This window comes from Choloepus didactylus, chromosome 10 (genome assembly GCF_015220235.1).
Source record: "Choloepus didactylus isolate mChoDid1 chromosome 10, mChoDid1.pri, whole genome shotgun sequence".
Taxonomy (NCBI): Eukaryota; Metazoa; Chordata; class Mammalia; order Pilosa; family Megalonychidae; genus Choloepus; species Choloepus didactylus.
Window position 1 is genome coordinate 129,078,088 of NC_051316.1, and position 69,858 is coordinate 129,147,945.

The following is a 69,858-nucleotide window of genomic DNA, read 5'->3' on the forward strand; positions in this document are numbered from 1 at the left end:
CCATGATCTGGGAGCTCCTGGCACTGCCTCTCCGCCTGGCTGTCCAGACACCATCTCATTCATCCCCCAGGCACCCTGTGATATGGGTGATATTATTATCTCCACACCTGAGGAAACTGAGGCTCAGCAAGGTCAAGTAACTCTCTGAAGGTCACACGACAAAGGGACAGAGTTAGGACTCTCACCCAGATCCATCTGGCAGCAAAACTCACACCTTTAACGGTTGCAGGGGCTGCTTCTCAGCAGCCAGTGTCCGGCGACACTGGTCCAGTTCCTCGCTGACCTCCTCCACGAGGAATCTGACGTATGAGCGTGTGTGCAACAAAGAATGACTTGTTTTCTTTTGTCCTTTTCATGGCTTGGAAGGTAACCATTCTGTTATCCATTATTTCAGTGTTTACCCTTAAATTTTAACAGCCATATGTCCTTGAAGATGGACGTTCCTCAACCTCCCTTCCTCCCGAGTGCATAGAGACTTAGAATGCTCACCTCTCCTTTCCGCCTTCCGTCTTCCTAGGGGTTAACATCAGCTTTGAGAGCTGGGAGCAAAGTCCAGTGGGCAGTAGCCGGTGCTGGCTCGGTGGGCATCATCCTCTTGGAGAGAGCGGAGCAGCAGCAACACGTGGCTCCCACCGCCTGGTCCAAGATGGCAGAGCTTTTGGCCCCATTCCAGCTGCACTAGGACAGGAGAGAGAAGGATCCTTCCCAGGATGTGCGTTCAAGAGCAGTAGTTTCACCGTTTAGAGGGAAATTCTTGGCTGACAGTTATTTTTCTCTCGGCACTCCATCGTCCTGCCCGTGAGAGCCCTGCACTCTTCTCTTGCCGTTCCTTTGTAGGTGATGCGTTCTTTCCCATGGGTTGCTCTCCTGCTCTCTCTTTTTGTCACCGTCTCCTCCTCCTCACCCAAAGTCGCCTCCTCCAGGGCCCCTGCTGCTCCTGAGGAGGCAAATCGAGAGGGTGGGCCATTGTCTTCCTTCCCACATGCTCCCTGCCAACCAGCCATCAGAACGTGGCTTAGCCAGGGGATTTTGAGACCTCTTTGTCTTTGGCATTTTCAATTTCTCTATATGTGTAGGTGTGGATTTACTTTTGCTTATCCTAATTGGGCCTTTTGCTTGCTGGATCTCAAGATTCATCTCTCTCAGCCAATTTGCTAAAATTTCACTCATCGTCTGTTCAAGCATTTGCTCTCATGTTTTCTCTTCATCCTCTCAGTCCGGAATTCCTGTCTTGTACCTGAGTTTTCCATTTTCATATCTCTGACTCTTTATTTCTCTAAACTTCATTTGGGGTATGTACTCAGATCTTTCAGGGAACTAATTCTCTCTTCAGCTATGTCTAGGTTGCTAATTAACCCAACTGTTGAGTTTAAAATTTCCAAGTGGCCTATATATATATTTTTTATTTCTAGAAATTACAGGGTTGTTGTTTGTTCCCCAAAAAATTTCCAAATTTTTTTCTTGTTCTCTTTTTCTGTTTGTTTTGTTTTCAAGCTACTTTTGTTATTGTGGTAAAATACACATAACATAAAATTTACCATTTTAACCATTTTAAATTATTCATTTCAGTAATATTTACTACATGTACTATGTTGTGCAACATCTTCATTATCAAGTTCCAGAACGTTTTCCTGACCCCAAAAGGAGACCCCGTACCCATTACACAGACACTCTCATTCCCCCGCCCCCCAGCCCCTGGCAACCACTAATCTACTCTCTGTCTCTATGAATTTGCCTCCTTTAGATGCTTCATATAAATGGAATCAGACAATCTATGGTTTTCGTGTTGGCTTCTTTCACTCAGCATAATGTTTTGATTAGAGCGTCATTCTTTTTATGGCTGAACAGTATTCCAGTGAATGGATATATCACGTTTCGTTTATCAGTTGATCTCTGATGGACATTTAGGTTGTTTCCGTGTTTTGGCTATTATGAGCAAGACTGCTGTGAACATTGGTGTACAAGTACTGTTCCAGTTGCCTAAAGGCGCTGAAGCAAAATACCAGAAATGGATCGACTTTTATAAAGGGACTTATTAGGTTAAAGCTTAAGACCATAAAAGTGTCCAAACTAAGTTCTAAGACCATAAAAGTGTCCAAACTAAGGCATCAACAAGAGGACACCTTCACTGAAGAAAGGCTGATGGCGTCCGGAATATCTCTGTCATCTGGGAAGGCACCTGTCTGCTATCTGCTTGTCCTTTGCTCCTGGGTTCTGGTTTCAAAAGCTTCTCCAAAATGTATCTGGGCTCTGTCTCTCTTAGCTTCTCTCTTTCAGCCTCCATGCATCCTTGCTTGTTCTCCCAGGGTATTTCTCTCTAAGTGTCTCAGAGTCTTCTACAGGGCACACTCTGGGCTTCATCTCTTAGCTTAGCATCTCCAAATGTCTTTCTGTCTGCATCTCCAAGCATCTGGGTCTGTGGTTGTCCCTGAGCTCTTTTAAGGACTACAGTCAACTAATCAAAACCACCTTGAATGGGCAAGATCACACCTCATGGAAAAAATCTAATCAAAAGGTCTCACCCACAGTTGGGTGGATCACATCTCCATGGAAACAATTAATCAAAAGATCCTACCCATAATAAGTCTGCACCCACAAGGTTGGATTAAAAGAACGTGGCTTCTGTGGGGGACATAATAGATTCAAACCAGCACAAGTATCTATTTGAGGCCATGTCTTCAGTTCTTTGGGGCATAAGCCTAGGAGTGGAATTGCTGGATCATAAGGTAATTCTATGTTTAACTCACGGAGCAACTGTCAAACTGTTCTCCACGGTAGCTATACCATTTACATCTAGTAGTGTATATGAGGGCTCCAATTTCTCCACATCCTAGTGGTGTGAAGTGATATCTCATTGTGGTTTTCATTCTCATTTCCTTAATGACTAATGACTTGAACCTCTTTTCATATGCTTGTTGGACTTTGTATATGTCTGTTTCTAGAAATGATTATTCAAGTCCTTTTTAATCATATTTTTATTGTAGAGTATTACATATATACATAAAAGTGATAGATTTCTAAGTGCAATTTAACAAATAGCAAATTTCAGAGACTATTAGAGGTTACAATTCCACAGCTTCAGTTATTTCCTTATTATGAAATATATATACAAAAAGGTAATATCTTTCAAAGTATGATTTAACAAGTAGATATGTAGGAAATTCCCAAAGTTATTATGAGTTATAGTACCATAGTTTCAGTTATTTCCTTATTGTGAAATATATATACAAAAAGGTACAGCTTTCAAATTACAATTTAACAAGTAGCTATAGAACAAATTTCAAAGGATGCTGTGGGTTCCAGTTACACCATTTCAGTTCTTTCCTTCTAGCTATTCTAATACCCTAGCAACTAAGAAAAAGAAAATTATATAAAGATCCAGTATTTATAATCGTTTGTTAAATTCCTCTTGTCTGTTGCTTACCCTTCCTCTAGTTTAATCACTTTCCCAATCTTCAGGGATGTCTAGGCAGTGACCACCCTAACCTGTTCATGTTGAAAAGGGGTGTCAGCTTTATGAGTAAAGGGGACACATCTAGTCGATTGTCTTGAAGAGGCTATTGCCTCTGGGTTTGGGGACTTAGCTGGCATAGGAGCTCTCTGAAGGATTTAAGTTTCTGGTGAATAAACTTAGTGTGTGAAATTTTGCAGAGTCTCAGATAGGGATCCAGGTATTTTTTAAGGTTTGGGGGACTACTGTTGACTTGGGCTTATCATATTGTGGTCATGTGGCATATCTAGGTGAAGATTGCATAGGAGTAACTTCCAGGACAACCTCCTGACTCTATTTGAATTCTCTTAGCCACTGAAACCTTATTTTGTTGCCTTTCTTTCCCCCCTTTTGGTCAAAAGACATTCTCAAACCTTTGATGCCAGGTCAGACTCGTTCCTGGAATCCATGTCCCATGTGGCCAGGAAGGCTCATCTTGGGAGTTCTGTCCCACATCGGGGGGAAGGTGATGAATTTATTTGCAGAGTTAAGCTTAGAGAGAGAAAGTCCACATTTGAGCAACAAAAGAGGTTCTCTGGAGTGCCTCCTATGCATGATTACAGGTGAGCTCAGCCTCCTCTTTATAGCCATAAGTTTCACCCAAGCAAGCCTCAATATCAAGGGCTTGACTTATAAAATAGGGGATTCCTATGTTCACATAGCATATGTTATATTCATGACAAGCCATCCATATCTCACATTGTCATCTCTTAGTTGTACAATCCTCACCACTCTCCATTTTAAACAATTCTCATGACCCAAAACATCTCATAGTTCTTGTCAGCCCTTAATTATTTGTCCCTAGTATTTGTATATTACTACTACAGTATTCCTATTAATTATATCCCTAGTATGCAATGTGTAGATTTTTCCCATGCACCCTTCTGCTGTCAGCTCTCTGTGCTAGTGTCATACCTTCAAACTATATCATGCAAGCACCTATCTATATTTGTGGTGCTGATCTGTGGGAAACATGCCTTTAAACAACCCCTTTCACTCCTGTTCACCCTCAATACAGCTCTGATACTTACAATCCCATTAACAAACAATCATCACCCCTATCCATTGCCATACTTTTGAATTCACCATCATTAACATATCTGAACATATTAGATTATCATTCACCCTCACTAGCTACTGTCTATCACTAGGTCCTGAACTTTCTTACATTATAAGACATTGATTTTACATTGTTCGGAGAGTTCGTAGACGTGGTAACATAGAATGTCTCTCCTTTTGTGTCTGACTGTTTCACTCAGAATTATATCTTCAGGGTTCATCCATGTTGCCATATGTTTCAGGACCTTGTTTCTTCTTACTGCTGCATAGTATTCCATCGTATGTATGTGTCACATTTCGTTTATCCACTTGTCTGTTGAAGGATACTTGGGTTGTTTCCATCTCTTGGCAATTGTGAACAATGCTGCTATGAACATCAGTGTACAGATGTCCGTTCATGTCATTGCTTTCAAATCTTCTGGGTGTATACTGAGAAGTGGAATTGCCAGATCATAGAGTAATTCAATATCTAGTTTTCTGAGTAACCGCTAAACTGTCTTCCAGAGCAGCTGCACCATTATACAGTCCCAATAGCAATGGATAGGAGTTCCAATTTCTCCACATCCTCTCCAGTATTTGTAGTTTCCTGTTTGTTTAATGGCAGCCATTCTTATGGGTGTGAGATGATATCTCATGTGGTCTTGATTTGTATCTCCCTCATAGCTAGTGAAGATGAACATTTTTTCATGTGTTTTTTAGCCATTTGTATTTCCTCTTCGGAGATGCATCTTTTCATACCTTTTGCCCATTTTATAATTGGGCTGTTTGTACTATTGTCGTTGAGTTGTAGGATTTCTTTATATATGCAAGATATCAGTCTCTTATCAGATACATGATGTTCTAGTTTGCTAATGCTGCCATTTTGCAAAACACCAGAAACGGATTGGCTTTTATAAAGGAGGTTTATTTGGTTACAAAGTTACAGTCTTAAGGCCATTAAGTGTCCAAGGTAAGGCATCAGCAATAGGGTACCTTCACTGGAGGATGGCCATGGGCATCTGGAAAACCTCTGTTAGCTCAGAAAGCACATGGTTGGCATTCTCTTGCTCCCACGTTGCATTTCAAATTGGTGTTCTTCAAAATGGTGTTCTCCAAAATGTTGCTCTTGGGGTGTTTTGTCCTCTCTTAGTTGCAGCTCCTCTTCAAAATGTCACTCGCAGTTGCTCTGAGGTCCCCTTGTTTGTGAGCTCTTTTATATGACTCCAGTGATCCAATTAAATGACTCCAGTGATCCAATTAGTATATAAGCGACCTCCTATACTAAGTATTGAAGATGTTTCCCTACATTACCTTCTAAGAGTTTTATGATACTGTGTCTTATATTGAGGTCTTTGATCCACCATGAAAATTACCCAATCAAATGTTTCACTCACAGTTGATTGAGTCACATCTCCATGGAAACACTCAATCAAAGGATTCCAATATAATCAACACTAATACATCTGCTACCACAAGAGTGCATCAAAGAACATGGCGTTTTGGGGGATATAATACATCCAAACCAGTGCACATGGTTTCCAAATATTTTCTACCATTGAGTTGACTGCCTCTTCAGCTTTTTGACAAATTCCTTTGAGGTACAGAAGCTCTTGATTTTGAGGGGTTCCCATTTATCTATTTTTAATTCCATTGCTTGTGCTTTGGGTATAACATCTAAGAAGCGACCTCCTATACTAAGTCTTGAAGATGTTTCCCTACATTATCTTCTAAGAGTTTTATGATACTGTCTCTTATATTGAGGTGTTTGATCCACTCTGAGGTAATTTTTATATAGGGTGTGAGGTTGGGGTCCTCTTTCATTCTGTTTGTAATGGCTATTCAGGTTTTCCAGTCCTATTTGTTGAAGAGACTGTTCTGTCCCAGTTCAGTGGATTTGGGGGCCTTATCAAAAATCAGTCAACTGTATATCTGGGGGTCTGTTTCAAAACTCTCAGTTTGATTCCATTGATCAATATGTCTATTGTTATGCCAATACCATGCTGTTTTTACCACGCAGTTTTATAGTAGGTTTCAAAGTCTGAAAATGTAAGCCCTCACACTTTGTTCTTCTTTTTTAGTCAAGTCCTTTGTTTTTGAATTGAGTTGTTTGTCTTTTTGTTGTTGAGTTGTAAGAGTACTTTATATAGCTTGGATACTAGGCCCTTATCAGATATATGATTTGTAAAATTTTTTCCCATTGTGTGTGTTATCCTTTCACTTTCCTTATAGCGTCATTCAATGCAAAAAAATTTAATTTTGATGAAGTCTAAATTATCTTTTTCTTTTGCTGCTTGTACTTTTGGTATATCTAAGAAACCATGGCCAAATCCAAGGTTCTGAAGATTTACTGCTCGGTATTCGTCTATGAGTTTAAGGTTTTAGCTCTTACATTTAGATATGTGAACCATTTTGTGTTAATTTTGATACATGGCCTGAGGTAAGGGTCAAAAATCATTCTTTTGCATATGGATAACCAGGAGTCCCAGCACCTTTTGTTAAAGAGACTCTTCTTTTCCCCTTGAAGGGTTTTGACATCCTTGTCAAAAATCAATTGGTCATAGATGTATGGGTTTACTTCTGAACTTTCAATGCTATTACATTGGTCTATAGGTAAATCTTTATGCCAGGACCACACTGTCGTTTTTTTTCCAATATATATTTTTTAAATTAGAGAAATGGTAGGTTTACAGAAAAATCATGCAGACAATACAGAGCACCCATATACCCCATGTGATGGTTAGGCTCATGTGTCAACTTGCCCAGGTGATGATGCCCAGTTGTCTGATCAAGCAAGCACTGGCCTAACCATTACTGCATGGACATTTCATGGCTGGTTAATAAACCAGAAGTTTGGCTTATTAAATCATCAGTCAATTGACTTCATCTGTGGCTGCTTACAACCATGATCAACAAATGAGTTCTTCCACAATGAGAGAATCAAATCAGCTGGATTTAATCCCATCAGTTGAAGACTTTTAAGGGAGAAGAGAGAACTTTCATTTCTTCTTCAATCAGCCAGCCTCTCCTGGGGAGTTCATCGAGAGCTTCGTGGAGATGCCAGCTCACAGCCTGCTCTATGCAATTTGGACTCATGCATCCCCACAGTTGCGTGAGACACTTTTATAAAATCTCATATTTGCAGATATTTTCCATTGGTTCTGTTTCCCTAGAGAACCCTAAATAAGACACTCCTCCCCATTATTGACACTCTGCATTAGTGTGGTACCTTTGTTACAATTGATGAAAGAATATTGTAATTGTAATAAACTTTACTCCATGGGTTACATTAGAGTTCACCATTTTTATTGTACAGTTATTTGTTTTTATTCTAAGAGCATATATACAATATAGAAAATTCTCCTTTTAACCGCATTCAATGGTGTCAATCAATCACATTCACAATGTTGTGCTACCATTCATTACCTTCATCCATCACCAAAACCTTCCCGTTGCCCAAACACAAATTTGGTACCAATTAAGCATTAACTCCTTGTTTTCTACCTCCAGTCCATCCCCCTGGTAGCCTGTATTCTAGTTTCTGCCTCTATGAATTTGCTTGTTCTAATTATTTCGTATCAGTGAGATCATACAATATTTGTCCTTTTGTGTCTGGCTTAGTTCACTCAACATGATGTCTTCAAGGTTCATCCATGTTGTTGCATGTATCAGAGCTCATTTCTTCTTACAGCTGAGTAATATCCCTTTTGTATGTATAGAGCACATTTTGTATATTCATTCATCTGTTGATGGGCACTTGGGTTGCTTCCATCTTTTGGCGATTGTGAATAATTTTGCTGGGAATATCAGTGTACAACTATCTGTTCAAGTCCCTGCTTTCATTTCTGTTGAGTTTATACCAAGAAGAAGGATTGACAGGTGATATGGTAATTCTTTACTTAACTTTCTGAGGACTGCCAAACTGTTTTCCACAGTAGCTGTGCTTTTTTACATTCCCACCAAAAATGAAAGAGTGCTCCTATTTCTCCAACACTTCTTATTTTCCATTTTTTTTAAATAGTAGCCATTCTAGTGGGTGTGAAATAGTAGCTCATTATGGTCATGATTTGCATTTCCCTAATGGCTAATGATGTTGAGCATCTTTTCATGTGTTTTTGGCCATTTGTATATCTTCTATGGAGAAACACTTGTTCAAGTCTTTTGCCCATTTTTAATCAGGTTGTTTGTCTTTTTGTTGTTGAGTTTTGGGTTTTTAAATGTATGTGTATATATATATGGATATTAAATGCTTATCAGATATGTGGTTTTCAAATATTTTCTTCCATTTGTAGATTATCTTTTTACTTTCATGATGAAGTCCTTTGCTGCACAAACATTTTTAATTTTGATGAGGTCCCATTTATCTATTTTTTCTTTTCTTGCATGTGCTTTGGGTGAAAAGTCTAAGGAATCATTGCCTAATACAAGGTTCTGAAGATGCTTCCCTATGTTTCCTTCCAAGAGTTTTATAATATGATTCTTGTATTTAGGTCTTTGATTCACTCTGAGTTAATTTCTCATATGGTATGAAATAGGGGTCCACCTTCATTCTGTTGCCTATGGACATCCAATTTTCCCAGCACTATTTTTGAAAAGAATATTCTTTCCCCCATTGAGTGGATTTGGAAAACTGTCAAAAATAAATTGGCCAGGGAGTGACATCATCAACATGGCAACATAAACAGCTACTGAAAACTCCTCTCCAGAAATTCAACATAAAAGGACAATTCTGAATTGTTTGAAACTCTGGAAGAGGATATAGACTGGAGAAGGACCCTGCAGATGCTTAACTGAAGAAAGAGGAGAGATATCAGGTAGGAATCTTCCGTCCCAGACCAGCCAGTCATCTCCCCTCCCCTACACTGGGTCTCAATGTGGGAAAGGCACAGAATCAACAGGTGGGACCCCTCCCACAAGGGACACAGACTACAAAATATCTCACAGCAGTGAGACATACCTCCACTGTTTGAAGACCTGGGGGACAGGGAGGACATTTCAAGTCCCAGAGCCACGAGGGACAAAGAGACTGAGAAAATGTGGACAGAGATGCGTTTCCAGCCCTGGGTCTGAAAGCCCTTCCCCCACCCTTGAGGGAAGCAGCAGCTGGCAGCCGTTTCCTTGCCTTGGGGATGGCTGGAGTACTGGGCCAGCTGAGGGAGTACTTTGCTACATGGAGCCAAATTTTGGACAGCAAAATGAGGGAATAGGAATCTCACAGTTTCAGCTCACCTGTGTAGACGCAGCCTGTGCCTGGAGGCAAAGCTGCCTCTGAAGATGAGTAAGTTACCAAATAATGCCATGTACTGGACAGTCCAGAATGCATAAGGGAACCCAGACCCATTTTTAGGATGACAGGAGCTGATCTACATGCCCTGCACAAGAAACCCAACTGTTAAAGCAGGGTCCTAAAACAAACCAGGTCTTGCTGGCTGGTGGAAAGCAGAGCAGCACTGGAAGCCAGCAGATTTGTGTTACCACACACAGTGAACTTGCTGGGGTGCTCAGTGCCTGCCTCCCTTACCTGTGGCAGGCCACAACAGGCACCTGATTTGGGGGTGAAGACTGGGGGCACAGAGCCAATCTGAAAATTGGCCAGGGAGAAAAAAAAGAAAAGAAAGAGATCAAAGTCAACCAACAAGAAAAGAGAGAAAACAACCTCCAGAATAAACTAATCAAGAAAATCAGATGCTAGACAGCAAAAAATCATGAACCACACCAGAAAACACTAAGATATGGCCCAAAGGAACAACCTAACACCTCAACTGAGAGTCAGGAGTTGAAACAACTAATTAAAGATGTTCAAAAAAATCTTCTAAATCAAATCAATGAGTTGAAAGAAAAAGTGACAAAAGAGATGAAAGATATAAAGAAGACACGGGGTGACCATAAGGAAAAATTCATAAACTTGAAAAAACAAATGGTAGAGCTTATGGGAATGAAAGACACAATAGAAGAGATGAAAAATACAATGGAGACATAACACAGCAGATTTGGAGAGGGAGAAGAAAGGATCAGTGAACTAGACGACAGGACATCTGGAATCCTACACACAAAAGAACGGATAGGGAAAAAAATGGAAAAATATGAGCAGAGTCTCAGGGAACTGAATGACAACATGGAGCATATGAATATACATGTTATAGGTGACCCAGAAGTAGAAAAGGGAAAAGGGGCAGAAAGAATAATAGAGGAATAGTCAATGAAAATATCCTCTTATGAAAGACATAAAATTACAAGTCCAAGAAGCACAGTGTAGCCCAAACAGAATTGATACAAATAGACCAACTCCAAGACACTTACTAATCAGACTTTCAAATATCAAAGACAAAGAGAGAATTCTGAAAGCAGCAAGAGAAATGCAATCCATCACATACAAGGGAAGCTCAATAAGACTAAGCATGGATTTCTGTAAAAACCATGGAGGTGAGAAGGCAGTGGTATGATATATTCAAGATATTGCAAGAGAAAAACTGCCAACCAAGAATCCCATATCCAGCAAAACTGTCCTTCAAAAATGAGGGAGAGTTTAAAATATTTACAGATAAACAGACACTGAGAGAGTTTGTGAACAGGAGACCTCCTCTACAAGAAATGCTAAAGGGAGTGCTACAGACAGATAGGAAAAGACAGGAGAGAGTTGTTTGGAGAAGAGTGTAGAAATGAAGATATCAGGAGATAGAAAGAGGGTAGAGCTTGGGCATTTAATGCAGAAGGAGTATAGAATGTTCAAGAGGACTGATTGTATAGATCCAGAAATGGATAGCACTATACTGTGTGATGGTAGCACACTATTGTAAATACACTGAACAAAGATGACTGTGAGTATGGTTGAAAGAGGAAGGTTAGGGGTAGGTATGACTCCAGATGGAAAGATAGAAGATAAAGACTGGAACTGTGTAACTTAGTGAGACCTATAGTGGTCAATGATTGTGGTTAAGTGCACAAATATAAGTATGCTTTTACATGAGAAAGAACAAATGAATGTCAATTTTGCAAGGTGTTGAAAATGGGATGGTATTGGGGGAAAAATATAATCAATGCAAATCAGAGCCTATAGTTAACAGGAACATTGTAATATGCTTCCATTAACTGTAACAAAGGCAATATACCAAAGCTAAATGTCTATAATTGGAGAGAGTTATGGGACTCTTGGCATGGTGTTGTCTGAACTTTTTTATTGTATTTCTTTTTATTTTATTTTTTTAGTCATTTTTTTTTCTTTTTTCTCCTCTTCTTCTTTCTTTATGGAAGAAATGGAAATGCCCTCATATAGATTATGGTGGTGAATGCATAACTATGTGATTATACCAGGAATGGTGTTTGAACACTTCAATTTCTGTGTGAGACCAAAGGAAGAGATGTTTATTTAGTGCAAAATCTCTATTTTCTGTAGCACACTATAGAACTAAATTTGTGTGGTCAGTTTATTTGAACAACTTAATTACATGGAATGTTAAATAGGGAGTGAAATCTGGTTGGTTGGTACAGGTTAGTGTGAAGCCCTGTGCCGGTCTGGATGTACTATGTCCCCCAAATTGCCATGTTCTTTGACACAATCTAGTGAGGGCAGAGCTATTAGTGTTGATTAAGTCAGAATCTTTGGATTAAGTTGTTTCCAGGAAATGTGACCCATCCAGCTGTAGGTGATAACTCTGATTGGATACTTTCCATGGAGGCATGGCCCTGCCCATTCAGAGTGGGTCTGAATTAAATCACTGGAGCCATAGAGAAGAGCTGACAAACAGAAGGAACTCAGAGCAACTGAGAGTGACATTTTGGAGGGAGCTTCAGCTGAGACAGACATTTTGAGGACGGCCATTAAAAGCTGACACTGACATTTTGGAGAGCACCATTTTGAAACGCAACCTGGGAGCAAGCAGACGCCAGCCATGTGCCTTTCCAGCTAACAGAGATTTTCCAGATGCCAATGGCCTTTCTCCAGTGAAGGTATCCTATTGTTGATGCCTTACCTTGGACCCTTTATGACCATAAGACTGTAACTTTGTAACCAGATAAACCCCCTTTATAAAAGCTAATCTGTTTCTTGTGTTTTGCAAAATAGCACCATTAGCAAACTGGAACAAGCCCCAATATATCCCAGAGTAATTTGGGCAGAGAATTAAAATGTATTTGCAAAGCCCCCTTGAGGGACTGGGGAAAATGTAGAAATATTAAACTTCCCCACCTGGGGAATTACTGATATTCTCACAAGCATTGGGGGTTACCAATTTAGAGGGCTGAGCCCTTGATCTTGGGGCTTGCCCTTTTGAAGCTTGTTACTGCAAACAAGAAGCTAAGCCTATTTGTTCTTGTGCCTAAGAGTTACCCCCAAAGAACCTCCTTTGTTGCTCAGATGTGGCCTTTCTCTCTAAGCCAACTCTGCAGGTAAGCCCATTGCCCTCCCCTCTATGTGCGACATGACTCCTAGGGCTGTAAATCTCCCTGGCAACATGGTGCATGACTCCTGAGGCTGAGCCTGGACCCAGCATTGTGGGATTGAGAAAGTCTTCTTGACCAAAAAGGGGAAGAGAAATGAAACAAAATAAAGTTTCAGTGGCTGAGAGATTTCAAATGGAGTTGAGAGGTCATTCTGGAGGTTATTCTTATGTATTATATAGATATCTCTTTTTAGTTTTTAGAGTATTGGAATAACTAGAAGGAAATACCTGAAACTTTTGAACTGAAACCCAGTAGCCTTGATTCTTGAAGATGATCGTATAACCATAGAGCTTACACTGTGTGACCATGTGATTGTGTAAACCTTGTGGCTCACACTCCCTTTGTCCAGTGTATGGACAGATGAGAAGAAAAATAAGGACAAAAAGTAAATGAATAATAGGGAGGGATGTGGGCATTGGAATATTTTGGATCTTCTTTTTTACTTTAATTTTTATTCTCATTCTTTTTTTGCGGTAAGGAAACTTCAAAAGTTAATTGTGGTGATGAATGCACAACTATATAATTCTACTGTGAACAACTGATTGTACACTTTAGATGATTATATGGCATGTGAATATATCTCAATAAAATTGAATTTAAAAAACCCTGATGCTCAGAGATGCTAAGAAACTTGCCAAAGTTCATTTAGTGGTGGAGAGCCAGGATTTAAACTTGGGTCTATAATCGTGACTGCTCAGTGCATTACTTGTTTTGTTATTTACATCAGAAACTAGCATTTAATAAAAATAAAAATAGCAAAACAAAAATGAACTATGAAGCCAGGTATATTTTCTGCTTATGATGTTATGATCTTATGTTTCATGTAATATTCTCTATAATTATAATCATATATAAATTATATATGCTTGTAGATAAGGACTAGAACAGGAAATGAGTGGAAATGGTTAGATTTTGGGGGTGGAGGAGTGGACACATCTGCTTGTTTATCCAACTTCCTTCCTTTGGGAAACTGGTCCCAATGTGGGCATGTGACCCAGGCTGGCCAATCAGAGAATCCTAATTTCTTGGATGGTGATTGGCTCAGGTACAAGCATGTGATCTGAATCAAGCCAAATAGTCTTTTCTGTGGCTTTCTTACCAGCAAAGAAGACTGCAACTTTTGACTGGATGTTGCTGGTCATCTTAAGCTCAGGACAGAGCCATCATCAGAATGAAATAGCCTTAAAGAGGAGCAAGGCTAATATATGGAGAAGGAATCTGAGCCTTACAACCTTGTTTGAATTCCTAGACCCTGAAACTCTATCTACTCCTGATTACCTGATGATATAAACCAATAAATATTCTTTGTGGCTTATTACAAAAATTGGCCATAGATATAAGGGTTTAATTCTCAACTCTCACTTTGATTCCAATGGTCTATATGTCTGTCCTGTGCCAGTACCATGCCATTTTGATTACAGTAGCTTTGTAATAAGTTTTAAAATCAGGAAGTGTGAGTACTCCTACTTTGTTCTTCTTTTTCAAGATGTTTTTGGCTATTCGGGGCCCCTTTCCCTTCCAGAAAAATTTGATGATTGGCTTTCCCACATCTGTGAAGAATGCTGTTTGAATTTTGATTGGGATTGCACTTTATCTGTAAATCACTTTGGATGGAATTGACACCTTAGCAATATTTAGTCTGCTAATCCACCACTTAGAATCTTAGAAGAAATCAGGTTTTCTCTGATTTCTTGTAGCAATTTTTTGTAGTTTTCCATGTATATGTCCCTAACATCCTTGGTTAAATTTATTTTTAGGTACTTGATTCTTTTAGTTGCTAATGTAAACGGAATTTTTTTCTTTATTTATTTTCTTGTTATTCATTAACTGGTACATAGAAACACTATTGATTTTTTAATCTTGTACCCTGCCACTTTGCTGAATTTGTTTCTTAGCTCAACTAGCTTTGTTGTGGATTTTTCAGGATTTTCTATGTATAGGATCATGTCAGTTGCAACTAGGGAAAATTTTCCTACTTCTTTTCCAATTTGGATACATTTTATTTCTTTTTCTTGCCTAATTGCTCTGGCTAGAGCTTCCAGCACAATGTTGAATAAGTGGACAGAGAGCATCCTTGTCTTGTTCCTGATCTTGGAGGGGAAGCTTTCAGTCCTTAACAACTGAGTACTATGTTAGCAGTGGTTTTTTCATATATGCCCTTTATCATGTGGAGGAAGTTGCTTCTATTCCTAGTTTTTAACGTGTTTTATCAAGATGTGTTGTTTGTTTTTGTCAAGTGCCTTTTCTGCATCAATTGAGAAGATCATGTGTTTTCTTTTTCCTTCAGTCTATTAATGCAGTGTATTACATTAATTGATTTTCTTATGTTGAACCACCCTTGCATTACTGGGATAAATCCCACTTGATCATGGTGTACAATTCTTTAATATACCACTGGACTCGGTTTGCTGGTATTTTGTTGAGGACTTTTCATCTCTATTCATAAGGGATATTGGTCTGTAATTTTCTTTTCTTGTGGTGTCTTCATCTGGCTTTGGCATCAGGGTGATGTTGGTCTCATGGGGTGAATTATCAAGTTTCCTCTTCAATTTTTTGGAGGCATTTGAGCAGGATTGCAGTTAATTATTCTTGGAATGTTTGGCAAATTTCACCATGAAGCCATCTGATCCTGGGCTCTTCCTTTTGGAGGTTTTGATGACTGATTCAATCTATTGTTTTTGTTTCTCCTTTTCATTAATCTTCACTCTAATCTTTACTCTTTCCTCCCTTTTGCTAGATTTTCATTAATTTGCTCTTCTTTATCTCATGTCTTAAGGTGTAAAGTTAGGGTATTGATTTCAGAGCTGTCTTCTCTTTTTAACATCAGCAATTACGGCTATAAATTTCATACAGAACACTTCTTTCATTTTATCCCATTAATTTTGGTGTGTTGTGTTTTTATTTTCATTCATCTCAAAGTATTTCTAATTTCCCTGTGACTTTTTCTTTGACTCATTGTTTGCTTAAGGATCTGTTGTTTAATTGCCACACATTTGTGAATGTCCCAATTTACTGTCTGTGATTGACTTCTAGTTTAATTCCAGTATGATCAGAGAACATTCTTTATTAGGATTTTGATTTTTCCCCCTTTATTGGAGAAGTGTGGGTTTACAGAATAATCATGCATAAAATACAGGATTCCCAAAAAACACCACCTGTATTAGTTAGGGTTCTCTAGCACAACAGAATCAACAAGAGATATCTATAAATATAAGATTTATGAAAGTGTCTCACACAACTGTGGGGATGCACAAGTCCAAATTCCACAAGGCAGGCAGCAAACTGGCAACTCCAATGAAGATGTTTGATGAACTCCTCAGGAAATGAACTGGCAACTTTCATGAACTCCTCAGGAAAAGCTTTGCTGGTCAGCGGAAGAGGAAGTGAAGGTCCTCTATCTGTCTCGCTAAAAAGTCTTCAACTGATTGGATTAAATCCAGCCAACTGCATTCTCTCATTGCGGAAGACACGCCCTTTGTTGACATCATCAGTCACAGCTGCAGCCAACTGACTGATGATTTAATAAACCAGCCTGTTGGTTTATTAACCAGCCACAAACATCCCCACAGCAATGGTTAGGCCAGTGCTTGCTTGACCAGACAGCTGGGTACCACCACCTGGCCAAGTTGACACATGAACCTAACCATCACACCACCCTATTATTAACACCTTGCATTGGTGTGGAACATTGGTTACAACTGATAAAAGCACATTTTTATAATTCTATTAACTATAGTCCATGGTTTAATTTAGGGTTCAGTGCTTGTGTAGTGAAGTACCAGGATTTAAAAAAATTTTTGTTACTATATATACAACCTAACATTTACCTTTTAACTTCAGATATATATTTCAATGCTGTTAATTTTGCTCACAATGTTGTGCCACCATCACCATCCTCCACTACCAAATCATTTCCATCATTTCATATTGGAACCCTGTACATTTTAAGCTTTAACTTCCCATTCCCTATCCTCATCCTGTTCCTTGGTAACTTATATTATAGTTTCTGACTCTGTGAATTTGCTTATTCTGATTATATCACATCAGTGAGATCATACAATATTTGTCCTTTTGTGTCTGGCTTGTTTCACTCAACATGGTGTCTTCAGGGTTCATCCATGTTGTCACATGTATCAGGACTTCATTCCTTTTTATGGCTCAATAATATTCCATTGTATGTATATGCCACATTTTGTTTATCCATTCATTGGTTGATGGACCCTTGGGTTATTTCCCTCTTTTGGCAATTGTGAATAATGCTGCTATGAACATCAGTATGAAAATATCTGTTTGAGTGCCTGCTTTCGATTCTTTTGGGTACATACCTAAAAGTGTGATTGCTGGGTCATTTGGTGATTCTATACTTAGCTTTCTGAGGAACCACCAAACTCTCTTCCGCAGTGGCTGCACCATTTTACAGTCCCACCAGCAATGAATGAGTGTTTCTATTTCTCCACACCCTCTCCAACACTTGTAATTTTACATTTTTTAAATAGCAGCCATTCTAATGGATGTGGCATGGTATTGCAGTTTTGTTTTGCATTTCCTTTATAGCTAGTGATGTTGAGCATCGTTTCGTGTGCTTTCTGACCATTTGTATTTCTTCTTTGGAGAGATGTCTATTCAAGTCTTCTCCCCATTTGAAATTGGATTGTTTGTCTTTCTGTTGCTAACTTGAAGAATTTCTTTATATATTCTGGATCTTAAACCTTTATCAGATATGGATATGATCTTTTAAAATTTATTGTTGCTTGTTTTGTGGCCTTGTATATAGTCTATCCTGGAGAATGATCCATGTGCATTTGAGAAGTATGTATAGTGTGTTGTTGTTGGGTGGAGTGTTTTGTATAAGTCTGTTATATCTGGTTGGCTTAGAGTATTGTTGAAGTCTTATCTTTCCTTATTGATCTTCAGCCTAGTATTTCTACCCATTATTGAAAGTGGGGTGGTGAAGTCCACAACTCTTACTATGGAACTGTTTATTTCTCCCTCCAATTCTGTGCATATTTGTTTCATATACTTTGGGGCTTTGTTGTTAGGTTCATATATGTTTTAATTGCTATATCTTTTTGTAGATCGACCCTTTAATCAATATATAATGTCCTTGTTTATCTCTTGTAACAATTTTGACTTAAAGTCTATTATGTCTGATATTTGCATAGTCACCTAACCTCTCTTTTGATTATCATTTCCATGTAATATCTTGTTCTATCCTTTCACTTTCAACCTATTTCCATCTTTGGGTGTAAAATGAGTCCACATAGTTGGATCATTTTTAAAAATCAATTCTACCAATCTCTGCCTTTTGGTTGGAGAGTGTTTGTAAGGGCTGCTGTAACAAAACCACAGTGTGGTTCGATTAAATAGAAGGAATTTATTGTCTTGCAGTTTGGGAGGCTAGAAGTCCACAATGAAGTTGTTGGCAGGACCATGCTCTCCCTGATGTCTGTAGCATTCTGGCTTTGGCTTGCTGGCATATCTAAATCTCTCCCTCTTCCACATGGCCATCTGTCTCCTCTTCCCTGCCACAGTGTCCAAACATCTTCTGCTTATAAGGACTCCAGTTGTAACGTATTAAGTCCCACCCAGATTCAGCTTGGCCTCAGTTTAACTAAGAACATCTTCAAACATCCCAACTAGAAATAGGCTCACATCCAGAGGGCCGGGTGCTGGGAGCTGAACGTGTCTTTGTGGGGGCAGGATTCCAGCCATAACAGAGAGTTTACACTTAAAGCAATTAATGATAAGGAAGAACATACTTCTGCCATTTTGCTACTTGTTTTTCAATTATATCTTACACATTGTTTGCTCCCTGATTCCTCTAACACTGCCTTCTTTTGTGTTTTATTTTTTGTACTGTACTTTTTGGATTCCTTCTCATTTCCTTTTCTCTCCATTTTTCAATATTTTCTTAGCAATTACTCTGGGAATTACAGTTGACATCTTAAGTTTACTACAAACTAGTTTGAATTAATATCAACTTAGCTTCAACAGTATACCAAAATTCTGCTCCTATACAGCTCCTTTATGTTGTCATTGTCACGTATTATATCTTTATGCATTGTGTGCCTGTTAACATAGACTGATAATTATTGTTTTATGTGTTTGTCTTTAAAATCATATAGAGAAAAGGAGTCACCAGAAAATACATTTTTACTGTTTTTTACATTTATCTATGTAGTTACCATTGTCCATGTTCCTCATTTCTTCTTATGACTTCAAGTTACTGTTCATGTCCTTTTACTTCAACCTGAAGGACTACATTTAGCATTGTTTGGTAGGGCAGTTCTACTAGCAATGAAATCCACCAGTTCATGTTTATCTTATTGTGCCAGTTTGTATATATTATGTCCCCCAAAACACCATTATCTTTGATGCAATTTTGTGGGGCAAATGTATTAGTGTTTATTAGTTTGGAATCTTTGGATTGGGTTGTTTCCATAGAGATGTGACTAGTGACACCTTTGATTAGGGTGTGACCTGTTGGGATTGTTTCCATGGAGGTGTGGCCCCACCCATTCAGCTTGGGTCTTGATTTAATTACTGGAGCACTATAAAATCTCAGAAATAGAAGGACATCAGAGAAGCTGCAGCTGAGACATTTTGGAGACGGCCCTTGAAAGCAGACTTTTTTTTTTTTATTAAATTCAGTTTTATTGAAATACATTCACACTCACCATACAATCATCCATGGTATACAATCCACTGTCCACAGTATGATAACATAGTTATCATAGTTATGCCTTCATCACCACAATCTATCTCTGAACATTTTCCTTACATCAGAAAGAACCAGAACAAGAATAAAAAATAAAAGTGAAAAAAGAACACCCAAATCATCCCCCCATCCCACCCCATCTGTCCTTTAGTTTTTATCCCCATTTTTCTACTCATCCATGCATTAGATAAAGGGGGTGTGATCCACAAGGTCTTCACAATCACACTGTCACCCCTTGTAATCTACATTATTATATAATTGTCTTCAGGAGTCCAGACTGCTGGGTTGGAGTTTGGTAGTTTCAGGTATTTACTTCTAGCTATTCCAATACATTAAAGCCTAAGAGGTGTTATCTATATAGTGCATAAGAATGTCCACCAGAGTGACCTCTCGACTCCATTTGAAATCTCTCAGCCACTGAAACTATTTCGACTCATTTTGCATCCCCCTTTGGTCAAGAAGATACTCTCAGTCCCACGATGCCGGGTACACATTCATCCCCGGGAGTCATATTCTGCATTGCCAGGGAGATTTACACCCCTGGGAGTCGGGTCCCATGTAGGGGGGAGGGCAGCGAGTTCACCTGTCGAGATGGCTCAGTTAGAGAGAGAGAGGGCCACATCTGAGCAACAAAGAGGCACTCAGGGGGAGACTCTTAGGCACAATTATATGCAAGTTTAGCCTCTCCTTTGCAGTAACGAGCTTCATAAGGGCAAGTCCCATGATCGAGGGCTCAGCACATCAAACCACCAGTCCCAATGTTTGTGACAACATCAACACCAGTCCAGGTGAGGATGTCCAACACTTCCGCACCTTCCCCCAGATCCTCGGGGCTGGGGAGAGGGAGGCTGTAAATATATTTTTTATTATCTGCCCAAATTACTCTGGGAGAAGCTAAGAGAGCACAAATGCCCCAAGAGCAACGGAGAATGATATTTTTGAGGAACTGCAGCCTAGAGAGGAACGTCCTGGGAGAAAGCCATTTTGAACCCAGAACTTTGGAGTAGATGCCAGCCACATGCCCTCCCAGCTAACAGGTTTTCTGGACACCATTGGCCATCCTCCAGTGAAGGTAGTCTATTGTTGATGCCTTACCTTGGACACTTTATGGCCTTAAGACTGTAATTTTATAACCAAATAACCCCCCTTTATAAAAGTCAATCCATTTCTGGTATTTTGCATAACGGTAGCATTAGCACACCGGAAAATGTGTCTGTGTGGTTTCGAGCCCCACTCCTGGTACCAAGCTATATTAGTTAGGATTCTCTAGGCAAACAGAATTAAGAAGAGATATCTGTAAATATAAGATTTTATAAAAGTGTCTCACACAACAATGGGGATGCACAAGTCCAAATTCCGTAGGGCAGGCAGTGACCTGGCATCTCCAATGAAGGTCTTCGTTGAACTCCTCAGGCAGCAAACTGACAACTGCAATGAAGGTGTTCGATGAACTCCTCAGGAAATGCTTTTCTGGCTAACCAAGGAAGAAGTGAAGTTCCTCTCTCTCTCTTCCTTAAAAGTCTTCAACTGATTGGATTAAATCCAATTGATTAATTCTCTCATTGCAGAAGACATGCCCTTTGTTGATGTAATCAGTCACAGCTGCAGTCAATTGACTGATGATTTAATAAACCAGCCTTCTGGTTTATTAACCAGCCACAAATGTCCCTGCAGTAATGGTTAGGACAGTGATTGCTTGACCAGATACCGTAAACTTAACCATCACACTTAGTGACTTATTTTGTCCTTCATTTTTGAAGGATATGTCTGGATACAGAACTCGTGTTTAACAGGTTTTTATTTTTCATCTCCTTAGTATGTCATCCCACTGCCTCTTCTCCCCCATAGTTTCTGATGAGAAACCTGTTGTTAATCTTATTGATGATTCTTTGCATGTGATGGGTCCTTCTCTGTTGCTGCTTTCAAGATTCTCTCTTTGTCTTTAGCTTTTGACAAAGCTAAACAATCCTCCCCTGGTTGTTCTAAGTTTTTGTTTTGTTTTGTTTTAAACCACATTCTAGAGTTCCAAAGAAAAGTTGATTGTGATGTTTATTGTCAGCTTAATCATTGATTTAGTGGAGGGATAGATTTTTAGAGTTCCCTACCCTTCCAGTTTGCTGAAGCTGCTGTTATGCAAAATACCAGAATTGCACTGGCTTTTATAACAGGATTTATTAGGTTACAAATTAACAGTTCTAAGGCCATAAAAGTGTCCAAACCAAGGCATCAACAAAAGGATACCTTCACTAAAGAAAGGCCGAAGGCATCTAGGGGTCCTTTGTCATGTGGGAAGGCACATGGCAATGTCTGCTTGTCCTTCTCTCCTGGGCTCCATTTTCAAAATGGCTTTTTCCAAAATGTCTCTGGGCTTCAGTCTTAGCTCCTCTCTCTCAGCTCCTGTGCATCTTTGCTTCCTTCTCCCAGGACATTTCTCTCTAAGCATCCTGGAGTCCTCTCTTAGCTTCTTTGGGGAAAACTCTGGGCTTTATCTCTTAGCCTAACATCTACGAACTTCCTTCTGTCTGCAGCTCCAAGTGTCTCCAAGCATCTGGATGTGGATCAGCTCCTGAGCTCTCTTTAGTGCTCCAGTGAACCAATCAAGACCCACCCTGAATGGGTGGGGTCCACATCTCCATGGAAACAACTCAATCAAAATGTTCCACCCAACAGGACTGTGGCTTTTCTGGGGTCCATAATAGTTTCAAAGTGGAACACCTACTCTGACCTTTTTGGTAGAGTCACCCCTCAAGTTTGTTAGTCTTTTAAAATTTTCTTGCATGTCTTCAATCATTTATAGACTTGGGATTCCCTCTCAGAGGTGGCAGAGATGGGAAGGGGATGAACCGGAGCCATGGTGTCGCAAGGACATCAAAGACAAAAGCTTCTCCGTGGATGGCAAAGCCAGGAGGGCCTGGTGCCATTTTCTCATAAACTTTTTGAGACCTGGAGTGCCAAGGGCACCTAAAATTTGAGCTCCAGACTCAGAGTATTGGAGCACTCATAGGCTAGCCCTTTTGCACTATATCACAGTGATTGCTTCTTAAAATAAAACCTAATTTTTATTTCATAAGTAATACCTTTTTGCCTCGGAGAAATAGAAAATACCAATGATCAAAAAGAGAAAGAAATTACAATTACCCACAATATGGTTGGTCACCCCTAGCCACCAACACAATGCCAGCCTGGCCCCTCAGTCCCTTCCCTGCTTGATTTTTCTCCTTGGCACTGAGTACCTTTGGGCAGACCATATATTTTATTCATGATCGTCTGTCCCTAGAAGCAGGCTGGCCCCATAATGGCTGGGGCTTGGTTTGGTGCCATTGTGTTCTCAGCGCCAGGAAGTGGGTGTATCTGGCTCCATACACAACTGGAATGAATAAATGAACGAACGTGCTATCTTGTGAGTACTCCTGCCTCATGTATCCTCAAAGCAATCCTGTGAGGTAGATGTTTATTATCTCCATTTTACATACAAAGAAATTGCAACCAATATGGATGGGCAGGGGGTCAGGGGCCCCACTTAGGCCTTTCCATTCTGCTGATAGGACGTTGTTAGCACTTTTGTGCAAATGCTCTTCTGTTTTGGGGGGCAGGAAAAGCAGGAAAGCGAGAAGCTCACCTCCATGTTCCATCCCCTCAGTGGGGCTCCCCACGCTTTCCCAAGAGAACCAACTAATGAAGCTTAGATTTAGGCAACTGTGGACACACCTCATCTCCCCTCCCTACCAACATGCAGGCCTGATGTTTTGCAGATGAATTGTGAATCTGTGCCTAGGTTCCAACTATGGCTCAGGCTAGTAATTTAACCTCACAGTGCCTCCATTTACATCTGTAAAATAAGCATAACACTTCCTACCTCATAGAACTGTTTCTGGGATTCTGTGAAATTGTGTGTATGCAAAACGCTCCACACAGGGCCTTGCTCATGGTGAGTGCTTGGTAAATGATTGTCAGTTAGACACCTCTGTTCTCCAACCCTCCAGAGCCCTCTGTAGCCCATACTTTGCTTGGTGAAGACAGAAACACCATCTTTTTTTTTTTTTTAAGTTGTACCAACACCTGAACAGTTTTCTGGAGGACTCACAATAACTAAACTTCCAAGAGACTGATGTATAAACTATAATCTGATAATGTAACTGCTCTGTGTCTCAAGGCACACAGGGTGGGTGAAGGTATCAGAAGGGAGGAGGGGGCAGTTGAGGCCCTGGGCCCTGGCTCAGCTGGAGTGTGGCTCCAAGGCCAAGCACACAAAGGTCATACAGCTGGGGGTGACCAGGGAAGCTGTCTTAGCTGATGGTGCCCTGGCTACCCAGAGGTTTGCAGATAGGGGCTGGAGCAGGGCCAGAGTTGTGGAAGAGAACTTGTCTTCATTCCAGATCTATTTATTGAGCACCCTCTAGGTGCAAGACATTGTTTTAGACCCTGGGGATCCAGCAGTGGACAGAGTCCTGCTGTCTTAGAGCAGTAACGCCGGAGGGGAGACCTTCAACAAACAGACCACGTAAGTAGAACGTAAAGGCAGGGAGGCGAGCACTCTGGAGGAGGGAGGGCAGGGCAGGGCCTTGATCCCGAGCACAGCCCGGCCTTTTGCACACGCTCCCTTTCCCTCCCACAGCCCAGGAGCGGGTCCCATTTTATCCTCCTGTGACAGATGAGGGATCCAAGGTCGGGAGACTACGTGGCTTCACTCAGTCACTCGGCATTCCCTGGGGGCCCAACGGCAGCCAGAACTTGCAGCCTGGGGAAGGGCAAGGATGGTGGGGGTAAGGGGGGGGGGGGCGGGCTGGGTGGCCCTGAGTCCTTCGCAGGCCGTGCTGCAGGCCCCCACCTGCATGCCACCCTGGCCCCAGGGAAGGGTCACTGCACTTGGCTCTGGGGGGCAGTGCAGGGGTCGGGATGCTCACACGTGGGTCTTTGTTGAGTTCCAGCTGCAGGGAATTTGGCCCCTGGGATCCCTGCTCCACCCAGGCACCTGGGTCACGTGTGGGTGGGCAAGCAGGCCGGCAGGCACCCAGAGAAAGGAGAGTTGGGGAACTGGCTCCTTCCTTCACAGCCAGGGGCCGGGGATGGGGCAGTGCCCGGATTGTTACCACACTCCCAGGGATCTTCTCGGCCAGGTGGAGGCCCAAGGATGGACATCAGCACCCTGGGCCCTTGGCCAGCAGCCTCAGATGGCGTCACTGGTCAGGGGCAGCCTGCCGTGCCCACTCCATCCAAGCCCTGCGAGATCAAGACCAAGTAGAGAGGCCTTTTGTTTTGCCTCGGGGTGAATGCGGTGGGGTCTTTTTAGTGGTAAGGGTCCTATACTGGCAGCCAGTGCATGCAGGAAGCCTCCTGACCATGGGATTGGGATGCAACATCGGTGGCGGCTAAGGCAGATCTGTAACCTGGGGCACCCGCCAGAGGCACAGTCGGGAGGGTCAGCGGACCCCGGCCGTACACACTTCTCTTCCTGGGTGTGCTTGTGCCGGAGCACTGCCTCGCTCCCATTTAGCGAACCAGAGGCCAAGGTCTTTCCCAGCTGTAACCTTGCTCCCGTGGGGGTAGGAAGCCCCAGGGAGCCCAGCAAAAGGACCACCAGGGAGTGGTTTGGGAAACCCTCTGGCCTCTCCTGCAAACTGTGTTTCCAGGCCTGCCGAGTGCCAGCTCGCCCGCATCTCAGCTCTGTGACCTACAACAACATGTCACCTTGCCTGCCAGAGCCTGGGTTTCCTCACCTGTAAGCCGAGGACAGAACACCTGCTCCCAGGTGGGTGTGCGAATGAATGGGCTCACACTTGGCTAATGGTATAAAGACGCGTGCATTTCACCCAGCGGAGCGCCTGCTGAACCTGAGCTAGGCCGAGGGCCGCCAGGGCGGTGGGATGGGTTCAGCCCAGGCAATGAAACTCAGCCTGGCAATTGGCTCATGCAGCCGCAAAAACGGGAAATACTTTGGTTTCTGACATTTTTATTGGGGTCTACCATTCATAATGTGCACTCCCTTCAAGTTACAGCTCAGTAAATTTTGCCTTTGCACACAACCGAGTAACGGCCACCCCAAACGAGATCCGAAACCTGCCCAGGACCCGGGGCTTGGAGAAGAGAGACAGGCCCAGGGGTCCTTCGTTTTAACTTCTGCGGCCATGACGTGGAAACTCAGGCTGGGGCCCTCTCGTCGCCTTGCTGCCCCTCACCGTGCAGCCGGGGACCTGAGGCTCGGGACCACGAAGGTGACAGCCAGGGCCGGGCCCCGCCCGGCTCCCGGGACTCGCGCCCTCTCCAGGAGCAGGGACCTCGGGCGTCCCGGCCCCGGCGGGGAGGTGGGCAGGGGGCGTGGCCGAGCGCGGCTCCTCCCAAGGCGGGGCCGGTCCCCTGCGCGCGCGCCGACGTCCTGCCCCCGCCCCCCCCGCGCGCGCCCCCGTCAGCTAATTAGCCGCGCGGTTTGTTTACAAACACGGGGCCCGGCAGGTGCTGCGCCGCCCGAGGCTGCGTGGCGGGACATCGGGGGCGGCCCGAGGGCTCCGGGGCGGAAATGGGGGGAGGGGAGGGCTCGCGCGGGCCGCCCTGGGCGCCGCGCGGCGCTCCCGCCTCCCCAGGGCCCCGCCAGCGCGCTCGCACGGCGGGCAGGGCGGTGTGAGGCGGCCTGAGGGCCACCGCTCGGCGGCCGGGTCGTGCGGCGGGGCGGGCGGGGGCGCGCGGCTGGGGGCGGGGCTTGGCGCGCGGGCGGGGCCGGGACGTGTAGTCCGCGCGCGGCGGCCCTCCCCTGGGCGGCCCCGGCGCGTAGCTGGCCCGGACTACGACTCCCGCCAGGCGCCGCGCGCAGCGCATGAGCCCTGCTCGGCTCGGCGCGTCTATTATGCTGCCGGGGCCGGCGAGCCAAAGAGGAGCCGGCCGCGCGGGCCCGGGAGGGGACGGCGCCGCAGCCGCCGAGGCCAAGTACGCCTTTCTCTTGCTTGCTTGCGCGCGCGGGGCGGGGGCGGCGCGGGGCGGAGGGCGGGCGGCGGGCGCGCGGCCCGGGCGCCCGAGCCAGGCCGCTGGCGCGTCCGGGGAGCCGGCGCCCGGGGCCGCCGCCGCCGCCTTTGTGCGCGGCCACGAGTGTAACAAAGCGCGGCGGCCGCCCGGGATCGCGGCGGCGGCGGGCTGCGCTCCACCTCAGCCCCCCGCCCCCCGCCCGCTCCGCCCGGCAGCCTCAGTCCCGGGCTCGGGGGCGTCGCCGGCGGGCCGGGGCCGCAGCCCGGAGTTGGCACGGCCCCGCGCGACCCGCGCCAGCCCGGCCTCCCGCGCGCCCTCCCTCCGGAAGGATTTTTTTTCTCCTTTCCTCTGCCCGCCATCTTTTGAAGGGGGGAAATAAGGGAGGCCGAGGAGGGAGAAGGTGCGCGGCGACGTCTCTGGGCCCCGCTGCCGTGCGCTCCGGCGCCACTTTGCCCGCGCCCCGCGGCGCCCCGCCCGGCCCCCTTCTCTCCCTCCCTGCCGCCTGCCCCCTTTCCCTTCACTCCTCCATCTCTCCTCTCGCCGGGGGACCATCGCCGCCCACTGCAGCCGGGCCCTGCTCTGCACGGCCTCTCCGAGGAGCTGGCGGCGTCGGCTTGGGGGGCTGAGGGGGGCGGCTTCCACCCGGAGTTAAGGGCCGACGGCTGACTCCGAGCCCCTCCGAGTTGTTGGACTAGTGCAGTTCCCGTTTTGAAATCAGCTTTTTTTCCCGGGCGAGGTCGAGAGAGGAATGCGCTCCCCCTCTTTCCCACTTGGGGTTGGCACCTGGCTGACAACGTGGGAGAAAGGCGCACCCCAGACCTTCTTTTCCGTCCACCCGGCCCTCACGGGCCCGACCGTGAATAAAGCTGGGGGCTTGGGGGGAAGGTCCTCTCTCTTTCCTCGGGTTGCGCCTTCGGGGGGGTAGGGTGGGAGTGGAGGTGGTGGCTGCCTGCCGAGCCCTGGTCTCGGAGGGGCTGGGGTCCTTCCTGTCGGCCTGGTCCGCGATTGCTGTGCACCCCTCACTTTTGGCTGAAAGCTTTCTGCCAAGCGCTTAACCGGCGTCTTGGCCGTTACCTTGAACTTGGCTGGAGGCTGCAGCGCGTTGGCCGAGCCCTGGGAGCGCTGGGCGAACAGGCGGGAACCCGGGGTGGGAGGGGCTGCTCCAGGGAGAGTTTTCTGTTTCGTGGGTTTTGTTCCTCACACTTTCTTTTAGAATACGGATTCTTTTCCCGGGTTCATACAGTGGCCTTAGGGAGTCCCAAAACCTATACAAAGTTGCGTGACATTGTTCTGGGGAGCAAGTCAGTGGTCAGTAGTTTTTATTGGCTTTCAAAGGGGTCTAGAGGGTCCAGAACCTCGGCAAGGATCTGGGGCCTCGGGTTAGGGACCCCTTTCCGTTGGGACCCTGACCCTGCAGCTCTGAAGGCGCCTTCTTGTTGTCCGCTGTTTCCCGTCCCAGACCTTGGCGGGTGCTCTTGGTTACGGTGAGAGAGGACACGCGAGGCACTTCCCTGGCCCTGTGCTCCCCGCCAAGCCGCCCCTGGCTGTGGGTCTTGCCCGAGCAGGGCAGACGTCCCTGAGGAGGGTTTTCAACACGCTTTCTCAGCGTGGACAGTCAGCGCCGTCTTCGGTTTTGTTTTGTTTTGCAAGTGAGTTCCAGATGAAGGCTGGGATTTGTAAAGGCTCGGGTCCTGCCCTCAAAAGCGATGGCCAGAAAGGGAAAGCTGGGGGAGGGGTGGAAGGACCATGGGCCGCCCCACTGCCCTCTGCGGCAGCCGCGGCTTCCTGCGCCCTTTGGCTCCAGGTTGACGCTTTGCCAGCCGTCCACTTCCTGGTTCACGGGCAGCGCAGACCCAAGGCCTCCTTGGCAGAGCATTTGGTGCCAGACTCCAGGGGGCCACTCACTCAGCACCCGGGCCTCTGCCCGACTGCGGGGGCCCAGTTGTCACTGGGAAGGGCGGCATCCTGCCCGTGAATCCATGGAGAGCTGGGCCATGTCGCGAGCGAGGGGCCCCCAGCCTCCAGACTGCTCTAGGGGTCTCTGTAGAACTGGAGGGCCAGTAGTCCTCCTCCTCCTCCTGTCCCCCTGCCCCAGACCCCATTGCCTCATGGAAATAGTTCCTCGTGTCCAGACCGGTCTTTGGGATGGCGCAGGCCTCCCATGCTCACAGCAGACACGAGTTCTGGAGCTTGGGGGTCTCCCTGGGAGGCTCCACCACCCGATTTCCCGGGGTGGGGTTTTGCCCCCTCTTCTGTGCTGCCGGGTGCTCAGTGCCTGGCCTGCATGTCCAGCACTCAGCGTCCCTCCTTGCGCGGATGCAGTCCTGGGCTCCCCACCACCGCAGGGGCTGCAGGGCGTCTTAAAGGGAAACTGACCCATTTCAGGACATTCCGCACATGCGAGTTTAAATTTTAAGCCTTCTGGGATTCTCCAGATCCATGTGAGAACCTCCGTGCGTGGCCGGAAGCTTTTGCTCGGTTGCTCCAGTGTTACCGGCTGAGTGTTTATTTCCTGTACTGGCTTCTAATTTTTCCAGGAGAATCCGCTCTCAGCCTACCTCGTTTTTAGGACCTTGACAGTCTGGGACTAGACCCAGCAGAAGGGTACATTTTGAAGAAAGCCCCGCATCCTCACCAGAGGCCCCTGAAATACCACACAGTCCACCAGAAGTCAGTGGGGCGTTCGGGAAAGTACTTTTCCAGCTCCTCAGATAACGGTGCACAGGGTGTGGCCGTGTTTCTCTGCAAGCGATCGGAAGTTGTGTGGTGTTGGCAGGTGATGCTTCCACGTTTCCGGAAGCAGTGGGCAGAAGTGTGATCTGCAGAGGAAGATGCTGGTGCGGTCAGGACAGGGGAGGCGGGCACCATGCAGGGATTAAACCCTCGTAGGGAGCTGGGGCTTGGGGACCCAGGATGGGGTCCAGTGCAGACCTTCCCAGACACGGGAGCCATGGGACTTGGGGACAGAAGCGTCCTCACGTCCAGATGAGTAACTGAGGTTGGAATGTGCGTTTCTGAACACAGTGCCTGGCCCAGGACAGGGCCTCCCTGCATGACAGCTGCTGTCATCGTGGGGTCACGGCCACATTTAGGCACACACAGAGTGTCACAGCCAGGAGCTCACAGCACGATATCGGAAGGAAGGGCAGGTGATCCTTGAGTGTCGCCTGAAAGTGGGTGAGGGGTCGCCCCCTCTAGGATGCAGCGTTGGGGGTGGAGGGTCCTGGCCTGTCTGGTTGAGGGTGACCTGGGGTCAAAGTTCAAGGGTGGCATGAGTGTCCAGATCAGGGGTGCTGATCGCCATCTGCTCACCCCGATCCAGCAGGGCATGGATGCATCCTCCAAGCAGAGCCCTGGTCTCACCTTGGGAGCAGAAATCCCATCACCCACAGCCCTGAGAACGTTTTCCAGGGCTTTGCTGGTGCCCGTCCAGGGCCAGGGGCCGGGGAACGAAGCCAAGCGATAGGAGCGTTGGTTCTGCTTGCTGTGGGTTCACAGGCGCTCCCATACCCCCGAGCCTCGGTTTTCCCAGCGTTGCGGTGAAGGTTGCCTTGGGAGCCTCCAGTCCGTCCTGGCAGGGCCTGGGGGTCCTGCAGTCCTGGAGCATTTGTGGACCAGGGATGGGGAGGCCAGATATAACTGTAACCTCTTGTCCAATGCCATACTGTCCCCGTGATGACAGAAGCCCCCTGCGGGCAGGATGGTGGGAGGAGGGCTGCAGCAACAGCCTGTCCGGTCACTGGGGCCTGTGAGTGGGCACTGGCAGCCCCGAGGGGCCTAAGCCTGCTGGTGGGCAGCCGGGCAGGGCCCAGGGTCTGCAACCACCCCCTCTTCAGGAGTCTAGGCTTCTCCAGAGGAGGGGAAGAGGGGGTTTCCTGGTTCCCAGCTGCCCTTCCCTGTGGGCAGACGGGAGGATGGAACCACTGTCCTGGAAGGTTCTAGGATGGGTCAGTACCTGGCAGTGGGGGTGGAGCTCAGCCCCACTCCTGGCCGACCCGCCAGTGCCCATCCACGCAGATCTTGAGAGGCAGCTGGAGTGAGGGGTGGGCAGGGCGGCAGCCCGGCAGGGGGTGTCTGGCCAACCCCGGGACCAGGACGCACCGTGGCTCCCTGGCCTGCTGCAAGCTGACCTGCTCCCCGGCCTCCCTGCCCTGCTCGCACTGCCCGTCCGTCGTGTGGTTTGCTACAGCTCAGTCTTCTCAGGGCCCCACCGCTGGGGGCTCTGCTGGTGACACACGGTGCCTGGGCCCAGGGAGAGAGCCATTTCCTCGGCCAGGCTTGAGGGGGAAGGATAGTGTCCCACTGTGTCCCCAGCATTGCACTGTTTTCTCCTGCTTGGGGGCTGAGCAGGGTGATCGGGGCACACGTGCCAGCTCTGAGTCTGGGTCCCGATGTTGATCATGAGGGTCGGTCAGTGGCCTGGAGACCTGCCAGCCCAGAGGGGACAGGCAGGGCAGTGCTGGGTCAGTGGGTTCCCGCCCCCTGCAGGGGTCTCCAGAGCAAGGTCCTGCCCCTGCAGGGCAACGAGGCTTTGAAAAGCACAGCTCGTGTCAAGGCCGAGAGTTTGCTTCTCCATGGTGCCTTTCAGAGGAGAGGGGTCCTGGTTTGCTCCAGCGTGAGCCTGCAGGTGTGGGCAGCGGCCTCGGGTGCTGGGTGGACCTGCCGTGGCCTTGTTGTAGAAAGCACCGGCTTCCATAGAGCATCAGGCACGCCAAGCCTTTGTGTCCCGGGGGCCACGTCCTGCACTGAGGGTGCCTGGAGGCTTGGAGCTGTCCTGGCTTGGGGCTCAGAGGACCCACTGCTGGCCCCAGACTGCAGGGCTGCGGGGGGCACCAGGTGGCCCTCCCCTCCTGGGCCAGGTGCAGCCAGTGAGCGTGGCCCCCACCCTAGGCACCTGGTCACTCTGAAGAGGTGTCTGTCCTGTGTCGTGTCTCTTGCCTCCCACTGTGTGAAGGTGATAAGTGTCCTGGGAGCTTCAGAGAAGTGACCCCGAGCAGGCCCGGTCAGGCCTCTTGTTCAGGATCCATTCTCACTGCATGTGCGAGCACACATCTCCCTGGAGCCCTACTGCGTGTGTGCACGCCTCGAGAGGAACCACTAGTTTAAAACGGCGTTTTGTGCACTCTGTACATTTTTTTGCGGGGCGGTAGAAGGTGAGTAGGGACTGAGCCTCTCAGAAGGGAGGGGGAGCCGCTGGCCCTGCTGCTCCCCCGGGGCATGGGGAGTGCCCAGCCACCTGCAGCCCAGCTCGGAAGGGCCCGGGGCGTTCAGCCCGGGCATCCGTGCCAAGGCTGATGACTGAGGCTGGCCTCCACTGAGGCTGGGTGGGAAGAAAGAGGGGCAAGGGGGGCTGGGGGGATGTGAGGACATGGGCCTGTCATGGAGGGCGAGGACAGTAGTGACAGTTTTTGAGCAGGCCCGTGTGCCCTTGCTCTTGGCAGGATAGTGGCTCGTTTGATGGAGCAAAACCGGGGCTGCCAGAAATGGGGTCTCTTCCTGGGGTCACTGGCGGGGTACTCATGGCTAGGCGCGGGAGCTGTTGGTGAGCAGGTGTGAGCCACACCCAGATGAGCTCCCTGGAGCACTGGACACGCCGAGGCCAGGAGAGCGGGTCACAGGCCACACGCATCGGCTCGGCCTTGCTGAGCAGAGGCCCCGGGGTGCCAAGTTGGTGGAGGCCAGCCCCACATCCACCTCTCCGCCCAGTTCCTGGGGACTCCCTGGGGCCCCCGCTCTGCTCCTCCCACAGCTCCCAGCAGGCCCCGCTCATTTCTTCAGGAAGCAGTTGGTGCCATCGGTCACTGGGGCCGGCCCCTCGGCCCACCCCGGGAAGGGAGCCAGGGAGCCCCCCCGCACCTGCGCCCAGCTCCCTCAGCCAGGCCCTCCGGGGCAAAGTCTCCCTTGGGACGTGCGGGGTCTTTGGGGCAGGCTGCAGGGCCGGGGTTTGAGGCCTCCCTCGGCTCATTCTGGCTGGATGGCCCGGTGCCCCTTGACCTCTGAGCCTCCCCATCACCTGGAAAATGAGCCGATGAGGCCCCTTGCAGGCACCCCAATGCCAGGCCCAGGCCGGGGAGTAGGGGGACAGAGCTGGACTAGAGGTCCCAGTGTAGGGAGAGGGTGAGCCCACCACCCCCTCCACCGCAGGGCAGCCCCCCTGGGACCCTGCTGGCTTCAGGAGGGCCCTTTGCCCCGGCCCCACCGTTGGTCCACCGAGGCCTCAGAGCCCTTGAGTGGTGGGACTGGGAGGGCTGGGTGGGGAGTAGCCGCAAAAAGGGTGGCTTGGAAGGTTTTGCTGTAGGACAGGGGCTCCGCTTTACCCCTGGGGGGGCCAGTCTTGGTGCTGGGGGTGGTGGGTGGACACAGGGCAGGAGGGCGGCCGAGACCAGCGGGGCCTCCTCCCCTTCCCTGGCTTTCTTCCTACCTCTGACAGCCCCCCATCAAATGCCGGGGTCCCCCAGGACTCGCCACAGGGTTCTCTCCCCTCTCAGGCTGAAAGGCCCCTGAGGGCACCCCCGGCACAGAGGGAGGTGCTCTGCCGTGTGGCTTGGGGGGTGAGTGGGCGTCCGTCCTGAAGGCTGGGGAGTCGGGGTGACACTGGGCCCTGCCAGCTTCCCCTCTGTGGCCCCTGGGGTGCTGCCCACCCCCACCCCTGTTAAGGGAGGGGGGGAGTGCGTGTAGCAGCCATGCGGGGCTTGATGGCGACCGCCTTTGGGTGTGGGGGGGCTGCCACCTGGTTCCCAGGGCCTTCTCAGTAGCGGGACAGGACGGAGTCCCCTCCCTCCCTGTTTGTCCAAGGCCCTGGGGAGAGCCCGGGGCTTGGCCTCTAACAGCGAACCCCAGGGCAGCCTGAAGGGGGCTAGGGTTCTGCCTCTATTCAGATGCGGCAGTTCCCCCCGGGGGAAGGAAGGGGGTCCCGGAGGCTGACCCTGGAGATGCCCACTGCTCCTGGCCAGCCCCCCGTTGTGCAGCAGGGGAACCACGGACCCGAGCCCCATCGGCCAGGGGCTCCCACCTCCCCTCTCTGGGAAGGGGGCAGACAGAGCCCCTCACGGGTGGGAGTTGGTGCGACTCTGGAGCCCGTGCAGTTCTGTGTGAGCTTTGGCCGTGGCCCTCGGCCGCCGGGCTGCTGACCGGGGAGCGTCCCCTCTGACACCTGGGCCTTCAGGCTTTCGCTTGGCACTCGAGGACGTTGTGGTCTGTGGCAGCTTCCGCTCCAGGAGTCTCAGATCCTCTTGGGTCGCGCGCAGGCTGGCTTTTCCCTCTGACTTTCACCCCGATTTGCCTGCGGTGGGGCCCCTTGCCCGTCTGCCAGCCCCGGAGCAGAAGGCCCTGGGGGTGGCTGAGGTTCTTTGAGGCTGGGTTTCCCCCTCCAAGAAATGGGTGGCTCCCCGGGCTGTCCCCAAAGGGACCTCTCGGTGGGTGACGGCAAGGCTGGTGCACTCCGTGGGCACCGTCTGCGCAGGAAACAGCCTCCTGGGGAGAAGGGGCCGTGGGGGGTTGCTGGGCAGGCCGTGCGTGCTGGCAGCTCGGGGTGCACATCCACAGAAGCCTTCCCCATGGGCTGCTATAAGGAGTGGCACTAACGGCTGCTGCATTTTGCCAGTTTGCAGAAGCTCTGCTCACGTTCTGGAAGAGCGCGCTCGGACAGCATTCAGCCCCCGCCGGCTCCAAGGCTGTGAGCGCAGGACCACCCCCGGCCCCCGCCCGGAGTCCCCTCCCGCGGCCGAGTCCCCTAGGACAGGTGGGGGGGCCAAGGGGAGATGTGCGGCTTGTGGGTGACATCTGGGGCTTGTCTCTGGGGTGTGGGGAAGTCTGTGGCCCTTTGTCCCTGTCCCCCACCCCATGGACCCCCCCTCTCCCGGCCTCTGCCAATGGTGGCCGTCTCCCCCACCCCCTCCCCACTTTGCTGAGCAAGTTTTTGGTGCCTGGATCTCCCTGCTGCTTCGGGGACTGGGGGGGACATAGTTTCCCGAGTTCTGCTGCAGGGAGGCCCGAGACGAGGAGCCCCCTTCTTTCTTCCTCGGAGTTTTATTTTTTCTCTTTATCAGAGAAGCTGTGGGTTTGTGTTTGGGTGTGAGCCCAGCTCCTGCGGGGCCTCTCCTGGCCTCTCATTCCGTTGGGTCCCCCACTTGTTTTCATCATCCCCCCACACACACGCACTGTCACGAAGTGGGTTCCAGGTACACCACTTGGTTCACAAAACACGTCAAACCATAAGGACTTTTAAAACATCGCAGTGCAGTAAGCCCACAGTCACGCCAAAGCATCAGCCTGGCCTGAGGGCTACCGGCGGCTCCAGGCGCCCTGAGGGCAGGTGCAGGCCTGGGGTGCACTGGGCTCGGGTCCGGCTGCACTCGCCCCTGCTCGGAGCCTGTGGCCGCTCCACTCCCCAAGGCGTGTGGGGCTTGGCCCAAAAGGGGACCCCGGGGAAGTCCAGGCCCCTGAGGGCAGCCACTGCCTCACGGGGCTCCCCCCGCCCCCCAACATCCAAAAGGCTCTGGCGGTGGCGTTCCCAATGCTCTTCCAACAGAGCGGGCCCGGGGAGGCCTGGGTTCAGCCTGAGTGGACGTGCAGACACTTGCTGCAGGGTGTCAGTTCCATCTGGGATGTCACCTCAGACCTGTGGAGTTTGGGGTGTTGGCGAGAGGCCCCCCTCCTCCCGAGGTGGTACGCTCCCTGCCCTCCTGCACCCCACCGTTCTCAGCCCTGGCCCCACAGAAGGCGGCCGGGGGTCAGACTCAGCCCCGGCGCAGCCATCAGGTGATTCCAGGCCTTTTAGCGGCTGGACGCCTGAGCATGGGGGGCTCCCCGGAGCCGGCAGGGAAGGAGAGTGAGGGGCTGCTGCTGGGGCTGGGGCTGGTCTGCTCAGGAGTGATTTTGGTGTTTTTGTTTCTGGGAGGCTGTGTTTCTGGTAGACCATAAGAGCATCTGCTGCAGCAGGACGTCCGTGCGGTGGCGGCCTGCTGCGTGTCCCCATGCCACACTCACCCCCTCCCCAGGTTGCTCGGGGACCAGGGGCACCCCCTTTTCTTCAGGCCCTGCACTTACCCTTGGCCAGGACGTCCCCAATGTGCCCACTCCCTGTCGCCTTCCTGTGCAGCCCCCGGCGCGACACCCGCCAGCATCTCCCTCGGTCCACACAGTCAGACGGGAGTTCTGGAGGTGCTGCTGGGTCTGGGCACCCCACTCCACGTTCGCACCCTGCAGCTGGCCGAGGACCCCTCCCTGGGGAGCAGGGTCCCCCGTCCAGACTCGGCTCCCCCGGCACAGACTGGTCCGTCCCGAATCCCTCCTGGATGGTGTGCAGGAAAGGAAAGAAGGGGCCTCGGCTTTGCCGGCTGGGGATGGGGTGATGCTCCTGCCTTGCAGGTTTGGTGTGAGAATACTATGGAACCTGGCCGTCTGGGAGACAGGGTCGTCATGAGGCCAGCAGCCAGCCCGTGTTCCCTGCTGCTTTTCCTGCTGTGGCCTCCCATCTGCCCCCTGACCTGGACACGTCCCAGCCTGCTCCTTGAGAGCCCGGGGAGCCAGTGTCGGGCGGCTCCCCAGCTGGCCCCTGCCTGTTAGTGTTGCATATCACAGCTGGGCCCCATGAGTGGGTTTGAGGGGGACTGCTTTTCCTGGAGGCAGCACTCACCTGCCTTCAAAAGTGGCCCCGACCCTCCGCCCAGACACGGGACATTGGACGTGTGGCACAGCGGGTCCTGCTTGTCTTCCTCCGTGGGTGTTGGGGGCCGTGGACAGGGTAGGCCTGGCCCTGGGGAGTGGACTCCACGCATTCGTGGGCGGCCGGCAGTGCGGGCGTGACCCCAGCCCGGGGACCAGCAGCCCTGCCTGGGGGAAGGAGCTGCCTCCGGGTTCTCTGTGCTCCCTTTAGGGAGAGGGGCTTCGGGGCCCTGACCTGGAAGCACCCGGCTCGGGCCCCCTGACCACAGATCCCCAGGGCAGGGCCGGGCAGCCCTGGGATGGGAGAAGCCAGGGCCCCAAGACCCCCGGCAGTGGACCAAGGGGAGCCCCTGGACGGGCCAGCGGCAGCCCCAGGTTTCGCAAAGTGTTTTAGTATTTTTCAAAATAGGAATTCCTTTTTACTTTTTCTTTTTTGTATTAAAAAAAACAAAACTAAAAACTAACCATCGAGAAGGCAAGCAGGAAGTGAGGTGGGACTGGGGGGACTTCCATCAGAATTTGTGGACGTGAAGTATGCAGTGTGTGTGGCTACATGTGTGCGTGGTATGGTGCATGTGTGCTGTGCAGTGTGTGTTCTTGGAGTGTGGCGTGTACAGTAGTGTGCAGTGAGTGTACATGACACGTGTGCAGGCTGGGAGCATTCCCCTTCTTTCTGCCTCTGAGGGGAGTTTGGAGGCATCTGAGGCTCCGCCCACTCTAGTGGCACCTATGGGTGCTGCAACGTCCAGGTGTCATTTGCTGGGTCGGGTTTGCCTTCTGGGGTGCTGGGGAGCAGTGGGGTGCTGGGAGGGACAGGGCCGAGCTCAGCTCTGGGCCATAGCTCCCTGGACTTGCCTGGTCACGGCCACCATGGCTGCCCTTCCAGATGTGGCCTCTTCACCCTGGGACAGTGGGAGTGGCCGGTGCCCGTCGGGTGGGTGAATGGCCTCAGGCCATGGGTGCACTGCCAGGATTGGATCCTGCACCCCTCCTGGCCTCCCAGCTCTGCCAGCCTGGCCCACTCTTCCCGCCCCAGGGAGGGGTCCCCCCCTAAGCTCCCCATCACCGTCAGTCACCTACCCAGCCAGGTGTGGCCCTTTGCAGGAGGTGGGTCCTATGCCTGGGGGGCTTGTGGGTGGACCCCCTCCCCACCTCCCCTGATGGTGTCCCCTTTCCTCCCTGCCGAGCCAGTGCCCAGGCCATTTGGCCATGCGGTCTTCCGCAAATGGCGCTGGCGGGAGCTTGTCAGGACTGGGGGGCAGCTGGGGTGGGCTGTGTGGGGTGTTCAGCCACTATCCCGGGGATCTGTGCTTGCAGGGCACCGCCCCCCCACCCCACCACCGCAGTTGAGTGAGCGGTATGGGGGTGACAGGAGGTCGGCTCGTGGCTGTCCGAGCGGGTCACGCATCCCCCTGGAGCGCGCAGGTGGTGGGCAGCAGGGCGGGAGGGGAGGGTCACAGGCCCCATCACTTTCACTGTGGGTCGGATGGGCCCCCAGAGAGCTTTGAGCAGACATTGACTTGGTCCGACCTGCATCATTGTGGGACCAGCACGCTAGGGGGCCAGGGGTTGAGTGTCGGGAGGGTAGAGCAGGGGTCTGGGGGGCAGGGGGTAGCACTCGGGGTAGACGTGGTTGGAACCCGAGTGCATTCAGAAGGCAGAGCCAGGGCTGTGCCGCCCTGCGGGGCAAGGGCTGGACCCCTGTCCCCGTGCCAGGCTCTGGCAGCTTCCTGCTGGTGCTGAAGACCTGGCCTCGCCACATTGGCTCGAGCTGCCACGGCCATCCTGCTGGGCCACCTGCTGGGGGCACCTTGATCTCAGCCTCTGTGTGGGCTGCAGGTGACGGCTCGGGGCGCCCAGGAGCCCTCGGGTGAGGGGCAGCTGCTGTTTTCTGAAGCCCATTCACCCTGGACGGGAAGTGGGACCTGGGGAGGGCGGGGGGAAGCCCGCTCCAGAGCCTTTGCCCTTTCTGTGGCATTCTTTTGACCAGCTCACAGAACTCTTGGAAGTTGAGCCACTGCCCTTGCAAGCCCATGCGAGTGGCTGGTCCGAGCCGGCTGCCCCTGCCCACTGCTGCCGTTTCCCCAGGGCTGTGTCCAGCCCTTGCTCGTGGCCACGTTGCTGCCCCCTCCGTGGGGAGCCTCCCAGCCTCTACCTGCCTGGCTGTTGTCACGTATTAGAAGGTGAAGGGCGGCAAAGTGTGCAGAGGGCACAGACAGAGTGGAGCCCCCGCTGCCTGGTTAAGGTTCCGTGCCCTCTGCCCTCACGAGCCAAGAACGGTCACGCAGTTCACCGGGTGCTGCAGCTCACCACCTCCTCCCGCCAGTTGTGGGATTCCAGGACCGGGGGTGCCAGTACCTTCTCCAGCCACGTGGTTTTGTGGGCTCTGAGGAGTCATCTTTGGTGCCCGCTCCGGCCTTTTCGGTTACGTGCTGGGCTGTGGGGCCTCCTCACAGCTCTCTTCCCAGCGACTGCCAGAGCTGGGCAGGACAGCCGGCTCTCCCATGAGGGACGCAGAGGTCCAGGGCTGTGACCGCCTGCCCTCACCCCCTGGGAAGCTGCAGTCCCCTGGTCGGGCCGGCCGGGCCTGCCGTGTCACAGCCGCGTCGCCATCACAAACGCCCTTGCCCGTTCTCGTGGTTACGGTAGAACCCCCGCGCACACTCCGGCCCCAGTTGGTTCAAGGTTGTTGTTCTCTGCGTGGGAGTCACTCTTCTGACAACTTGCCAAGGCCAAGACCACCGTAGCATCCAGTGCCTCGGGCCGACCCCTGGCAGGTAGGCGCCGTGGTCTCGGGCCTGCTGCCGCACTGCCACCTGCAAGCCGGGGGGCAGCAGCTCCCGTTGTCTCCCAGCGCCCAGTTCGAGAAAGCAGCTGTGCGGGAATAGTTTTATGGCAGATGAGGGGCGGGCGGGAGATGAAGGCGCAAGCGGCCCACGCGATGAGGGGCGGGCGGGAGATGAAGGCGCAAGCGGCCCACACAGCTTGGCCTCGGTGGGGTGGGGGTGCCAGTGGGGTCAGCCCTCCTCTCCCCCGTGCTCCTCCCCCGTAGGTGCCGCCCGGTGGGCCCGGGGACGGGATGCCGCGCCGCCGTGGGCAGCGCCGAGGAAGCCGGGGCCTCTCGGAGCCGCTGCTGTGACGGGGAGCGCGCCGCGGCGTGAGGATGTCGACGACCACGGTCGTCCCCGCGGGGATCCCGGCGGCCCCTGGGCCCGTGAACCCGCCCCCGCCGGAGGTCTCCAACCCCGGGAAGCCGGGCCGCAAGACCAACCAGCTGCAGTACATGCAGAACGTGGTGGTGAAGACGCTGTGGAAGCACCAGTTCGCCTGGCCCTTCTACCAGCCCGTGGACGCCGTCAAGCTCAACCTGCCCGTGAGTAGCTGCCCGTTGCTGTCCTCCGCCCTCCCTCTCGCCCCAGCTCCCGGACGTACTACCCCGGGGCCTTGGCCGTTGCAGCCCCTAACCCTCAGGGGGCTCCTTGGGGGCACAGGCGAATGGAGGTGGCTGCCCCCCAGATGCAGGAGGCTGGGGAGAGGGAGGGACACGTCCCTTTGTGCCCGCCGTGCCCTCTGTTCTCGTGCAGCTGACGTCTGAGCCTCTGGGTGCAGGCGCGGCCCCTGCCCCAGGCACCTCCTGCAGAATGGCCTGTCAACCGTGCCCACTCCCAGTCGGACGCCAAGTGCACCCTGCGGCCCACGTCCCCGGGCGGAGGCCATGCCCCCCTGCCCAATTTGGATCTGGCCATCTGACTGTTCTCTGGGCACCAAACACTGGGCTGTTGCAGGGGCACCCTGGTCTGGCACCTGGGGCCTAGGTTCTGGGCCCATGGTGGCCCCTGGCCCCTGTGGGACCTTGAATGAGTTTCAGAACCCCTGGAGGGGTGGGGTTGGTCCCATCTCCAGAGTATAGACCGGCTCTGGGGTCCACTCTGACCCTCAGCTCTGTGACTCTCAGAAACCTTCCCTCATCGTCAGACAGGAAGCGTGATGAGTCTGGGGAGGTACTTGAGTGCTGGCCCCAGGCCTCACACCTACCTGCCCTCGATGCCCAGAAACTGCCTGTTGGCCCAGCTCTGGGCCCCGGCTCCCGTGGGCTGCCTTCTCTGTGTGCAGTTGCTTGGCTCGGGGAGATACCAGTGCGGCGTCTCCTGCTAACACCTCTCAAAATCTCTCTCCTAGGATTATCATAAAATAATCAAAAACCCAATGGACATGGGGACTATTAAGAAGAGACTAGAAAATAATTATTACTGGAGCGCAAGTGAATGTATGCAAGATTTCAACACCATGTTTACAAATTGTTACATTTACAACAAGGTACGATGGTGCTGGTGGACCCAAAGCCCTTCGCGGTAGCGCTCTGTGGCGTTGTGAGGTTTGGGTCCCTGGGTGTGTGCGCCCCGGGGAGACGGCAGGGGGAAAAGTGCCGCCTTGGGCTGGCGCCGGCCAGGCCTGATGATTTCACGGTGGCTCTCAGTCAGGCCTGCAGCCCGGTGCTCCCTCACGCCGTCCCCTTCCTGGCCCGAATCCATGATTCCCACGGGCGGCCCATCTCAAGGGCCTACGTTCCCTGCTGCGGGGGCGAAAGTGGGAGCAAAAGTGGGAGCAGCCGCCTCAGAAGCAGTGGGTGCCCATCAGCGGCCGTGCGTACCCTCGGCCCTAGAAGCCCTAAGGCGGTTGGGGCCGTCCACACGTGTGGAATCGTCCAGCCACAGGGTGGGTGCAGTTCTGATGTCCACGCGCAGCCGTCAGAAACGATGTAGAACATCTCCTGACGAGGGGAGACGTGCAGAGTGGTTTCCGGGGAGAAGAGCAGATCAGGAAAGCAAAGGGTTCCAGGGGACCCTGGTTTCAGGGGTGTTTGTTTTCTTGCAGTGAGGCGGGGAGAATAAGGATGAGCGGGAAAGCGGAGTCAGGGCTCGCCTCCTCCCAGGGGTGGGATGAAGGGTGGCTTTGATTCTTGGTGCTTTGCTGTGTTGTTCCAAAATTTCCCACATTGGAAACATTCCTTTTGTACCCCCCTGCCCTCTGCCCTCCCAAACCTCTCCTGATTTCTCAAATGAATGTCTTTTGCAACAATGTCTTCTGCGGCGGCCGGCGCCTTCTCCCGACCGTGACGCTGCCTCTGTCTCCAGCCCACAGATGACATAGTGCTAATGGCCCAAGCCTTAGAGAAAATTTTTCTGCAGAAAGTGGCCCAGATGCCTCAGGAGGAAGTTGAATTATTACCCCCCGCTCCCAAGGGCAAAGGCCGGAGACCGGCTGTGGGGACCCCGAGTGCAGGTAAGGGGAGGCGAGGGGGTCACGGTCCTCGGCTGCCGGCGGTGGGCGTCGCGGCACACACGGCCAGGGTCCCTCCGTTGGCCGCTGTGGGGTCTGCAAGCAGGCCCCCGGCCCCCAAAGCCGGCTTCTGTGTCTGCTGAGTCGGGAGCAGTGGGACGAGGCGGGCGAGACCAGGCCGGGTCTCTGTGGTGGCCCGGGGGAAGGGTCTGTTCGGTGGCCGGCCGGGGCAGGGCGTCAGTGCCGTTGTCACCCGGCTTTGATCCCACTCTGGGAGGCGGTCATGGACCCCCACGTCCTCTTCCTCCCAGCCTGGCCCTGAGGCTTAGTTTGCCCGAGCCGCGGTTCACCAACACCACACGCTGTTGTGGTTCAGACAGTGAGCCTTTATGGGTCACGGAGTTAAGGCTGGGAGAAGTCCAAAGTCAAGAAATGATGGGCAAGGCCTGCTCTCTCCTGAGTCTGCAGTGTTCTGGGGCCGGCTGCTGGCACCTCTTGGGGTTCCTTGGCTCGCATGTCTGCCCCTGGCACATGGCGATATCCCCTCCTTCCCGCTGCTGTGGCTTCCGGGTTCCCTTTACGCGGCCTCTAGTGCTCTGGCCAGACCGTGGCCCGTCACATCCTCAGGAGGCCAGCTCCTGCTCACAGTGGGTTCACTCCCACGGGGGCATGGGGTCGGCTTAAGAACATGTCTGTGTTGGGGTACACCCCTTCTGTGAAGCCGCGCTGGAACCCAGCGACCTGCCTCCTGGCACCTGCTTCGTTCTTGGTGGTGTTGGCGTCACCGTGCCACCGGCTGGCTCCTGGTTGGGTGGGACCCTGCCTCCCTGCCGGGAGCTCAGTAGTGGCCAGTCCACGGCGGGTGCTGGGGCAGACTTGCTGGCTCAGGAGGAAGCCGAGGGAGGCTGGGCTGCGGCAGTCATGCAGCTGCCCACAGCTGGGTCTGAATCGAGTCTCCAGTGCACCGTGCTGGCCGCAACGGCGTGCGCGTCTTCTTCCCTGCTCCCTGGCTGGCGGGGCTGCCGTGTGTGCACACCATGGGCACATACAGGGGGCTTCCAGGGGTCTTGGGCAGGAGGAGCACCTGCCTGGTGTGCTGTGGGTGCAGGGGCAGTCCAAGGTGGGGGGCCAGGTTCCCCAACCTTCCCTCCTTGTTTTCAAGGGACGCAGCAGGTGCCGGCGGTGTCCTCTGCCTCCCCAGCCACCCCCTTCCAGAGCAACCCCCCCGCAGCCTCTCAGACGCCCGTCATTGCTGCCACCCCTGTGCCAACCATCACCACAAACGTCACGCCGGTCCCAGCTCCCCCTGCCGCCGCCCCCCCACCCCCTGCGACGCCCATCGTCCCTGTCGTCCCGCCCACACCGCCCGTGGTCAAGGTGAGCCTCCTGGGGCCGCCCGGGCGTGGGGGTCCATGGCTTGGGAGCGGCTCTCCCGCTGGGAGAGGAGCCTGGGCCCGGGAGCCGGAGGTCACACAGCTGGCGAGGGCGCGGCCGGCCCCTGGCTTTCCCCATCCCTGGGTCAAGGTGGGAGAAGGCGTGGGAGGAAACGAGGGGGTTGCACCCTGAGATTTGAAGAGTTCAGTGTAGGCCCCGTCGCAGCGCCCGCTGCCGCACGTCAGAGCAAGAGGCCTGCACCCTGCTCCATGCTGGGCCGGGGCTGACGTGTCTCATCTCTAATTTGACCCTCACAGCAACCCCTGAGGCAGACAGTGTGCCCCCATCTTACAGATGAGCGGGAGCTCAGGGGTTACGTGGCTCTCCCCAGGTAATGCGGTCACCTCCGCAGCTCGTCCCCCCTCCCAGGGCCTGTGCCACCCAGGCCACCTCGGGCCGCACAGGGGCCGTGGGGAGCATGTCCTGCCTGCCACGGCCAGTGGGTGCACGTGGCGTGTTCGCAGGTGGCCGGCTCGTGCCCCTGCCAGCCTGGGGGCAGCGGCTTGGCTATGGTGGTGACCAGGGGTGGCCCCTCTGGACAGCAGACCCTGGCCTGGTCCCTCTGCCTGCCTGAGGGAAAGCGAGCACAGACCTGCTGCTCTGGTCCCAGGGTCTCCCAGCCGTGGCCCCAGGACTGGGTGGCAGGGTCCCCACGCCCCAGAGCTGGGAAGCGGGCAGGGGGCCGAAGGCTTGTCCAACAGCTGTGTGGGATACCTGGAGGCCCCCATGTCCCCAGGAGCCCGAGGGGCCTTGCTCCTCTCTAGGATTGTTTCCTTCCCTTTTTACCTAAGAATGGCCCTCGGTGGCTCCCCGGTGCCTCCGGGAGAAAGTCCAGGCCCCCTGCTCTGCCTAGCGCCAGAGTCCCTTGGGCTCCAGCCTGCCCTCGCTGCTCCGTGTCCCCCATTGGGCTGCCCTCCTCACCCCGTCTGGAGTGCTTTTCCTCTGCCCCCCGGCCATTTGCCCTTCAAGCTGCAGCTTTGAAGCCCTTGCCTGGGACTTCCCCTGGCTCTTCAGAGCAGGGCCCCGTGTTTCTGTTTCCCTGAGTCCCAGTCCTGCCCCCCGTGACCCTTCGGTCGCTCTACAGCCCTCCCCAGGGCTGTCAGGCGAGTTGCATGCCCTGTGTCCCGCACCCCACGTGACGAGGGAGCTGCCAGGACCGCCGAGCCCCTGGGTGACAGAGAGGCATCGCTCTCAGGCCCCCGTGGGTCCCCACATTGGTGACTCGAGTGTAGGTTGCACACTCGGGCCCGAGTTAGAGTCCCGGCCTTGCCACGACCAGCTGTGTGACCTTGGGCTGGTGACGTGACCCCAGAGCCTTGGTGTCCTCGTCCTTGTAGTGGGGACAGTGGGAGGCCGGAGCTAGGCCATGCATGTCAAGCGCTTAGCTCAGCCCGGCCTGTCATCAGCGCCCCGGGAGCAGCTGCGCCCTTGCCCACGCCCCAGCAGGGTCTGCTTTGCCGGTTCTCATTGTCATTTCACTGTCACAGAAAAAGGGCGTGAAGCGGAAAGCGGACACAACCACGCCCACGACCTCGGCCATCACCGCCAGCCGCAGCACATCGCCCCCACCGCTGCCAGACCCCAAGCAGGCCAAGGTGGTGGCGCGGCGCGAGAGTGGGGGCCGGCCCATCAAGCCGCCCAAGAAGGACCTGGAAGACGGTGAGGTGCCCCAGCACGCGGGCAAGAGGGGCAAGCTCTCTGAGCACCTGCGCTACTGTGACAGCATCCTCAAGGAAATGCTGTCCAAGAAGCACGCCGCCTACGCGTGGCCCTTCTACAAGCCCGTGGACGCCGAGGCCCTGGAGCTGCACGACTACCACGACATCATCAAGCACCCCATGGACCTCAGCACCGTCAAGGTGGGCGGGCACCCCTCAGCTCCGCGCCCCAGCCCTGCCCCAGCCTGCTGGGGGCCGCCAGGGAGGCATCTTGTGCCTTCATGTACTCTGGTGGAGGAAGCCCGTCGGCTTCTCACAGGCCTCCCCCTCCGCACGTGCAGGTGTCTCCTCCCCGCCCACAAGGCCCTGTGCACACGCGGGTGTCTCCTCCCCGCCCACATGTACACATCCCTGTGCACGTGCGGGTGTCTCCTCCCCACCCACGAGGCCCTGTGCATGTGCGGGTGTCTCCTCCCCGCCCACGTGTACACATCCCTGTGCACATGCAGGTGTCTCCTCCCCGCCCACGTGTACACATCCCTGTGCACACGCAGGTGTCTCCTCCCCGCCCACGTGTACACATCCCTGTGCACACGCAGGTGTCTCCTCCCACCCACAGGTCCTGTGCATGTGCAGGTCTCCTCCTCCTGCACGTCCCTGTACACACAAAGGTGTCTTCCCCCCACATGTACATGTCTCTGTGCACATGCAAATATTTCTCCCACACACAAGTATCTCTCCCACCACAAGTACACGTACCTGTGCATGCTCAGGTGTCTCCTCTCTATGTACCTGGCCCTGTGCACACGCAAGTGTCTCCCCCCCCTTCATGTCCCTGTGCGCACAAAGGTGCCCTCCCCCCACATGTACACGTCCCTGTGCACGCAAAGGTGCCCCCCATGTGTACATGTCCCTGTGCATGTGCAAGTGTCTCCTCCCACATGTGCACGTCCCTGTGCACTCCCAGGTGTCTCCCCCTCATGTACATGGCCCTGTGCACACACAGGTGTCTCCTCCCACCCACAAGTTCTGTTCACACACAGGTGTCTGTAGGGTCAGGCAAGAGGACCCTTGGCTGATCAAAGCTCGAGAGCTACACGTTGCTCCCTCAAACCCCAGGATGGAGGTGGATCATGGCCGAGACCAGCCATGGGGGTGGGCAGCTGGACGGGACCTGGGGAGCCTCTGGGAGCCTGGGGTGCTGGCTCCTCCTTGCACCAGACAGAGCTGAGACTGAGAGCCCCGGCCGCATGGCCCTGTATCAGGGCCTTTCTGCCCCCAGGGTCTCCTTCCGGGGCTGTGGGTGTTGGCGCCAGGTCAGAGAGCAGGTGGAGCCGGGCCGAGAAGGAGATGCCCAGGTGGTGGCTGCTGCCTCACAGGCAGCGGCCCGACCAGGGAGGTTCCTGAGCTCATCGGGCTCAGGTCCACCTGTCCGCATCGGGCTGGGGGAGCACCTTGCCCAGCCCCAGTAACCTCGCCTCAAGAGAGGCCCGAGCCAGCCTGATTCCAGCCCCAAACGCTTGGAAGGACGTCCCTGGAAGGGTGGTGGAATGGCCTGGCCGCCGCCTCTGTGAGCTGATGAGTGGCTGGCGGGAGGTGGGAGCCGTGTCCCCCACCCCAAAGGGGAACCACTGTTTCTCCTCATCAAGGGGGAACCTGGAGCCACGAGCTCGTTCTGCCTCGTTTCACAGCCGTGCTGGCCTGCAGTGCCATCTCCAGTCTCACTTTTCCCTGATGGAGTAGAATCTTCTAACAAAGCAACCCCCCTCCTTTTTACCTGGGGCAGTGGTGGCTCAAGAGGCAGGACAGGGGCTTGCTGTCCTCAGGGCTGCTCAGGGCCTGGCAACTGGCTTGGAGTCAGCCCGGCCTTGGTGAGCCCCCAGCTCACCCCATCCTGCTGGGGCCCCCTCGGAACCTCTTCCTAGGGGCACAGGCAGCACCTCTGGTCTCCGAGGGGTTTTCTTGTTAGGAAAATCCATGCCCGGCAGCCCTGCCCTTGCTGGGAGCTCACCAAGGGGGCAGCCCTGCTTGGGCAAATTTCCTGATCCCGTAAGTAAAATGCAAATCTGGGCTCGTTGTAAAGTTCAAGCAAGGCAGAGGCGGGTGGTGAGTACAGCTTACCTCTTCCTCCATTCCACCTTTTTCCAAAAACACCTTCTTGGTGGTTTGGTATAACTCTTCCTCCCAGGTTCCCACCCAGCTCAGGCTCTCTCCAGGCAGGCTGGGCAGCCTCATGGTAACCAGACCCTCAGGCGCCCTGGGTGTGGGTTCAGAGCGGCTGTGTCCACCGGCCTGTGCCGGGGCCCATCCAGACTCAGGTATGAGCGTGGAGCTGGCAGGATGGATGTCCTGCTCTCCTTGCTCATTTTATGTTTAGCCTGTTGGTTCCCAGAGCATGGGGAAGCTCCCGATCTCAATCCTCCTGGCTGGGCCACCTGGAGGTTGGGAGGCTGCGCTGAGGGCTGGAGCCACGCAGCCCAGCAGCTGTAGGAGGTCTCGGTTTCCGTCTTCCTGCACGCCCTCGGTTTGTGCATCTCCACCGTGGCGCATCAACAGGAAGTCTTCAGATGTCATTGGAGGGCCCAGCCTGTTGCATTTGGGCTGGAATTTGGTCAGAGGGTTTGTTTTGCCCTTGAATTTGGAAAAAGGAAGTTTTAGAAAGTCCCTTTAAAGTCATAATTTGTTTTGTTCGGCGTTTTAGTGCTGCATCGAGGCTTAGGAGATAGGAAAGCACAAGCCGGCAATGTTTGTTAACTGCTGTTCTGAACTCATGGAAACGTAATTGCTTTTTTTTTTTGTCTTTTCCAAATGTATCTTAGAGAAAGATAACATGAGGTAGTATTAATTAAAAAAAAAAAAAAAATGTCCAATAAAGGGAGGCCCTATTCTTAATATATCGTAGATCTTAAAGATGAAGCTTTTGAGGGCAATCACGTGCCGGCCTTCTAAAACCAAAGATAAGCTTTCTCCCAACGTGAGGAGCCGTCGAGGACTGAAGGCAGGTTCTAGGGGGCATCCCGAGAAGTCGTCTAGCCAGGCCTGTCTGGGGGGCTGTGCTTCCTGGGGCTGGAGCAGGAGGCTGGCAGGTTAGCCCCCAGGTGCCGGGTCTTGTTTGTACCCGGATTATAACATCCCAACTCCAGGCTGGGCTTGGGTGGCTTCACCCCACCTCATCTGCACCCCTCACCCCATGAGGTCCCCAGGTAGTAGCCTCGACTGGAACCCGCCCTTTGACGAGGCACTTTCTCCTTCTCCGTGTGTCCTGGCCAAGGAAACACAGAGGGTTGCTGGCCCCACGCCCCCTGTGGCCCTCACTCCTGCCGAGGTTTGGGAGCAGCTACTGGGTTCCTCATGGAAACAAAAATTCAAGTGTCTCATTCTGCGAGCTCTGTGGGCCCTGGAAATGCAGACGGTCCCAGTGCAGAATCGGGGCCTGGGGGTGAGGAGGGGCTTACGGTGGTATCTGCCCAGAGCCCCGGGTTTCCAGGTTGAGCCCCCCCTTTTCCCTGCAGATCCCCAGGCCCCCACCCCCACCTGTCACTCTGGGAGAGGTGGCTGTCCCTCCCAACCAGCTGGTGCTGCTCATGGAGCTTGGACCTGGAGCCTGGGGGGGGGAGGGTCCCGAGTTTGGCCAAGGGGGGTCTGGCCGAGCACCCCCTGCACCTGGGCCACACCCCCTCACACATGTCGCTTGTGCTTTTACAGAAGAAGATGGATGGCCGGGAGTACCCAGACGCCCAGGGCTTCGCAGCCGACATCCGGTTAATGTTCTCGAACTGTTACAAGTACAACCCTCCTGACCACGAGGTGGTGGCCATGGCCAGGAAGCTGCAGGTGACTGCAGCAGAGGGGGCATCCCCAGGGGCGGGGGGCCTGCTGGGCACAGGTGGGGACCCAGGAGACACAAGCATCTCTGGGAGGCCAGCCTCTGCCTTCCAGGGGCCACAGGCTGGTGAGGAGGTGCCAGCCAGCAGACGGGGCTCCCTTCACTTCACAGAGCCTGAGCACCGCCGGGAGGTTGCAGGGACCTCCTGGTGGGTGGGAGCTCAGCATCTGTTCTGCTGTTTTCCTTAGAAGGTTCTAGCAGGTCTCCTAGCGTCCAGGGAAGGCTGGCTCAGCAGTGCCTTTCAGTGAGGCCTGGGGCGGATTTACCAGATGACGTGGTCTGGTAGCTTTCTGCTTGTCCAGCAGCCCCAGTGAAAGGTGCATTAGAGAAGCTGGGAAAGCAGGGGCTGTTTGCGTGCTCCTCCGGCACAGGCCGCACACAGCTGTGCCTGCCACAGCCCAGAGCTGCACGTGTGCTCCTGGGTAGGCCAGTGCCCCAGGATCGCTTCTTACAGGGGTCTCGTCACTGCTCACGTTGGTTGTTTGCTCTTGGAAACACCAAGGGCAATGTTTTGAATAGTGTATAATCAAATCTTTACTTTTAGAGGGAAAAGTAAAAATTATATACTAGCAATATATCCTATGTGTACCATAAATACAGTATCACATGTAAGCATAAATATGTCGTACACTTGCAGGACCTGGAATGTTTGTTTTGGGAAACGTTCTTAGTCTCTTGCTCGAGCCGTTTTGAAAACCCTGCGGAGTCGCTTATGGTTTCACCCTTCACTAAACGGGAGTGAACTGAGGGACAGGATGGGGGGAAACACTCCCTCCACCCCAGGCGTGTGCAGCTGGGTGTGCTGGGCCTCAGAGCTGCTGGAGGGAGCCACCAGGGCCCGGTTTTATTCCGTGGCACTACTCACTGTGCACCTTTCATCCCGAGCCCAGAAGCCCTTGTAAATGCAGCCCTGTGGCACTCCTGGGCTGTCAGTATTCCCTGGTTGAGCCGAAACAAGGAAGCCAGGCAGCATGGCAGCAGACGGCAGTGTAAGCGGAGTATCGAGCCGGCGCAGCTCTGATTCTGTTCCTGCAAAGGGCAGCTCTTGCTGATGTGGCCAGAGAGGCTGAGTCCTAATTCTGACTTAGCAACCACACGATGAATTTATACGCTTGCTGTGGGGTGGGAGCCTTCAGCCACCTGACAGATGTGCCCGAGAGGCTAGTTGCCGAGACGCCGGGTAGTGTTTCCTAGGCACCAGACCCCGAGTGGGCTCTTTGATGGACACCTGGTTAGTGGGTTTGGCGTGACTTCAGCACTCGCCAGCATTTCCTCTCACCGCTCTCGCCTGTCTGGGTGAACCTGGGCCGAGAGGACTTCCAGGGCTTCAGGGCCTGGTGATGTAAGTGCCATGGGCTTTCAGAGCCACTTTGGACAGGATGAGACTCCTGCTTTCCGGCCAACTTTCAGACCTAACTCAGGAAGGTGTGATGCTGCAGTAAACCAGAGCCTGAAGAGATGGGGAAATGTGAATCGACTCCTGGGGAAGGCCTCTGCCTGTTTAACAGCGGGCGGCCTGCTTCTGGGGCTGCAGCGATGGGGAGCTGTTCTGGAGGGGGCTGGCATGCTGAGAGGCTGCCTGTGGCCAGAGGGCCTGGTGGAGCAGGCGAGGGCAGCACGGCCTCCTGGCACAGCCTGCCCCTCCAGAAGCCGAGGGTACTGCCCCCAGGGTGGGGTCAGGAAGAGGAGGCCCCCCAGGCTCAGGGCAGCTCTGTTCCCCCACAGGACGTATTTGAGATGAGGTTTGCCAAGATGCCGGATGAGCCCGTGGAGGCATCTGTGCTGCCCGCTCCAGTAGCCCCAGTGGTGAGCAAGGGCACGGAGAGCAGCCGCAGCAGTGAGGAGAGCTCCTCTGACTCGGGCAGCTCAGACTCGGAGGAGGAGCGGGCCACGAGGCTGGCGGAGCTGCAGGAGCAGGTGAGGGGCTGGCTGGCGGCAGTGGGCTTGGCGGCTACAGGGTTTCTCCCTGGGACATCCCTGGAAGGGGTCCTAGGGAGGGCATCTGAGCATGGCTGTGCAGACACCCATGTCCCAGGGCATGCCAAAGACCTGGGAGGCCCTGGGGTAGGGCTCAATGGCTACTCGGGCCTTGCCCTGTTCCAGAAGGGTCTAAAAGGCATGCACAGAAGCCCGCGGCACGGTCAGCACAGTGTCTGGCAGTGGGGAGGGACGCGGGCTTCTGGGTCCTGTGGGAGCAGGCCGCCCGCTGCTGCTTCTGATCGAGGGCTGTAAGCCTGAGCCACCTCCCACCCTGCCTCCCTTTCCTCATTTGCTAAGTGGGGCAAATGTTGCCTCCTTTGGAGCTATTTGGAGGGAGAATTGGGGAAAACGTGAGCTGTTTTTCCTAGTGTTCGGCAGCTGTCCGGTGGTGACTGCTGGGTCTCGGGCAGTGAGGTGGCAGCACGGGGGTGGCTGGGTCAGGAGGGAAGGGAAGCGGATGCCAGTTGGGATTGCAGCCCCAGACGACGCTCCGTGTTGAGCTAAGCCCTTGGGGAGCCACCTGCTCAGGGCCCGCGGAGCTCAGGGTCCCTGATCCCCCTCACCTGCGGGCCGTGGTCAGGGATTCCCCTGCCCCAAGGGGGCCGACAGGGTGGCTAAAACGCCAGGCTCATGTCGGGCGCTGAGGAGATGTTGGCAGTTGGCAGATGCTTTCACCCTGTGGAGCTGCTGAAGTCACTCTTTCGGGTCCTTTGTGTGGGCCTTTAAGCCTCCAGAGCTGCCTCATCCAAACAATGGTCGTGGTTAATCGTGGAAACATTCCCTCCCCCTGGCCAAGCACTTAATGTGTCCTGGGCCCTGGTGAGCGCTTTTGCCAGCCTGGCTTGTGCCCTCAGGGACCTCCGGGGAGCTAGCGCCTTATCCCCGTTTCCCGTGAGGAAACGGAGGCCCTCGAAGGCCGAGTTGCTCACCGGCGGCCACACAGGTAGCAAGCAGCAGAGCTGGGAGGGACCGGCCTGTGGGGTGGGTTCAAGACAGCCTGCGCTCCTGGCGTGGTGGCCCGCACAGGGGAGGCCACTCTGGGGGTGCCCCGGAGCCCCTCCACCTCCCTGCTCAGCCGTCTGCTTGGCCGTGCTGCTCTCTTCCAGCTGAAGGCCGTCCACGAGCAGCTGGCCGCCCTGTCTCAGGCCCCAGTGAACAAACCAAAGAAGAAGAAAGAGAAGAAGGAGAAGGAGAAGAAAAAGAAAGACAAGGAGAAGGAGAAGCACAAAGCAAAGGCCGAGGAAGAGAAAAAGGCCAAGGTGGTCCCGCCAGCCAAGCAGGCCCCGCCGAAGAAGGCCCCCACCAAGAAGGCCAACAGCACGACGCCAGCCGGCAGGTGGGCCCTCCAAGGGGCAGCGCGGGGTTTCGCGCATTGAGCCCGGGCTGCGCGTCCCAGCTCTGTCCTTGCCGAGACCCCTCGCCCGGGCAGCTCCGGGGCCGGGCCGGTTTATGCAGAGAACGGGGCAGGAGGCTGATGGTCTTTATCCTGCCCACCTTCGCAGGGGACCGTGGAAGCCAGATGGGCCCTCTCGGCTGTTGCAGGGTCGGCCCCGAGTGTAGGCATTGGCAGCACGTGCACAGCCTGGCGGTGCCATCTTAAAGCTCCTGGGGTGTTTTCCTGCCCTGGGCAAGGGATTCCTATTTGTGGGGTGATGGGGCTTGTTCACTGGGCTCTCAGCCTCCCGTTCCTGGCTCGCCTGGGAGACAGAGGATCAGGGCGAGGGCAGATTGTGTCTCAGCACTGATTCAGCCCCCTGGTCCACTCGGCCTTCCTATTTGGCTCCTGCCGTGTGCCGGGCACTGCCTTGGGGAATGCCAGCTGCTACCGTGCAGCAGCAGTGACGTGAGGAGTGTGCCGGCTGAGGGCACCAGGTGTGTTGGTGCTTGGCTCAGGCACCTGGCCCAGGTAGGGAGGAAGCAGACACCTGGGCCCAGATAGGCATACAGGCATGAGCTGGCCCCGGGGGGTGGCGGAGACAGGCAGACACATCTTTCGTGAATGGAGGCAAGGCCGGCACCCCGAGAAGGAGCAGGGTGGGGCCGTGGGAGCATTGGGCTGCTGAGGTCGGCCGGGCTGTGGTCAGGGTGTTGGGGTTTTATCCTAGGAGCAAGTGGGGTGAGTGGTGAAGGAGTCAGAGAGGGCTGTGTGAAGCAGTAGCAGGTGCCGGCCCCTGGCAGGGAACTGGGGAGAAGGGGGGTGGGCAGAAGGGCTTCTCCTTGGGGGAGGGCTGCTGGTGTGCAGTTGCGAGCTGCTGGGTGGCTGCGTAGAGAGCAGCCTGTTGTTTTGAGAACCATTTGGGAGGGAGAATGGACAGGCCTTGGTGACTGAGAGTAGGGAGAAAGGCTCATGTGGGGCCTGGGGTTTGGGCTTTGGTCACTGGTGGACGGCCACACAATGATTGAGATGAGCTGTGGAAATGATCAAGGTTTTTCTTTTCCATCCTTTTCTTTCCTTCCTTCCTCCCGTCTTCTCTTTCCTTTCTTTCCTTTATTTCTTTCCTTCTTTCTTTCATGAAGAAATCAGTTTTTCTCGTACTGTGTTTGGTTTTTGTATCAGCGCAGGGTTTATAGAAAATGAGTTGGGAGGGGGTCCTCTTCAGGTTTTTGGAAGAAGTTTATGGAATTGGTATTTGTTCCGGTTTGCTAATGCTGCTCTTATGCAAAATACCAGAATGGACTGGCTTTTATAAAGGGGATGTATTATGTTACAAACTTACAGTTCTAAGGCCAGAGAAGTGTCCAAACTAAGGCATCAACAGGAGGATGCCATCACTGAAGGACGTCTCATGGCTTACGGAACACTTCTGTCAGCTGGGAAGGCACATGGCTGGCGTCTGCTGGTCCTTTGCTTTATCCAAAATATCCCTGGGTTTCTGTCTCTGTTAGCTTCTCTCTCTCGGCCGCTGTGCATCCATGCTGCTTCTCCCAGGATCTTTCTCTAAGCATCTAGGGGTCCTCTCTTAGCGTCTCCGGGGCAAACTCTGGGCTTCATCTCTTAGCTTAGCATCTCCAAATGTCCTTCTGTCTGCATCTCCCAGTGTCTCCAAGTCTGTATTGGCCCCTGAGCTCTCTTAAGGACTCCAGTGATCTAATCAAGACCCACCCTGAATGGGCGTGGTCACACCTCCATGGAAATAATTTAATCAAAGGTTTCGCCCACAGTTGTGTGAGTCACCTCTCCATGGAAACACTCAATCAGAAGTTTCCACCTGACAAGATTGAATTAAATGACCATGGCTCTTCTGGGGTCCATGACAGTTTCAAATTGGCACAGTACTATTCCTTAAATGTTTGGGAGAACTCACCAGGGAAACCACCTGGGAGGTGAATTCATGTATTTTAATTAGACAGACGACTGACAGGTAATCACTTTCTTCTTGAATGAGTTTTGCTGGCTTGTGACTTTCAAGGAATTGTTGCATTTCACCTAACATGTCGAATTTATGGGCCTCGATTTGTTCATAGCCTTCCCTTGTTATCCTCTTGTACTAGGTGTGGAGCCTGTAGTGATATCCTTTTTTTCATTCTTGATATTGGTCTTTTGACTTTTTTCTTGGTAAATCTGGCTGGAGACATCAGCTTTGATCTTTTTAAAAGAATCAATATATGATTTCATTAATTTGATTCTTTTCCATTTCATTCATTTCTGGTCTTTTACTATTTTCTTCCACATGTTTGGACTTAATTAGCTCTTTTTCTAGCCTCTTGAGTTAAAACCTTGGATTTTTTGTTTGAGACCTTTTTTTTAAACTTTATTTATCAAAAATTAAAAAAAAAAACATTCAAACAAAGGAATAAGAAAAACAACCTAAACCTTCTTTTCTAATGTAAACATTTAATGTTATAGATTTCCCTCTAAACCCTGCTTTAGCTGCACCCTAAAAATTTTGATATGTTGTATTTCATTTTCATTTAATTCAAAATAGATTAAAATTTTCCTTGAGACCTCCTCTTTGACCCATGGGTTCCTTAGAAGTGTGTTGTTTGATTTCCAACTATTTGGGAATTTTCCAGCTATCTTTCTGTTACTGATTTGTAGTCAAAGAACACACTGTGTCAGATTTCTGTGACAGAGAACATACTTTGTATGAGTTTACGTCTTTTAAATTCGTTCAATTTGTTTTATGGCCCAGAATATGGTCTGTTTTAGTGAATGTTCTATGTGCACTTGAAAACACGTGTTCCGCTGTGGTTGGGAGGAGTGTTACATAAAGGTCAATCGGAATAAAAGCTAACAATAAATCCCAAATACCAACAAAACGTCAGGTCAGTTTGGTGATAGTGTTGTTCGGGACTTCCATATTCTTGCTGATTGGCTTGTTCTGTTAATTACTGAGAGGATTGTTGAACTCTCCAACCATCATTGACGATTTTTCTGTTTTCCCTTCAGTTCTCTCACTTTTGCTTCATGTTGTTGAAGCTTTGTTTTAGATGCCTATACATTCAGGGTGGTTACATCTTCATGGTGGACTGACCCTTTTATCATTGTATAATGCCTGCTTTTACCGTTGTATGAAGCCTGCTTTGTCAGAAATTACTAGAGCCACTCCAGCTTTCTTCTGAAGGGTGTTTGCATGACATCCCTTTTCCATCTTTTTGCTTGTAATCGACCTGTACTGTTACAGTTAATGTTGGGTTCATGTAGAAAGTGTATAAATCCAATCTTGTCTTGTATCCAATCTGATTGTCTCTTTCTTCTAATGGGTGGGTTTGGATACTTTATGTTTAATTATCGCTGTGATGTGTTTCAGGTTTACTGTTTTATTACTTTCTGTTTCTTCTCTCTGCTTTTCGTTCCTCTGTTCCCCTTTTACTGCCTTTTTCTCCATTATTTTGACCTGCCAGATTCGAGATGCCTGTTGGGGAGGGACACTGAGAACTGACTGCTCCATTGCTTCCTACCCGAGGCCCAGAGACACCCTGGCTGTGAGCAGGCACCATCAGACCTCAGACAGCCTGCCCAGCTTCTCTGCCTCGGGCGACTGCTTTGGGCATGGCCCCTGGGGAGAGAGTGGGGGCTCAGGCAAGGGTGTGTGGGTGCCACGTGGGCAGACGGACAGGGCCTCAGCTTCACGTCCCTCTCTGTCTCCTGCCTCAGGCCGCCGAGGAAGGGTGGCAAGCAGGCATCGGCCTCCTATGACTCAGAGGAGGAGGACGAGGGCCTGCCCATGAGCTACGACGAGAAGCGCCAGCTCAGCCTGGACATCAACCGGCTGCCTGGGGAGAAGCTGGGCCGCGTGGTGCACATCATCCAGTCCCGGGAGCCCTCACTTAGGGACTCCAACCCCGATGAGATCGAGATTGACTTTGAGACTCTGAAACCCACCACTTTACGAGAACTGGAGAGATACGTCAAGTCTTGTTTACAGAAAAAGCAAAGAAAACCATTCTGTAAGTTGTCTGGGCTGCACGGGGCTTGTGTAGCCCCGTCCCTCGATCTCGGTCTCTCACTCGTCGCCATGCTCAGCCCCCGGGGAAAACCCAGGCCAGCCCCTGTGGAGCGAGTGGGGGCCGACACTGCCTCTCTTTGCCTGCCCCCTTCTTTCTGCCCTCGTGCCCCTGACAACACCTGATTCGAGGTTGGGACCCTGGCACAGCCGCAGCCTGCCGGCCAGCCAGCACCCAAAACAAAAAGTGTGCCTGGAGCTGCTTCCCCTCAGGGAGGTGGGCAGCACTGTGTGCCTTGGCCTTGCCGTTCATTCAGGTAGCAGTCAAGGTCCTTCCCGTGTGGGCCCTTAGCTGCAGGTGGCCTCAGTGATGGTCACTTGCGGACGAGGACCCTGGCCCTGATAGGGCTCAGAGGTCCTTAGGCTCCAGGATGGGCTCTGGCATGGGCTCAGGCTCACCCCTGGGGGCTGAGGGCTTCATCTTGCTGCCAGGCAGGAAGGAGCAAGTTAGCCCTGGACCAGCAGGCCCCAGAGCGTGAGGCGGGCAGCACAGGGTGGTCGGTGGTCCCCCTGCCGTGCCACAGGCCAGTTCTGCTCCAGAGGCAGGAGCAAGCTGGGCAGGGCCTGGGCCCTGAGCCCGTGTGGGGCCTCCCTCCCTTGAAAGGGGCAGCTTCCTTTTCCCAGACAGAGCGCTGTGTACCCTTCTGCAGTCACAGTGCATAGCCCCAGGGTAAGTCACTGTTCCCTCTGGCGTGGAAACCAGCCGCGGGGCAAGTCCAGACCTCTGGCTGCCGCAGTGGCGGGAGAGGAGAGGCCCTGGTGACAGAGAACTGTGAGTCGGGGTGCAAGCCGCCAGCCTCAGCTCTGCCCCTGCCCAGGGGCACACTGGCCCTGTCCTGGCCCCTCTGTGCACCTGAGTCCTGCTCTGTGGAGTGGTTTCTGTGGGGGTGTGAAGAAGGGCTCTGCAGGCAGGTGGTGGTCGTAGACCCCACATTTTCGCTCCTTAGGTTGCTCGGGCGACATCTTTCGTCAGGTGGCACGCTTCCCTCCCACCGAGGCCAGGCGGGGTGTGGACACTAGGGCAGGGCTGGGGTGAGACCTCTGGAGGGCTGGGGCCTTGCCACCCAGAGGCTGCCCTGCTGGCCGAGGGCCTGGCACGGCCCGGGCACCACCCGGTGACAGGGGGCATGGCTGAGGGGCTCAGCTGCTGCCCAGGAGAGGTGGCTCCCCTCCGGGCCTTCTGCCGCCCTGCCTCCTGGCCCCAGCCCCCCATGTCTTAGCACTCATCTGTTCCTTTGCAGCGACAAGCGGGAAAAAGCAGGCAGCCAAGTCGAAAGAGGAGTTAGCTCAGGAAAAGAAGAAAGAGTTAGAGAAGCGGCTGCAGGATGTCAGTGGGCAGCTGAGCAACAACAAGAAGCCTGCCAAGAAAGGTATCTGTCCGCCCCGCTGCTCCGAGGGGCAGCGGCGGCTCCTCTGCGGCCTCAGCTTGCCGTCTATCCAAGGGGGGTGGTCTGCGGTGGGGGTTTGGGCGTCAAACAGACCCAAGTTGGAATTTGTAGCTCTGCCACTTAACAAGCTATTGTCTCAGGTGAGGCTCTTGTCCTCCCGGAACCTCGGTTTCCCTACCTGCCACCTGGGGGCCACCACCCTGGTCTTGCAGGATGCTGTTTGGACCTGAGGTGGGTGTGAAGGTGCCACCGGGCGGAGGGGCCACCTGGGAAAAGGGCACTCTGGGGGCTGGACCCAGATGACTCAGAGGAGATGAGGATTCAGCCCCTTGCTTCCTCCTAACTGGCCCAGACCTTCCTCGGCAAGCTTTCTGACCATCCCCCAGCCAGCAGCACTAGGTCCGCAGCTTGTGAAGTGATACCAAAGAAGGGGCTCTGATCCCCCACACTCAGGCTTCTTATTTTACACAAGCAGGTGACTTGGCTTCTCACCTCCATTTTCTGGAGCCTGCAAGAGCGAGCCACTGTCTCTTACCGCAGCCTCCCCGGGGGCTGAGGCCATCCCGGTGGACAGTTGCGTCCAGCTGGCGGTCAGAGGTGTGCGGGCTTTGTGCTGGGGTCCCATCTGGACTTGAGCCCATGCCATTAAGGGCTGTAACCATGCCCACTTCTTCAGAAGACGGGGTGGGTCCTCCTTGGCTCTCTCTGTGAGGGCCTCACGGGGTGCTCGGGGGAAAGCAAGTGTTCCCGAAATGCTGGCTGCAAGTCTTGGTGTTGTCACTTGTAGCCCCGGGGACCGTTGTCTCTCCCAACATCCCATCAGTTCCCCTGTGTAGACTACATGTGTTTCTACCTCCAGCGTGTTTAGATCATTTCATTTACCTCATTCATTTCATTTCAACAAAGACTTACCAGTATGTACTAAACTGCTGGGAGTGGAGGATGGCAGCTGCGCTGGTGCGAGCCCACAGATGCTCTGGAGGAGCTTGGGCAGGTGAGGGGAGACCGAGTGGGCGGGTGGGCTCTCACCGCCGTGTGTTTCCATCAGAGAAATCCGGCTGCGCGCCCTCGGGAGGGCCGTCCCGGCTCAGCAGCAGCAGCTCCTCCGAGTCCGGAAGCAGCAGTTCCAGTGGCTCCAGCTCGGACAGCAGCGACTCAGAGTGAACCCTGGGCTTGGACAGAAGAGACAGGACGGGAGCCGCGCCTGCCGCCGCGCTGCAGTGTTCCCTTCTATGGTCAATATACGACTTTTGCTCCACAGTGTGCAGGTTTTCTTTTTAATTCAGTGTTACGGTATCTTCCAGTTTTTGCTTTAATAGGTCAAAGATCTCTTTTGTGTGTGCATCAGACTTCATAAGAAGGTGTGGACTCTGCATAAAGTCTCTTCTTCCGGCGGGAATCTGGTCACCTGGAGGTGACCGTTGCAATTGCTAACCTGATAACCGTAGAAAAACATGTAAGGCGTGAGCCGGAGGTCCTGGCAAAATCCCTTTTCTTACGCCCAGCCTGGCCGAGGTTCCTCTAGAACGGGACTGCGTATGCAGGCTGCGGGCTCTGGCCCTCGGCCCCAAGCTGTCACCTCTTGGCAGGGGCTGAGGACACGCACCTGCCCGCGGGGACTGGGGCTGGGCTTAGTGGGAGGGCTCTGCCTTGTGCCGGGGGTGGAGACCTGGGGTCGGGCGGTCGGGAGGGACCTTGAAGTTTTCTGATCTTTGTGGCTTCAGGAGCTCCTGGGAGGGAGCACTGCGGCTGCGTGTGCAGTGTGCAGGTCTCCAGACACTGAAACTTTTACCTCAACTTTAAAAAAAAATGAAAATTAAAAAAAAAAAGAAGAAAAGATTAAAAAAACAAAAGGAGACTTTTTTTGTAAGGTCCTGCAGTTTTCTACGACGAGTCTAGCCCAGCGCGTGCCCCCGATGTGTCAGGGCTGCTGCTGCTGCCACTCCGGAGCCATTTTTCCAGCTTCATGTATATATAAATACTTTATTTATTAACATCATTGGTTCTTTTTTAAAAAACAAAGAAAAAAAACACAAAAGAAATGCATTGAAAGAAAATAGCAGAGATGCAGGCCTTGGAGATGGTTTGAAGGAGACCCCGAGACCTGTTGACAAGTGACAGACTTCTCCCTCCGGTGCTCCCTCGGTGACGTGCTGGTGCTCCATCCTGTCGGGTGCTTCTCTTCTCCCGGGTTTGTTGGGTGTGTTTTGTTTTTCTGTCCTTTTTTTTTTTTTTTTTTTTTTTTTTTGGTATGGAATTTGGAGACTTACCGGTATAGACAAACTTCCAGCTGCAGCATATTTTAACTTTTTATTTTATTTAGTTCTTTTGTATTCACTTCTGGTCTCTTTAGGACTGTTTTAAAAGAAATCAATTTAGGGAACCCCAGTTATATAATATAAACTTTGTAATCTGAGGAAAAAAAATGTACAGTAAATCTAAGACGTGATTTTTAACTTTCTATTGTAAAGAAAATAATAATATACAGAGTTTAACAGAAGGTTATGCTTTGGTTTTGTTTTTCCCGAGGCTGCCACGTGGCCTCTGAGGGTAGGGGCACCCCAGACTGCCCGAGTAAGCCCTGAGCCTGGGGGCTTGGCCGAGATGTCGGGGGCCACCTGCCCCAGCCTCCTTGGGAGGGGCGCGAGCTGCAGCCTCCCAGCCGGCCAGGAGAGGTCGCCGTTTGCGGGGCCGGGCCAGGCCCTCCCCCAGCCTGTCTCCACTCTGCAGGGGTCAGGGGCTCCCTGCTCAAGCGTTGTTCCAGAAATAGCACAGAGATGACTGAAGCAACCCCTCTGCCCAGCCCTCAGTGAAGTGCTGCCGGGCGTGGAGCTGGGGGCCCGCTGCCCCGTCTGCTGGCAAGTTGTTTCTGCCGGCACTTCCAGATGGGTTTATGGGGGTGGGAGTGGGTAGTCATCAGTACCCTAATAAAAATCACAAAACTGACTGAGATCCCACCGTCAGCCCTTGGCAACGCAAGGACTCCGGTAAGGGCGTGGGGACAGATTACCATTTTTCTAACTGTTGGTTGGTCTGACAGTCGGTGAGTTTTGAGCCAGTTTGTTCAACTTTTAATTAAGTTTTGTTTATAATAAAAATCTAAAAGGATTTTAAACTTTCCATTTTTTAAAGTTCCCCATCTTTCAAAGCTATTTTCTAAACAAATCATTCATGGAATATTTAAGCTATGACTTCAAGGAAATGAGTAGCCGGCCAAATCGCCAGGTCTTAAAGCAGGACGTGATTGGAAACAGCCCTGATGACGGGTGCCTGGGGGTCCCTGGGGGTCCCTGGGACGGTGCCGTGCTCCTCTAGTGTGCCTCGGCAGTTGACAGCTGGGGAGACAGGGTGGCGTTTCATCTGGGTGCGAGGTTAAGGGAGGAGAGAACATTGGACCCCAGAGGTGAGCACTGGTGGGGGAGTTTCTGTGCGTGACGGCAGACCCTCCACCCACCTCTGCTCCTCTGTCTAGAGAACCTGCCGGCTTTGCCAGCTCCCAGAGGCCCTGTCTGGACCGCAGTTTGCAGGTTCCTGGTGCTGTTGTTTTTTCCCCGGCTTTCTGTCCAGCCTGCAAAACTGATTGCACTGTTTTGGGGGAGCCTCCTCAACACCCTCGACATCAGGCTGTGGGGTATTTGCAATTTCCATTTCCTCTCTTGCGGGATGCTGCAGGTACTTGGTGAGGGTCGTTCTGCTGCTGAGAATTGCAGGGCAGCTTTTCATGTGCCTTTTCCGAGGGGAATGGAGCGGTTTGCTGGCATAGGTGGGTCACGTGTAGGAAATGGATCTGGAGACCCCCTAAATGCCCCCTGGGGGCCATGGAGGCAGGCTTTGGGTGTGAACTGAGTTTCGGAGAGCCTTCCCCATGCTGGGCAGCCTCATCCTGCTTTCAGACCGTAAGATGTTTTTTTGTTTGGTTTTGTTGTTTTGCAACATTCAGATCCTTTGCAGTTGTATGGGGAAAAAACACCACCCACGATACAGGATTTGTCACATCCAGTTTAGTGCTGTTCCTCCAAACCGGCATATTTCCAGAAGATTCTTTTTTTTATATTTAAAATGTTACTTTTCTGTACGATGTGCATGCAAGTTTACCGTAACTTTTCTTAAACTTTTTAGTGCCGTTTCTAGTATATTCCTGTAAATGTCAGTTACTGAAAATGAGTCCAATGTAAGTAGTTTTAGCTTGTTTATTGCAATGCTGGCCTCAACACAACAGAATAAAAATGGTAGAAAGTACTCTTTGATGTTTCTGGTAATCATGGACCCTTCCTCCTGGGGCATTTGTTTTGTTTTCATAATAAAAAGAAAGAGAAAAAAGTGCCTGTATTTGCATTTCCGTGCTTTCTGTGCTACTGTGGCTCTCAGCTCGTCTAGTGCGTGGCCTCCAGGTCGGGCCGCAGTTTTATGCTCTGGAAACTGCCCGGTCAGCAGAAAGGTTCCCCTGGAGCACGAGAGAGGGGATCCCCCAGGGTGCAGAGCCACCCTTTCCTGGTGCACGATGAGGGCCGTGAGCTCGGCCTGCGTCCTGAAGCTGTTGGCAGAGACACCCCAAAATAGCAAAAGGGGCTTAAAAGCCATTTAAGGAGCTCTCAGCCCGGCCCTGGCAGGGAGGCACCAGGATTTAGGGAGCATCGTCATTTTGCCTCACGGAGGAAGTTAGAATCCCGTTTTTTTCTTTCACCATTGGTCAGTCTCTAGAACCAGCTGCGTCTCCACAGACATGGGGTTCTCTCATCTTCTAGGCTTCTCTCGGTCGTTAATCCTCTCTGGGCAAATCGCTTCTCCCCGGCCTTTCCCCTACATTGAGGGGACTGGGAAATGGGGTGAGCAGGCTGATGACGTCTTGGGGTGACAGATAACAGTTGAACACTTGCCTTTGCGCAGCCAGCCCAAACACTTAGATGAAACCACATCAAACTGGGGTTTACCTGCTGAAGCCTCCGTATGGGACCCGGCACCCACAGAAGAGTCACTGGTGCAGCCCAGCAAGAGGTCCAGAGGGACCAGGGCTCTGGCGGCATTTTCTACTCACCGCGGCCCTGAACCAGACTTGAAGAGCTGTTCCTGGGTAAAGACCATTCTTTGGCCCAGTGCAGGCCTGCTGGCGTCTCCATCTGCGCCCCCCACAGGCCTTTTGTTCCCATGCCCCTGGGTTTGCTCCTACCCAGGCCCTTAATCCCTCGTCCAGACCAACCTCAAGGACAGCAACTGGGCCTCGTCCACCTCAGGGGCTGCAGCTCCCAAGCCAGGGATGGCAGGTGGGTGGCCAGCAGACAGGCTCCCCTCGGGCAGTGTGGGCAGGCAGGGTGTCTGCCTGCACCCCGGGCTGCCAGTGGTGAATCTGTTACCTCACACCTGTGACCTCAGGCTGACTGCGGCAAGCATGTGCCTTTCAGCGCAGACCTCGGGCTGGGGAGGAACAGTGGCCACCCTGGGCTCCATGGCGCAACCCCGGACACCCACTACGTGCTGGCACCACTTCTGATGCCGTCCCCAAGCCCAAGCTGATCTTCGTTTAGTCTTGAGGCACAGTCAGCACACTGCACGTAGGCATTCCAAAAACATCTGTCAAGTTGGCTTTCTTACTAAGCAGTAGTTAAAGAATCGAAAAGATGCCGACAAAATCTATCCACTAGGTTTGGGAAAATTCCAGCCCTCCGGGCAGATGGAACAGGTCATCCTGCCCAGTGCTGGCTCCCTCTACACCTCCAGGAGGCACTTCAGGAAACTGACTTCAAGCCTCTCAGCCAAGTCCCAAGAACAAACACAGGTTCTCAGGACTGCGGGCACCACAGGAGGAGCCCATTGCTGCCAAGCAGGCCTCGGGCTGGATGTTTAAAGTATGGAGGGGCACAGTTTGACCCCCAGTTGTACCCGTGGGTGAGATCTGGCCGAGGAACTCACACAGCTGCATGAAAGACTCCACACGGCAGTGCTGGGATGTGGCACTCACTGGAGGGATGCCTTGGAAGCCATCCTGGAGCTCACGGGGGGAAGTGGGGAAGCTGCTGGTCGGACGGTAAAAGCATGAGGTAGACACGTGTGCCTGGGCACAGGAAGATGCCCAGTGTATGCTGGGGAGCAGGAGAAGATCGGAACAACACACAGGGTGAGACCAGTAAAATCACCCATGGTTACGTGCACACGCTGGTGAGTCAGGGAGGGCCCTTCCGATGCTTTATACACTTCTGTACTGGATTTGTGGCAATCATTAAATATTGCTGTTATAAACAGATTGAAAACCAATGAAGACAGAATAAGAAAACAGATTACAAGGAAAATAAGAGTGTGGAAAAGAGAAAGAGAGTCCTAATGGATGTTTGTTTAGAAAAGAAAAAGCTTTGACAAAAGGCATTTCCACATTGTGTAGCCAAGCAGACTTTAATGACAGCAGACAGCAAATCTTTTCACGACAACACCTGTCCAGGTGAGCCACTGCGGCATGCATACATCATATGCTATAAACAGTGGGACCTCCAGCCCAGGACCATAGAGAGCCTGAAACCTCGAGTGGAAGCTGAGAACCTGCCTCTTGTCACCACTCAATTCAATTTGAAACCACTGGAGGGCAACTGATGTGGAACTTAAAAAGAGCTTTGGGTTTCCTTAATGTTTTCTGGATGCACGTGCCTAAAAGTCTCAGGTGCTTGGAGGCTAGTGTGGAAGGAGCCACACTGCATTACAATGATGGCCATTTTGATAACAAGACTCAAAATGCAAGTGCAACAAAGTGTCCCTGGCAACAATGGTGACCATCTGAGTCAGCTATGTCTCAGTCCATGCACACGGATGATGGACCATACATGAACCAATTCCCTCATCTTGCCTAACCTGGCCCATTCTTTACCAGGCAGAAGTGAATACTAAAATCAACCTACAAAATCTTGAAAAGGGTTGGGGGTGGGGGTTAACCCTTGCTTGCTTTATTTGGAAGCATAATGGAAAAGCAGCATCTAGCAGTGCCCAGGTCAGTGCCAGGTCTGCCAGGGCTCGGGGATATTAGAGCACTGCAATGGCCACCTACGAGGGGTTCCAGAAGCTGAGTCTCCAAAGGATCAGTTTCCCCAGATCCTTTGCTAAGGGGCCAGGAATTCATTTCTGAACTTCCTTGGTTCTTAAAACCACCGCTGGGTCTTCCTGTTAACTATTCAAAATCTGCCAGTGAGAATTAGACATCTGCGAGACTATGACATGGAAAGCGAACCTGTTTTCCTCCAAGCCTGGCACTGGGCGTAGGTTTTCACGCTGGAATTACATAAGGGTGCAAAATTTGGACTGACCGGTGTCTCGGGAGACCTCGAGCTTATTCTTGTCTCGGACCAAGATGGCCTCATTCCCGTACTGAGAGTACCACATGCTTCGGCTCCTGCTCAGGTACGTCCCAGGAGGCCCCGATTCCAGCTTCTGCTGCTGCTGCTGCCAGATGAGCAAAGAGGTGTCTCTGTACCGCAGACGGGCATGGCCCTCAGACAGGGCCTTCTCTGCCAGGGGCACCCGGCCGCTCATGGCTCTTCCGGAGCTGGGCCCCCACCCTCCCTGGACTGCTACCCGGGGTATCCTCAAGTGTGGACAGCTCCAGCCGCTCCACACTAAATCACCCGATTAAGAGCTTTTTCACCTGTTGGGTTTGAGGATTCTTTACTTAGCTTAAGGATGGAAATTAGGAATCCAGGCCGTTTGTAGGCAGTTTCCTCAGGAGGGCCGTGCTGCAGGGAAACTTGAGACATGCCCCGGGGCATCGGGAAGAGCCACCCGGGACCCATCGCTGAGGCTGTGACCGGGTCGGAGTGGCGTCCTGGCCACGGCACCTCCTGGTCCAGGTGCTGGCTGGGTGACGTGTGGAGAGGCAGGGATTTAGGCAGCCCCTCGGGGGGCTCATCTGACGCCACGACTTGGACCGTGGAACTTGACAGACCAGTGCCCTGAAGGGAAGGACGCTGGACACGACTAGCCGGCGGTTGGCGGGAGCTACACTCATCTGTGCACGGGCCGGCTGGCAAGGTGGGTCCCAGCGTTTGCTATGCGCTGGGCATCTGGGACCAGCTTTTATTCAGCCCTCTTTTTCTGCCTAGTCTTCCTCTCTTCCCAAGGACGATGCTACAAAGAAATGAACCTGCTGTCAGGGGCGAGGAAAAGGCCCCAGCAGCCTGGGCGACTCTCTTCGCATGAGGGTTAAGCTACCTGCGCAGGAAGCCGCGTCCGTCACCGTCGGGTGGTGCAGACCTAAGCGTGGTCTCGCCAGATGCGGCTCCTCTTTTAACTAACCGCCCGACGCCGCGGAACCGCTCGGCCCAGCCTCAGTGTCCCTATCTGGGAAAGAAGAGCAAAGAGGACTTGGCAAAGGCGACAGGAGTCCGCTCCACACGAGCGCCGGGTCCCGACGGCTCCCGCCCGGGGGCTGCTGGCCGGGCCGCTCACCCAGCAGCCGCTCCGGGCAGGCCTCAGGTCCACCAGCGCGCTCCCGGCCACGCAGAGCCCTCCTGTCCCAGCCCTGACCTGCCCGCGCTGCCTTCTGCGCCACGGGTGCCCGCCGCCCCGCCGCGCCCCAAGGCCCCCAGCCCCGTCACCCGCGCGCGGCGAGTCCCAGCCCCGCTCGGGGTCCGGCCGCCGCTGCAGCCTCAGGCCCCGCCAGCGCGCCAGGCCGCGGGTCGCCGCGGGACGTCTCCATGGCAGCGCCGCAGGCGAGGCGAGCCGAGCGCCGAGGCGGGGCAGGCGGCGCGACGAGCCCGAGCCATCGAGCGCCCGCGGGGCGGGACCGGAAGTCATCGTCGGGGCGGGGCCTCGGCGTGCCGGGGGCGGGGCTAGGGAGGAAGACGCGGGAAAGGTTCCAGAAAGGGCTCGGGCCAGAGTTGTCGGGCCACCTTATCCTGGGTCTTGTCATTTTATTGATAGCATGTTTTTATTGCTGCGAGTGTAACTACTTCTACAACTGCTGTGGCTATTATTATTAGCATTAGTATAACTAATTATAATTAAATATCGTCTCCAGAATGGACCTCGAATTCGTCCTTGCCCCAGCCGTACCTCCCCGCTTCTCTGGCCTCCTCTAACAGCCCCTCCAGAAATTAGGTCTATTTCCTTTAGCACCCCCCTCCAAAAATACTTAACCAGTGCTCTCATGTAGTATCTGTGCCTTTTCTTTATTCACTTTTATTTCTATGTGTTTCCCCAAGGCCAATTAAGAAAATTGCCGCAGGGGACATGCCTGGAACACTGAATCCACAACTTAGAATGCACTTTCTTTACAATCACACAGAACATTTACAGAAACCAAAGATCTCCTGGACTGTAAACCAATTTCAAGAAATTCCAGAGGATTTAAATCCTACATAAATATGACCACAATGAAAGTGGTCTATAAAATTGTAAGATAACAAAAAGAAAGGGTATACATTTAATAATTTAAAGATACATTTCTAAATTCCTCATGGGTCAGAGGAACTCACAAAAGTTTTTTTAAAATATTTTAATTGAATGATGATTAAAAAAACAACAAATCAAAACTGGTGGGATGTAGTTAAAATCATGCCTGTGGGAGGGTCTGCCCCCATCTAGGTGGTGGAGTGATATAGTTTGTATCCCCACAGAAGCTTTGAACAAACAGCAAGAACTGACAAACATCTTTCTCAAAGCTCTGGAAAGTTAAAGGACTGTAGGCGAGCACCAAATGAAGAAAAAGGCAGCTTAAAAATGGTAGGCTCTCATGGTACCCTGGTCCCCACCCACACCCCCAACAGGCTCGGCTTGGAGCCAGTCTGCACCCCCAATGCACGTTAGCATCCAGGTTCCGGAGGGAGCAGGATAACCCTCGTGCGCATGCTGGAAGCATGTGTGTCTGTGCCAGTCTGCCTGCTGGCAGCCCGAAGGACTGAACCAGGACCCACGCCTACAGGCAGCTTGCAGAGCCCTCCTACCGAGCACTGCAGACAAGTCACAACTGCCTGAGCCAAAGGAGCACAGGTGTAGGCCAGACAGGGTAGCACCCAACTGTAAGGAGACATGGCTTCCCGGGGGAATGAGGACATTTACATCCCTGTCAATGAAGGGATTCCCAGGGCCACATGTGCAGGCTGGGGACAAGAAGCATGCACAGAAAGGAGAGGGAGCCTCGGGCAGTTCTCTAAACTTAATATTAAGATGGCTAAACTCTGAAGGAGAACAGTTACATGTGCCAATCTGCAAAGACTGAGAAAGGTGTTATCGTTCATCCATGTAGTGGCATGTATCAGAACGTCCTTTCTCTTTAGGCTGAGTCCATTACTGCCTGTTTTTGTATTTAATTGATATTCTAAATAGAATCCCTTCTCATTTCCTTCTGTACATATTTTCCGAAATTTTCTTTATGGTTACTGTTCCAGTTTGCTAATGCTGCCATTATGCAAAACACCAGAAATGGACTGGCTTCTATAAAGGGGGTTTATTTGGTTACAAAGTAACAGTCTTAAGGCCATAAAGTGTTCAAGGTAAGGCATTAACAATTGGGTACCTTCACTGGAGAAGGGCCACTGGCATCCGGAAAACCTCTGTTAGCTGGGAAGGCATGCGGCTGGTGTCTGCTTGTTCCCAGGTTGCATTTCAAAATGGTGTTCTCCAAAATGTTGCTCTTGGGGCACTTTGTCCTCTCTTAGCTGCAGCTCCTCTTCAAAATGTCACTCTCAGTTGCTCTTGGGGCATTTGTCCTTTCTTAGCTTCTCCGGAGCAAGTCTGCTTTCAATGGCCATCTTCAAACTGTCTGTCATCTGCAGTTGCTCTCTCAGCTCCTGTGCTTTCTTCAAGGTGTCCCTCTTGGCTGTAGCAAGCTTGCTCCTTCTGTCTGAACTTATATAGTGCTCCAGTGAACTAATCAAGGCCCACACTGAATGAGCAGGGCCACACCTCCATGGAAATTATCTAATCAGAGTTATCACCTACAGTTGGGTGAGGTACATCTCCATGGAAACACTCAAAGAATTACAATCTAATCAACACTAATGCCCCTGCCCACACAAGATTGCATCAAAGATAATGGTGTTTTGGGGACATAATACATTCAAACTGGCACAGCCATGGGGCTTAAATGTAACATCCTAAATCTAGAACACTCTCATTTAACTTAATCTTAATAGCGTGCATACACATTGTTCCTTTACCCCTCCATCCCCAAACCTTTTTGTAGTTCTTGTCACAAATAACATTATTTATACATTATGAATCCAAAGCCACTGATTTATCATGACATTGTGCACATTTGCGTTTTAGATCCTCTAGGAAGTAAAAAGTGGAGTTACAAAGCAAAGATGCAGTGGTCCTGACATTTACGTTAACCCCTGTCTCCTTCACTGGAGCTCTCCTTCATGCAGCTTCCATCTGTTTATTGTCTTGTGTCCTTTCCTTTCAACCTGCAGAGCTCTCTTTAACATCTTTTGTAGGGCTAGCCTAATGGTGATGAACTCCTGCAGCTTTTGTTTATCTGGGAATTTCTTACTATTTCCCTCATTTTTGAAAGATGGTTTGCTGTATATAGAATTCTTGGTTGGCAATCTTTTTGCTTTCACCACTTTAAGTGCGTCATCCCACTGCCTTATTGCATCCATGGTTTCTGATGAAAAATTGGCACTTAAATCTTATTGAGACTCCCTTGTACATGACATGGTGCTTCTCTCTTGTGCTTTCAGAATTCTCTGCCTTTGATTATAATATGCACACAGGTTATCATGGGTGAGAGCAGGAGTGGGAATGGGGAATATAACATAATGGGTTTCTGTTTGGGGTGATGAGAAAGTTCTGGTAATGGAAGGTGGCAATGGTGGCCCAACATTGTGACTGTGATTAATGCCATTGAGTGGTATGCTTGGGAGTGGTTGAGATGGGGAAGTTTTTTATTGTATATATATGGTCACACAATTAAAAAAAATAAAAGAGCAACTAAAGAGACAATGACAATTAAATACAATACATGATCTTGCACTGTGCCTAATAATGGAGGAGAAAAGCCTCAAAAGGACATTATTGGGACAAATGAAAAAATTGGAATATAGACTGTAAGCTTTTTATCAATGCTAAGTTTCTTGAACTTGATAACCATACTTAAGGTGGTTGGTTACATAAGTGAATATCCTTGTGCTTAGGAAATGTGCATGGAAGTATTATGTGTTCAAGGAAGATGATGTATGCAACCTACCGTGAAATATTTAGAAAATAGATAGATAATAGATAGATAGATAGATAGATGTTGGATGGAAAGAAGGAAACAAGGGAGGAAGGGAAGGAAGGAAGCAAGAGAAAGAAAGAAAGGAAGGAAGGAAGGGCAAGAAAGAGAAAGACGGCAAAGTGGCAAAATGCTAAAAGTGGCAGATCTGGGTATCTGTGTGGGACGGTATGTTGGAGTTCTTTGTATGGGTTTTGTATTAATTTTGCAACTGTCCTGTAAGTTTGAAATTATTTTTAAATAGTTTAAGAGAAAAAATAATGCTTAGGGAAAATTCATAGTCTTAAATGCAT

The 69,858-nt window shown here is 52.3% G+C and overlaps 2 protein-coding genes across 3 annotated transcripts; one reads left to right on the forward strand and one right to left on the reverse strand.

Moving 5' to 3' along the window:
• Positions 1–26,509: 26,509 nt before the first annotated feature.
• On the forward strand, positions 26,510–59,263 carry BRD3 (bromodomain containing 3). Of its 2 annotated transcripts, none has more exons than XM_037797384.1 (12): positions 26,510–26,600; positions 39,355–39,675; positions 40,482–40,619; positions 41,438–41,585; positions 42,745–42,959; positions 44,504–44,875; positions 48,380–48,508; positions 50,286–50,477; positions 51,647–51,876; positions 55,639–55,931; positions 57,229–57,357; positions 58,424–59,263. In XM_037797384.1, exons 2-12 carry the CDS (start codon positions 39,466–39,468, stop codon positions 58,537–58,539), a joined length of 2,172 nt encoding a protein of 723 aa, XP_037653312.1. In that variant the 5' UTR covers positions 26,510–26,600; positions 39,355–39,465; the 3' UTR covers positions 58,540–59,263. The 2 variants fall into 2 exon arrangements, with proteins under 2 accessions (XP_037653312.1, XP_037653313.1); XM_037797385.1 differs by lacking the exon at positions 26,510–26,600 and adding an exon at positions 37,948–39,079.
• Positions 59,264–63,732: 4,469 nt separating this feature from the next.
• BRD3OS (BRD3 opposite strand) lies at positions 63,733–66,070 on the reverse strand. Its single transcript, XM_037797405.1, has 3 exons — positions 65,946–66,070; positions 65,560–65,688; positions 63,733–65,475 (listed from the first exon to the last, which is right to left on the reverse strand). Exon 3 carries the CDS (start codon positions 64,882–64,884, stop codon positions 64,630–64,632), a length of 255 nt encoding a protein of 84 aa, XP_037653333.1. The 5' UTR covers positions 64,885–65,475; positions 65,560–65,688; positions 65,946–66,070; the 3' UTR covers positions 63,733–64,629.
• Between the last annotated feature and the right edge of the window lie 3,788 nt (positions 66,071–69,858).

Coding starts and splice junctions, on each gene's coding strand:
- BRD3 (XM_037797384.1), top strand. CDS start 39,466: ATGTCGACGACCACGGTCGTCCCCGCGGGGATCCCGGCGGCCCCTGGG. Junction 42,960..44,503: donor CCACACCGCCCGTGGTCAAG/GTGAGCCTCCTG, acceptor TCACTGTCACAG/AAAAAGGGCGTGAAGCGGAA. Junction 50,478..51,646: donor TGGCGGAGCTGCAGGAGCAG/GTGAGGGGCTGG, acceptor GCTCTCTTCCAG/CTGAAGGCCGTCCACGAGCA.
- BRD3OS (XM_037797405.1), bottom strand. CDS start 64,884: ATGAGCGGCCGGGTGCCCCTGGCAGAGAAGGCCCTGTCTGAGGGCCAT.